This window comes from Gymnoscopelus microlampas, assembly GCF_963454915.1.
Source record: "Gymnoscopelus microlampas genome assembly, chromosome: 3".
Lineage (NCBI taxonomy): Eukaryota > Metazoa > Chordata > Actinopteri > Myctophiformes > Myctophidae > Gymnoscopelus > Gymnoscopelus microlampas.
In genome coordinates, this window is record NC_139940.1 from 54,455,041 (window position 1) to 54,527,129 (window position 72,089).

Below are 72,089 nucleotides of genomic sequence, written 5' to 3' on the forward strand. Positions count from 1 at the left end.
ATTTTTCTGCTATGCCATTCTTTGTGAGTTGATGTAATACTTTATGGCCAGATTTGATTGTGCACTTGCTGTGTAAGATTTAGAATCATAACATTTGCATCAACATGTGGTAGTTTACATTTTGTTCACTCAAGTTCATAATTGATTTCATTCATTGGTTGATTTCCTAGATTGTATTTGTTAGTTCTGCGGTGCCCAGGAAGTAGAGTGTCCGTCTGGTTCCCGGTGCGATCCCCTGCTCCTCCTGGCTTTGTGTAAAAGTGTCCTTGTGCAAGACACTGAACGCCTAACTGCTCTGAGCAGGTTGGTGCCTTGTTTCCTCTGCCGTTTGTGTGTGAATGCCGTCACCTTGCTTAAATAATGGCCTGTGTCATTGTTTTAAGTTATAAAGAAAACTGAAAAAATTGAACCAAAACAAACTATATGATATTTTGTAATCATTTCATCAAAAAGGTTTATAACAATATATGACTATTGACATATAATACAAATAACGCTGTTTAAAAAAAATTGACTGATTTAGGCAAAAATATATTTTTTCTCAAAAAATTACATTATTGCGACCGTAGGTCGCACTTACTACAGAAAGCTGCTCCAGGTGTCCGTCCGTCACTCCGTCACTCCGTCACACACGTCACACTTTTGCCCTGCTCACATCTCCGCACCCATTGCCCCGATCCATGCCACATTTTGCACACACACTCCTTACCTGCCAAACTACACCCTCCAAGGACCCCCGGAGCTCCAGGGACCCCCAGCTGCCTCGGGGACCCCCAAGTGTAAAAAATGAGCACATGTGGACAAATTACCAAATGACCACCGCAACGGGGCTGCTCACGGGGCATTCCCGGGGACCACCCACTCCTGGTGCTCCAGAACGGATGCAAAAGTGGTGGCGCCCCCAGTGGAGGACCCCCTGCCACTGCAGCTCACATAAAATGCCGTAACTCGGGGGCTTGCCCCCCACAAACAATCCCTCGATCTGTGCCAGTCGTATTTCTCAGCATTCACTCTGTTACCCATTTGCAACAACTACACATTACACGTTTTCTGCCCACATAAACGCCACCATGTCACAGCTAACCCCACATTTAGACCACCAAACAAAACTATCCATTGCCCACACAACTAGGAACCAATCGCCGTTACAGCCCTCTTCTGTATACATGTGACCTACGGTCGCTTATCTCCCGATTAGGGAGTCTTACTGGTTTTAGAAAGGTGACGGTGTGTGTGTGTATGTGTGTGTGTGTGTGTGTGTGTGTGTGTGTGTGTGTGTGTGTGTGTGTGTGTGTGTGTGTGTGTGTGTGCGCACATTGTAAAGCACTTTGGATGGAGGCGCTATATAAATAACCTACATCATTTACCATTGTCTGTTAAATTAGTAAAAGCTGACAGACGATTGATGAACAACATTCAATAGATTTGTTGTGAAAAAGAATGAACTTACTAGACTTTTAGGTAGACTATAATATGGAAGCCCATTTCTGACAATGTGGAGAAGAAATTAAAATAAACACTAATTCATTATGAGAAACCTTCTCAGAATAATGACTTAATATCCAAGTTAGTATACCTCAAAAAATGTGTTTGAGGTACTGATACATTATTTTTTAGAACATTTCTAATTGTTTTTGAGATACTGAGTCATTATTTTGAGAACGTTTTTCATAATTTCTAGTTAATAAGTCAATAGTTTTGGATAAAGTAATGGTACACTGCACCTCTCAGCTACTATAGGTAAGATTTGGTAAAATAGAATATTGTTGCTATTTTGCTGCTATGCCATTCTTTGTGAGTTGATGTACATACTGTATGGCCAGATTTGATTGTGCACTTGCTGTGTAAGATTTAGAATCATAACATTTGCATCAACATGTGGTAGTTTACATTTTGTACACTCAAGTTCATAATTGATTTAATTCATTGGTTGATTTCCTAAATTGTATTTGTTAGTGCTGCGGTGCCCAGGAAGCAGAGTGTCCGTCTGGTTCCCGGTGCGATCCCCTGCTCCTCCTGGCTTTGTGTCAAAGTGTCGTTGGGCAAGACACTGAACGCCTAACTGCTCTGAGCAGGTTGGTGCCTTGTTTCCTCTGCCGTTTGTGTGTGAATGCCGTCACCTTGCTTAAATAATGGCCTGTGTCATTTTTTTAAGTTTGAAAGAAAACAGAAAAAAACTGAACCATAACAAACTATATGATATCTCTTAGTTATTTCACCATTTTTTTTTTTTTAACAATATATGACTATTGACATACAATACAAATAACACTGTCTGTCAGTTATGTAACATAAGAGGATTAAATGACTTTTTGTTTTGACTTAGGACATTGTAAACCTGACTGAGTAAGTGACTTACACCAGACTTAGGCCTTTTTTTTTTGCCAGAGCTGGCCAGTGGCATAAAGAGATGATTTAGTCAACAAACAAAACAAAATCTCATAAAATGACATTATTTTAGGAAGGTGACAATGTGTGCGTGTGTGCGTGTGCGTGTGCGTGTGCGTGTGCGTGTGCGTGTGCGTGTGCCTGTGCCTGTGCCTGTGCCTGTGCCTGTGCCTGTGCCTGTGCCTGTGCCTGTGCCTGTGCCTGTGCATGTGCCTGTGCCTGTAAAGCACTTTGGATGAAGGCGCTATATAAATAACCTACTGTACATCATTTACCATTGTCTGTTAAATGAGTAAAAGCTGACAGATGATTGATGACCAACATTCAATAGATTTGTTGTGACAAAAAACAAACTTACTAGATTTTTTTTAGGTAGCCTATAATAGACCCCTTAACAGACGACGTCATACTGGCTGCGTGCAGCCAGTATGCGCGCAACGAAACCCATTATATCAGGTCTCGTTAGGACGCGTCTCACTAGCCAACACACACAAGAGGGGGTTGGGGTGTGCTGAAACCAGTGCACCCCGAAACAGGTTGGGAATTGATTGCGTGAAACAATCACCTGTGCGTCCAGGCTCAATGTTAGTAAACAAATAATTGGTCTATATGGAAGCCCATTTCTGACAATGTGGAGAAAGTAAAAGATAAAAAATAAAGATACTATAATTCATTATGAGAAACCTCAGAATAATGACGTAAGGGCTCCCACCGCACTTTTATTTTACCTCTGGGGTGGAATCTGCCAATGCTTTGTCAATGCAAATGCGTGGATTCATGGTCTTGAGGATTTTTTTCCAAGAATCCATGCATTTACATTGACAAAGCATTGGCAGATTCCGCCCCAGAGGTAAAATAAAAGTGCGGTAAGGGCACTCTCCCACCGCACTTTTATTTGTGTGTGTGTGTGTGTGTGTGTGTGTGTGTGTGTGTGTGTGTGTGTGTGTGTGTGTGTGTGTGTGTGTGTGTGTGTGTGTGTGTGTGTGTGTGTGTGTGTGTGTGTGTGTGTGTGTGAATGGATGCACATTGTAAAGCACTTTGGATGAAGGCACTATATAAATAACCTACATCATTTACCATTGTCTGTTAAATAAGTAAAAGCTGACAGACGATTGATGACCAACATTCAATAGATTTGTTGTGACAAAAAATATACTTATGTTTATAGTAAAAAATAAAGATACTGTAATTCATTATGAGAAACCTTCTCAGAATAATGACTTAATATCAGAGTTAGTATACCACAACATTTTATTTTGAGGTATTAACACATTATTTTGAGAATTGTTTTTGAGATACTGAGTCAGTATTTTGAGATAGAAATTATTTTTAGAAGGTTTCTCATTATTTCTAGTTTCTAAGTCAATAGTTTTGGATACAGAATTATTTTGAGAAGGCGTCTCATTAACTATTATCATTATTTTGAGATATGAAGTCATTAATGACTTACAGGATCTTTATCATATTGTTTGAAATGGGCCTCTCTTACTGAGCATTTTTATTACGGATAGACATATTTATTGTCAGCTCCATTTAAACATTCTTCCTACAATAATAATAGTAATACAGTAAATAATAATAATGTGTATGCTTCAGTCAATAATGGTAATAATAATTTGCATGCTACAGTCAATGTTTTAACAAAATACTTTATATTTTTCTTTCTTGGTAGTGAAGCATGGGGGAATGACAGACGTATTTAGAATGGACAAACCAACAGAAGACCATCAAGGTACAGCATACATTACTCTATAAAGATACATATACCAGTGAGTTTTGGATTGAATAGTTGTCATCACTAACATGTTATTATTATTAATGTCTTACCTTTTGTCATGAGGTAAGCATGGGAAAAGTTAAAGTAATTGACAATTAGGACAATTATTGGAGAAATTGCGAGCTATAATGAACAAATGCAACACAAATGTGTGTAGGCTATAATGATAAATATTATATTATAATGTTGGCATATTATGTAGTTTAACACTTTGGAACATAATGAGCAACAATGCCATGCATTTTTTTTAATCTTTGGATGATAATGTAATGCTGAGAAATATATTCATAAATATCCAGCCGTCAGAATAAAATGTTGCCATTGTATGTTGTATGTGGATAGGCTACATAGAATTGTTAAATTTCTGAACCAAATACAGAAATTTCATATACCATATACATACCTTTTCTAGATACTTAGGTATACAGTAAATGTTACATTATAGTTTTATAGTTTAAACATTCATGCATTTTCGGCGTTTTGAGGGAATCAAATGGGGGTAGGCTATTTGCAAATTGTGGAAATATTTTGACATTATTAGCAGTTACAGATTGACGATAACAATTTTTTTTTTTAGTTTAAGGATGAAAATCTCAGTTAATGGATTACAAATGGATAATAATAGTGACAGCTGTTGCTAAAGACTCATATACTGTAATATACGACCAGTGGCGTACTCAACCAGTGGTGTACTCAACCCCAGTACTTGAGTTAAAGTATAGATACTCCTGGTCAAATATTACTCAACTACAAGTAAACGTTGTTCAGTCAAACATTTTACTCAAGTTAAAGTACAAGAGAATTTGCTTTAAAAACATTTAAGTATTACAAAGTACAAGTACAATTAAATGTTATCGTATGCAACTTTGCCCTGTGTTTACAAAACAAAACAATCTTTTTTTTTGTTCACCAATCATTTTTTTCTATACCAGCAGCTATCAGCCACTGGAGTAGTGTGGTGGTGTTTACCTGCAGAGACACACTGCTTTCTCACTGTATTTTGGTAGCCTGGCATGGCCAGACTAATATCACTGTGTAGCAATTTCTTTTTTGCAATGGCAGATTTGTCTGGAACCAGGGTAGTATTTTGGTGTTTTCACTGTTTGTTTTGGTAGAGCCCAAAAATGTCCTACCAAAACAAACAGTGAAAACATCAAATTAGAGCCAGAAGTCAATGTGTTACTGCAGGTAAATACCACTACTCCAGTGTCTGATGACTGCTGGTATAGAGGGAAATGATCGGTACAAATTGTGTACATTGTTTTGTTATGCAAACACAAGGCAAAGTTACATACTATGCCTTTAATACGATTGCATTGCTGTATTGTTTCAATTCCAATTTATTTACAGATGCTTGTAACTCTAGGAAACCACATAATTAATACAAACTTGCTTGTTGAACTGCTAAGCCTTCAGAAACACATTAAAGCTTAATATATATTTTTTTCATTTAAACAGTAAGCTAATGCTCGGGCATTTGCCCGATTTATATTGATTTATTTTAAATAATACTTTAATTTGTGTTGTTATTTATTTATTTTTGGCAGCACCCCCTAGTGGTAAATGTTCAGAGTATATTTCAGGTACAGCATGCAGACTGACAATTGCGTTCCCATCAACGGTGACTGCTCATAAGTCCGACATCCCACTACTACGACTATGTGGCTTCCGCGTGCAGTTGGGGTTAGGGTTAGGGATAGGGTTAGTAATGTCGGAACAATGACATGTCGGAACAATGACATGTAACCATATAATCTACCTCAAAACCTATTTGACCAAACCACCCCCCATTTGCACATTACCTTTTTTCTCTAAATCCCCCAAATCCAACCCCCTCAAGCGCAAAACCTTTTTTGCGAAATACGATTTGCCTTTTTTAAATTTTTCACAGGTTGATGGGGTTTAAAAAAATAGACAAATCGTATTTCGCAAAAAAGGTTTTGGGCTTGAGGGGGTTGGATTTGGGGGATTTAGAGAAAAAATGTAATGTGCAAATGGGGGGTGGTTTGGTCAAATAGGTTTTGAGGTAGATTATATAGGTAGGCCTCAATAGTTATTGTTCATAAGTAGAAGCCACGTCTAATAACGCATTTTAGAACACATGTAGGCCTATATAAGCCCACATTTCAACTGTAGGCCTACCAAAGATCATGATAAAATTAGGCTAATGAATGCTATAATTTCGTGTCCATATTATCTCAAGTACACTATAATATAAGATCTTAATAATCATCTCTCATCATAATATTCACCTTCGTGAATATGTGCACTACTTGCGGCTCCATAATTAAAGTCTCTCACTTATTCTGTGATGCTTTTTGTCCTCATAATATGTAAGTAACTTGCCCAACAATGTTGAGCACACACCCAACACACACGTGTGTGTGTGTGTGTGTGTGTGTGTGTGTGTGTGTGTGTGTGTGTGTGTGTGTGTGTGTGTGTGTGTGTGTGTGTGTGTGTGTGTGTGTGTGTGTGTGTGTGTGTGTGTGTCAGGGAAGCTGTTATAAAGATGTCTTTTTCATTTTCTTCCTTTTCATAGGTCTTCTGAAATTTCTCTCTAAACTTGGATTGGAAAAATTCTTTCCCAACAAGCTTACTCTTCAATCTCTCTTGGAGATAAACCAAAAAAACATATCTGATGAAAAAGCTGTTTCACTTGAAGAAATACCATGGTGTTTTCTAAGAAAACTCTTGAAAATCAACGCAAAATGCAGGAGCTCTATATGGTTAGCAAATGTTGATGATGATCATGATGATGACGAAATTAACGAAGACAATGAAGTTAACCCTCTGGACCTTATAACAGCACTCTTCCTATGTGCAGACAGCTTCTTACAACAGGAACTGGCCCTCAAGATGTCCATGTGTCAGTTTTCTGTTCCACTCCTGCTACCATGTAGTGGTAGCAATCAGAGTACCCTAATGCTATGGGCTCTGAGGGACATTATCAAAGAGTGGCGTCCACTTGATCTGGCTGAGTCTAAAGGGTTTGTTGAGAACAACATTGTTTGTGAAAACCTACCACTCATTTCCTTTGTTAGGCTTAAGAACTGTAGCTTATCAAAGTCCCAACTTCTTAATCATGTTATCAGCTGTGGCCAGCAGACCCACAACACTTTTGTACACAGAGAAATGGAGGCAGGGAGTACTCCAAGAAGAATTGCCAATGGTTTGGTGGAGGTTAGCTGGTTCCTCCCCGGAGGTGAAGAAAATAAATTTGATTGGCCAGTCGCTTTTGCCAATTTGAGAGGAGATGTTTGTGAAGCATTGGACCAATTCAAATTTCTTTCTGATGTGTCAACAGCCACCTTTATTTTCCTGGACAAAGTTGAAGAAACTGAGCAAAAGGCATTGATGTCTCTTCCAAAAGATGTAATATCTAAACTCTACTTTGTCTGTAATCCCAATGATGCTAAAGTTGTCATGAAGACAATTGAAGATTTACAGCTGACAAAATGCAATATGAGAATCAAACGCCAGAACATAGCAGATTTTTCAAAGAAATTAGTTACATCCATCAAGGAATTGTTGAAATATGAACCAGCAAAGATGGCAATTGAAAACATGACTAAAAAAGCTGATGAAATTGGCATTTGCGTGGATGAAGGTAAATGTAACTTCAAAAAGACAGGAGCTTTTGAGATCATGCAAGGCATTGGTGATCGTAACATAGATTACAAGACATCTCAGCTTCCTTTGCAAGGAGAAGATTTGAAAAACTTAGCTAATCTAGAGAAAGAAGAATGCAGATTGCAAAACCCTGGCCATGAGACTGCATTAGAAGTGTACAAAACTCAGCTACAGAAGACAATACTAGCAATCCGTAATAATCAAAAACACACATCAACAGAAGCAATGAAGAAGTTTATTGCATCCTTATCCCCAACTAAAAACGAGGAAAGATATTATTTTCTCAAGTGGATGAAACTCAAACTAGATGCACAGTCACGGACAAAGTTGTCCAAACTGCGAATTGACTTCAAAGAGAACTGCCAGAAAAAAGACAAAACACAAATCTTAAAGATAGATCAGGAACTTGTGGCTTGCTCTTTGGGGTTAGAGCATTACATGAGAGAGCTAGGACAAATCTACGAGGTTTCCTGTCACGGCTCCATTAAAGCTCCAGATGAGATACGTCATCTCCCTCAACTAGCTGCAGAAATGCTCCTAGATGGATATCCTTTAGAGCTATTGGATGGTGATACCGCCAACATACCAGAGAGATGGGTGACAGATGTGCTAACAGAGCTCCACAGGAAAGTTGGAGGTAAGAGCAGACTCTTAGTGCTGACTGTGTTGGGTGTACAAAGTTCAGGAAAATCAACATTGCTCAACACCATGTTTGGTGTACAGTTTCCTGTCAGCAGTGGTAGATGCACCAGAGGAGCTCACATGCAGTTCCTCAGAATTGCAGAAGATATGAAGAGCAACTTGAATTGTGACTTTGTACTTATCATCGACACAGAGGGCTTGAAGTCTCCTGAGATGGCACAACTAGAAGACAGCTATGAGCATGACAACAAGCTTGCAACCCTGGTCATTGGTTTAAGTGATGTCACTATTCTTAACATTTCAATGGAGAATGCAACAGAAATGAAAGATATCCTGCAAATAGTAACTCATGCATTCTTGAGGATGAAGGAACTTGGCAAAAAGCCAATTTGTCATTTTGTACACCAAAATGTTGCTGGAGTGGCCGCCCAAAGCAAGAACGAGAAAGACAGAAAACTTCTCTTGGATCAGCTCAACGAAGCAACACTGATTGCAGCCGGAATGGAGAAACAGCCTTCTATTAAATCATTCACAGATGTGCTAGATTATGACAGCGAGAAAAACACATGGTACATTCCAGGATTATGGCATGGAACACCACCCATGGCAGCAGTGAACACAGGATACAGTGTAGCTGTATCAAATTTCAAGAATAACCTTCTGCAGACCCTGAAAAGTGGAGAAAACTTTGAGGCCTCAGAGATTCCTGACTTTCTGGAATGGATGCGCAGCCTCTGGGAAGCAGTGAAATATGAAAACTTTGTTTTTAGCTTCAGAAACACTCTTGTGGCTCATGCCTATGACAACCTTTGCAAAGAGTATAATCAGTGGGAATGGGCATTCAGAAAAGAGATCCTCTCTTGGCAAACAGAGGCAGAAGTGGAGATTTCCACTTCAGAAAATGAGAATGCGCTGGTTGAATCAAAAAAATATGAAGCATCAGAAAAGATAGGGATCGAAAAAGCTACAATGAGAGATAAACTTCAGATCTACTACAGCAAGAAGGACAACCATGTAAATCTTATAGAGAAATACAAAGCTGTCTTTTTTAATGACATCAATAGTCTTGAAAGAGAAATCACACAGTCAGTGGAAAATAAATTGGACTATGCACTTGAGCTCAAAATAAACAAAAAAAGGGCTGAAGACATTGTAAAGAAAGGAAGACATTTGATTGAAGACCAGGTGATGAAGTGCCTGAGTGATTTCAAAGATTTGAAACTGTCAGATGGACAATTGAGAGACGAGTTTGAAAAGATGTGGACGGCAGTAACTGCAAATATATCTGGTTTAAAAGAACGAGACATATATGCCAATATTCACGCGCAGCTGAGAAAACACTTTACAAATGTGAACGTCAATGAAGACCTGAAGAAAGACTTGCTAGAAATGGGAAAAGAACCATTTAAAGTGAGCAGTAAACACTTGGATATGAAATCTTGGATTAAGGATAAGTTCTTCGTAAAAGACCTGAGAAGTGAATTGCAGAACAGCGCCGACAGTGTAATTGTTAGTTGCACAAGGTTTGTGCATGAGACAGCAAAAACAAACAAAGACTACAATGACACTTTCACAAGAGAACTTCTGGAAAAAATACAGAGTTGCCTCATTGACAGATGCCAAAGCATCAAAGGCAATAAGTTTGATGTTGACCTGACATTTCACATATGCGGCATTGCTTCAAGGGAATTCCTTCAAATGCACAAAAGATTCCTGATGAAAAATAACCCTAAGGATCGCTTGGAGATGTTCAAAATTAAGTACTTGTCAGATTTTCTAGACTTGTACAAAGAGAAAGATGAAGATGCAAGATGCAAAAGTAAAGCAGCTGGTTTTATTGAGTCTTGTATCAGACCAGCCGTGGAAGTCTATATCAACAGCAAACTAGGAATGGACATTGTGGATACAGTTGAGTATTCAGCAGAATACAGTTCACGTCCAAACTTCCAGTATTCCCTTCAAAAAGAATTGCTGGAAAAAAACATCGGAAAAAACTTCAGCGGTTTTCTCAAGTACATGAAAAACTATGACATTTATATCAAGGATTGGATACTTGAAGACCTCCTGACAACGATGTCAGAGAAGAAATGTCTGTGCAAACTGAAGAACATTAATCTGACAATAATAGTTCAAAAGATAATAGAAGCAATTGACTCAGCATCAAGTGGAGAGGGTGGCTCTCCTTTGCCAGATAACCATGAAAGCATCCCAAAACTCATTGACAACATGCGAAAACACTTAGTGAAGGACATCTCAATTTCAGAGGAGGATGTAAAAGTAGCATTGTTTCAAATAAAAAGCAGATGGCAACCATTTACAGAAAGTCTCAAGACATCACTGCATGAATTAAAAGAACAACTCCAGAAGGAATTCTTAAAAACTGAAAACTCTCAAACACTCACTCAAACACTGAACAACCTTCCTATCAAACCACAGGATGAGCTCTTCAAGCGGATGGTTGGCTGTGGAAAACAATGTCCCTTCTGTAAAGTTCCATGTGAGGAAAAAGGTAATGAACATAAAACTCATTTTGCATCTGTGCATCGGCCACAAGGACTTGGTCATTTCAGATATCGGGAAAGTAAAAAGCTGGTTGAATCACTGTGTACCACAGATGTGCATGGTAATCGTAGATTCAGCAACTCAAAAACTAACGGGGAATACCATCCTTACAAAGAATACCGCGTTCACTATCCAGAATGGAACATTACACCAGACCCCTCCAAAGAGGCATCTGACTACTGGAAGTATGTACTGGCGACATACAATCAGCGATTTGCTGAAGAATTTAATGCCGAACCAGCTGATGTTCCAGAGGCCTGGAAGAGCATCAAAGTGGAACAAGCATTGAATGGTTTGAAAAAGACCTTCAATATGAAATGAAAAATGCATCTGAACCAACAGACATTTGGTTCCAGTTACATTTAACAGAATGTAACTGGAAAGGAAGGATAAAATCATCTGCTAAATGCCAAGAATATGAATTGTAAATGTAAAATTGTACTGGAACAAGCAGCTCTGAATTGACAAGGACATGGAATTCACAGATGAAATTGCCTTGTAAGCAGAATGCAAGCAAATGTTATTATAGTCTTCCTGACCATAACAAAGCTATGAACAGAATTTAGCCTACTACATCATCTGAAGTATCAGAAAAGAGAAGAGTAAAAAAAAAGAAGATGAAGAGAGAACATTCAGGAGACAGGGCAAACATTCACATTGTATAGAGAAATGCAAAGTGGACATTCTTAGTGACATTAATGGTTTTGAATGAGAAATCAAATCCCCAGTAAGTGAGCAATACACTAAACTGTCCATAAGCTAAGCAAATGAACACAAAAATGACCCGGGACACAGAAAAGAAAATACAGTGGCAAGAGGAAGTGCGAACGAGATGTTAAACAATCGGATGAACAATTGAGAGATGAATTTGGAAAGATGTGGACTGGGGTAACTGTAAATACTATTTAACTGGTCTGAAAGGAGGACACATACTGTACGCATCTGTTAAACAGCTGAGACACTTTACAAATAGTAAAGTCAATGAAGAATGGAGAAATCTAAAGACTTTTCTTTAAAGGTCCCGACTCCCATTTAAAGTGAAAACTCAACATTGCAGAACAAATCTACAGAATAAGCTCTTCAAAATAAGCATGAAAAGACATTTGCTGAATAATGTCAAGCCAGCTGATGTTCCAGAGGTCAGAAGGAGCATCATAACGGAACAAGGATTGAATGTTTTGAAAGAGTCCTTCAATATAAAATAAAAAAATGCATTTGAAACAATGTGCCCCTTCCAACTAAGGTTCATTGAAATGGAATCGGAATAAACAGATATCAGTAAACAGAAGAATAAACACTAAAACAGAAAGGTGAATTGTTCAGCAGAAATTAAGCCAACATGGTTATTATAGTCTTCTTGAACCTAAGATGTGAACAGCTTGATTTTTTCACACCTTCAATGTAAGATCATTGTAATCATTTTGCATTGAAAATGCATTTCGTGTATTTGGCGAAAATAATAAATACATATGAAAGGTTTTACAGTTTTTCCATTTTATTTCTTACCTCAAAATGCAAAATGTACTGTAAGTGTGAAAGTCAAGGTGTACATCATTTTTAGTTGTTCCCACAGTACCCATATTGACATTAGCTTGTAAAACGTGAGCAAAACACTATAGATCCAAACTAATGTTGACGTAATACCACACATAATTGTATAAATATCATTCATGCATGGATGTTAAAGAGAATGCTCCATTAAGAAAAGGGGGAAAAAATATTAACTTGCCCAAACTTTTCGTGCATGTTCTCTAAATGTGACAGAGATAGACTTTACATGATGGTATTTAAATGACAAACAGTGGTCAGAATGCTGAATGATTTTCAGCATTTCACTAGCTCACCCCTGGCTCACTGTCTCACCACTCAGTAATAGTTGCCAGAGCTATCAAGGTCACAAGATATTGTGGGCTAAATAAAGCGTACATGAAGATATACCATTTCAGGGTAAATGTATACGTGGGTTTAATCAGTGTTATGAGCAGGTTTGGAGGTTTTACTGTTGAGTCCTCTGGTTATGTTGTGAATCAAATTCACACCAAAAAAGCATCTGTGAGAAGAGGTGTTCACATGATAATCCTATAAGATCTACTATCACCAACTACGTATCATACAGTAGTTTAAACTATACTACTGTACATGTGTGTTCCTCTTTATAACAATGGTAAGTTACACAACAACCTGTGTTCTGTCAATAGCCTAAACCAAACTGGACCTAACTCAAGGTAGACATTATTCATACTGTACACTGCCACCACCTGGCCTTACAGTATTAGCATGGCTTGTCACCTTGCCAAGTGCTACGTATGTCTATTCAAAGAAGAGCAATCCTGGTCTCACTGTGTGACACCATAACCCCTACAGGAAATGTTTAGCCCATAGCAATGAGCATATATTTAACTCAGAACAGAGAGATGGCATCCACCATGAAGAAAACAGGATAACAGGCCCATTACTTCTCTACTGGGCCAGAGTAAAACATTGCTAAATTGGAAGTTCAAGGTTCAAGGTTACTTTATTATTACTTGTGTACTGTTAAGAATAATTAAAGTGGTGAAAGACATTAGTGCCATAAGGTGTTATGACCCGAAGTGTTTGTCCTCCTATTACTTGTGCACTTTGAGCACTTTAGCACGTGGTTGAGCATGTAATAAACAAAGAAACAAGAAATGACTAAAGTCATAATATAGCCGCTAGCGGCAGGCTTTTTTTGCCCCAATCTGCAGCACAAAATGTAAAAGTGGTCTTTAAAATGAAATCTCAGCCATTCCAATGCAACCAAAAATAACTCAACAGAGAGGTTCATCGGTTGGCTACCAATATAAAGGGTGTGTGTGTGTGTGTGTGTGTGTGTGTGTGTGTGTGTGTGTGTGTGTGTGTGTGTGTGTGTGTGTGTGTGTGTCGCAATGTACTTGTGTGAAAGTACAATAGTATTGGTATCAAAATGTACGTAAAGTTCCAAAAGTGAAAGTACTAAAATGTTTGAAAATAGCAGATCTACAAGTAGGTATTATACTTGTAGGTGTAAAATAGGGCTAAAGTGTTAAATGTATGTTTTATAATGTAATGCACAATATTTGCCTCTGAGATGTAGTTGAGTAGAAGTAAATTAAATTTGTATCAGCAACAAAAATAGTTAGCCTAGCCTACTTATGCTTAGGCTATGAAAGTTAAGTGCAACCCTAATCCTTAGTGAAACCATCTTTCAGGGTGAAAATGACGCAGCCTCGCTTCTCCATCTAAACGTGCAATACAGGGGAATCCGCAAAAATGTGATGTTATGTGTCACGTAGGCTGACTAGGCTCTCTTGCATGAGTGAAATAAGCAGTCAGTTCTATGAAAACAAAGCCAAAAGAAGCGACTAGGCTACATGAGCAGTAGCACAGACTAGTACATTGGCTATTTGAAAATAGCATATCTACATGCGCGCAAAGTGTTGCATTCACAACGCTTTTTGAGCTTGTAGATCGGCTATTTTCAAAAAGATCTTGAAAAGAAAAAGTTAAAGAATATTTGGAATATATATATATATACATATATATATGTGTATATATATATATATATATATATATATATATATATATATATATATATATATATATATATATATATATATATATACATATATATATATATATATATGTACACATATATATATATATATATATATATATATATATATATATATATATATATATATATATATATATATATATATATATATATATATATATATATATATATATATATATATATGCACATACGAGCAGTAGCACAGACTAGTACATTGGCTATTTGAAAATAGCAGATCTACATGCTCGCAAAGTGTTGCATGCACAACGCTTTTTGAGCTTGTAGATCGGCTATTTTCAAAAAGATCTTGAAAAGAAAAAGTTAAATAATATTTGGAATATGTATTTATATGTATATATATATATGTATTTATATGTATATATATATATATATATATATATATATATATATATATATATATATATATATATATATATATATATATATATATATTCTGTCAGTCATTGTACGTATATTGTAATGAATTGATTACTCCAACAAAGTAAGGATACAGCACTATTGTTACAACTTGTGCAACTTATTTCAACTTAACCACAACAACAATATCATTATGTGCATGCAAATATGCACTGAAGGGCAGAGCAGATCACTCACTCCAGACCGTTCTTTGCGATCCGGGGCGACCGTGTTTAGGGGCGAGGCAGAACGGCACTGGTCGCTCACCCCAGACCGTTGCGATCAGGGGCGACAGTGTTTAGGGGCGAGAGATAGTGAGCTGTGGCTCGTTGAGTTTTTCGGAGCCTCTACACGTATGTTCGTCTGTTAAGAGGTGTAAAGTAACTAAGTACATTTACTCCAGTAAAGTACAATGATTGTGAGCTTGTAGATCGGCTGTTTTCAGAGTATTTCAGACAGTATGCGCGTGTGTGAGTACTCTGTGTGACGGTGATTGAAACACACGTTTCTTTTGTGCTAATGCACGCAACTGTTGCGCCAGGTTGTTGTTTCGCATAAAAGCGTGCATCTGTTGCCAGTGGGGTGCTCCTTCCATTCCGACATCTCACCACTCCGACTAGTGGCTTCCGCGTGCGGTTAAGGTTAGGGTTAGGTATAGGGTTAGTCAACGTCCGAAAGGCGACATGTCGGAAAGGAGAAATGCACCCGTTGTCAGTCAACAACACAGCCAGGCTCTCCCCAACTCCTTTCGCGTCTCTACTGGTTTGGGTGCCTCGGAGGCGAAAGGAAAACTCGCGTGCTCAAACATGTTCATGGACCCCCAGATTAATATGTATTTGTCAACGTTTCTTTTGTGCTAATGCACGCAACTGTTGCGCCAGGTTGTTGTTTCGCATAAAAGCGTGCATCTGTTGCCAGTGGGGTGCTCCTTCCATTCCGACATCTCACCACTCCGACTAGTGGCTTCCGCGTGCGGTTAAGGTTAGGGTTAGGTATAGGGTTAGTCAACGTCCGAAAGGCGACATGTCGGAAAGGAGAAATGCACCCGTTGTCAGTCAACAACACAGCCAGGCTCTCCCCAACTCCTTTCGCGTCTCTACTGGTTTGGGTGCCTCGGAGGCGAAAGGAAAACTCGCGTGCTCAAACATGTTCATGGACCCCCAGATTAATATGTATTTGTCAACAGCCCCCCCCCCCCCCCCCCCCCATCTGTTTTGAGCCAGGGAACCCCCTTCCCTGCGGGGACGGGCGATGTGAAGTCGGCGAAAAATAAATGTTCTAAGTAACTAAGTACATTTACTCAAGTACTGTATAAGCGTGCATCCGTTGTTTGGCCGCTATTAGACCTTTGCAGTCAGAGGTAAGGGGGGGTGGGAGGACAACTGCCCGGCGTGCCTGCGCCGCGGTGCTGCGAGGGGAGGCGGGTGCTGCAAACGACGGCCGTCCATTGGCTAGGACGGCCGTCCATTGGCTTTAAAGTAGTGTCTCCCCATTGGCTGTGAAGTAGTGAAGGACAGCCAGGACAGCCAATAGCAAAAAAAGTGTCGAATACATGTCGGAAATCTGTCGGGTCAGAGTCAGAGTGAATACAGAGCCGCGCTTTCAGCTAGCGGCTAAAAAGTGAATTGTTCTAGTCTCTGTCTAAGGAGTCATCCTTAGGCTACATATTGCTGTGGTGTGCAAGTCTTTCAACATCTTATTCCTCTTAGTTTTTGAGACCACAACTGTAACCTTAAAATAAGGACAAAGTAATGTCTACTCTGTTGCTAAAGATGGAGTGCCATGATATTTTTCAACCCTAAAACCTGATCATAAGGTATTATTATTATGTAAGGATTTTTTTCAAAAAAAAAAAGTGTACAGAAATTGTTAAAAAAAAAAAGTTTTATGTGGACACGCCTCCAGTTCATTAAGTATGCCTGGTTCTCACCTTAGCACCTCCTCCACCACCTTAGCACCACCCACCTGTCCTAGTCCCTCCTCCTCCTCATGCCCACACCTGTTGTGTTATGATAATGAGGGGGAGGGTATGTTTTTTGGGGGCTCTGTGATATCACTAAAGGGCTGTTTCTCTATTGGCACATTTGACCCTCAAGATTTCAGCCTCCAGGAAGAAACTCCAAATAATCAGAGAAGACATAAAACACCCTAAAACCACCAGCGGGGGCCTTAATGAAGTTCTATCAACCTCATAGACACATGAAAAACAGAAAAAGTGCCAAAACATGGCACCACCTCTTTAAGAATAAAACATAATGTTTAATGGTTCCACAGGCATTAGCAGCAATAATAGTTATACTAAAATATATACATACAATTTAGTTGTTTTAATAATTGTTTTTGAAAAATAAATAAATATATATAATCAAATCAAATGAATAAAAAAGTAATTGAAAAGAACACGGCCCCTTCACTTATTGGAGGGACAATATCAGTCACCAGAACAAAGGACGTGTGTTTTCAATGAATCTAACACGGTTAAAATGTGGTTTGGAGTTACCAATGGGTTTACAGTATATAGGAGGAAGGCGTGTATGATAAAAAATGTATATAAAATGATTAAGAAATATTTAATCAAGCAACTTGAGAGCTGTCTGGGTGCACACAACAGCCAGAGTAGATGTTAAAATGACCCCAGAAGTGAAATGCCCCTTTAATTACTTATTACCGTTGTTAGTAAAGATGTGCAAATACAAAATAAAAAGGCACGTTGTGTTCTGCAGCAAGACATATAAGTAGAGTAAGTTCCAGCCAGGGTTGCCAACTACCTGAAATTCAAATATGGGACACCAGGCTGTGCGTCCCTTATTTCCTAGGAGAATAATGGATGCCCAGAAAAAGATAAAGGTACACTTTTGGTATATTAAATTTACAGCCTGTAGGCCTACTGTAGTATACATATTACATATGTATATGAGGTGTTTGAACTTGTAAGATGTGTGTCGTTGATTGATTCTTCACAAGTCGGCCTAAGTAACAAAGTGTGTCCCTTATCAGTTCAATAAGGTACACGTCTTTTAGTTTCCAAATAATATAAGGGACGATTCCTTATTTCAAGGGACATTTGGCAACCCTAGATATCAGCTCATGTGTGGAGGGCAACGTGGCTGTTGATGTGGCAGCCACAGTCTTGAGGAGAGAGGAGGTGGATGTGGGCATAGCAATAGCATAGGCCCCTTGGGCATCTCTGAGTACCACAGAATAATAGAGGAGATAGCTAGGAGGTGGCAGAATCAGTGGGAGAGGGAAAAGAAAGGATAGGTTCAAATTAAATAGTGTTAGTGGAGGATAACAGGTGGTCATGATGAGGTTGAGGTTTGGGCACTATGTGGAGTAGACTCACTGTCTCACATTGAGCAACATGAGGATGGATAGAAACATTACAACATTTCAGGCAGTGGTGGAAAAAGTATAGGCTACTCACATTTTTTTTACTTAAGTAAAAGTATCTATACTGTAACGAAGAAAAACTCTTATGTTACAAGTAAAAGTCCGGTAATCACTCATGACTTGAGTAGAAGTACAAAAGTATTGGCATCAAAATATGCTTAAAGTACCAAAAGTAAAAGTAGGGCTACTCATTATGCAGCATGTCCCATTTCACAACATCATGTGTAAAATTAAAAACATATATATTTTGAAAATAGCAGATGCAATGTGTTGTATGCTTGTATTAAATTGTTTAAAAGTCACGCACACTGTCATTGTCTGTCAAGGGCATTGGTTGTCAATTTTCTAATTTTAACCACTTTATCCATATTTTATATTTTGGCTATTCACAAATAGGGGGTCCTTGACTTGAAAATGTTTGAGAACCACGGGTCGAGGGTCTTCTGTGTGGTACTTATGTGACACCATGTGGTGACTGGTTGTCATAACTAACACATCACTAACAACATTGTGTGTGATGTCTGTTGTGTTGTCAATAAAGATCAGGCGTGGCGCTGGCCCTGAAACATGACTGTCATCATACCATGACAGTCATGGCGCTTTTTGTTCTTGTTTGCACATCTAAATAAATGTTCAGGTCTCAAATATTGATGCTGACTCCTTGGCCATGGATGTAACAAGTTAAAACGCACAGGTTTAAGTACCCGTATCTTCCGTATTATTAAAAAAAAATGCTTTTTAATCTGATCGCTGGCCATTTTCCCCGAATTTTCTCCATAAGCTTTCCTCTGCGTTCTTATCGGTTGCAAGGTGTATTGCACGCTGATACATTATATGCTTTAATAGAAAATGGCTGGCAATCGGATTAAAAACCTTTGTATTGAACAATACGGAAGATACGGGTACGTAGACTTGTGCGCTTTAACTTGTAACATCCGTGGCCGGTGGGGCCAGTACTTTATATTTGAAATTTGAACGTGTATAGTGACGTACTGGTTGTAAATGTAAAACTTTCAAAAACAGGAACAAGTCGCGCCATGACGCTTGTGACAGACGAACGTCCTGTGAACCATGCGATCCCTTTTTCTACCCCTTGTTTTTCAGTAGCGGGGGGCGGGGGGCGGGGAGCGGGGGGCGCCCTAGTCCCTACGTCACATCCTAGACGGATAGCTCCGCCCACACTGGGCGAGCGCTGTCAGTGCAGCGGAAGTCGATGCGCAGACGGCTTTGTCAAATAGCCTAGGTATACAATAGGGCTAAAGTGGTTAATTTATGTTTCATAATGTAATAACTGTAGTGGAGTAGAAGTAAAAATATAGACAATTGGAAATTGTCTTGTAGATCTGCTATTTTCAAATAGCCTAGGTATAAAATAGGGCTAAAGTGGTTAATTTATGTTTTATAATGTAATAACTGTAGTGGAGTAGTAAAAATATATTGTAGATCTGCTATTTTCAAATAGCCTAGGTATACAATAGGGCTAAAGTGGTTAATTTATGTTTTATAATGTAATAACTGTAGTGGAGTAGAAGTAAAAATATAGACAATTGTAAACTGTAATTGGAAAGTGAAAGTTCCTAAACATTGTACAGTACTTGAGTAAATGTAATTAGTTACTTTACACGTAGTATTAGTAATTATACTCTTATTCTACTCTACTTATTCTAAAGCACATAAAATGCTCATTTTTGCCACACAGAAAGGCCTCTAGAAACGGCGTGGCTTTTTGATCATATTATGATGATGGCCCACTTAATAGAACCGCATTCTTTGCATGGCTTTTTGATAATCTTGATGATGATGGCCCAATTCATAGAACCACATTCTTTGCGTGGCTTTTTGATCATCTTGATGATGATGGACCAATTCATAGAACCACATTCTTTGCATGGCTTTTTGATCATCGTGATGATATGGCCCACTTAATAGAACCACATTGTTTGCGTGGCTTTTTTGATCATCTTGATGATGATGGACCAATTCATAGAACCGCATTCTTTACAAAAAAGTGCAAACAAAGGTGTTGTGCACATTAACAAAATGTCCCAAAATCATGTCCCCTATCATCATATATAATGCTTTACTTATATTGACTGTATCGACAGCTGTTTCACTCATCTAATATAACAGTTTATACTTAGGCTGTCGTGAAAGTGTAATATTTAGAGAAATTCTAAGTTTCAAACGCAAATCTTATTTTTAATTTAACCAGTAAAACCACGTTGAGACACAGTCGCAAAAGTAGTGGTGAGACAGCTGTTTCACTCATCTAATATAACCAGTAAAACCACGTTGAGACACAGTCGCAAAAGTAGTGGTGAGACAGCTGTTTCACTCATCTAATATAACAGTTTATACTTAGGCTGTCGTGAAAGTGTAATATTTAGAGAAATACTAAGTTTCAAACGCAAATGTTATTTTTTACTTAACCTTTATTTAACCAGTAAAAACACGTTGAGACACAGTCGCAAAAGTAGTGGTGAATTAGGCAAATGGATATTTATTATATATTTAGACTGCATGTTTCCTTTAAAGTTTAATGCACGCAACTGTTTTCGCCAGATTTCATTTCTGCTGTTTCTCATGAGCGTGCGTCAGTCGGGCTTCAACAACAAAGCCGTCTGCGCATCGACTTCCGCTGCACTGACAGCGCTCGCCCAGTGTGGGCGGAGCTATCCGTCTAGGATGTGACGTAGGGACTAGGGCGCCCCCCGCTCCCCGCCCCCCGCCCCCCGCTACTGAAAAACAAGGGGTAGAAAAAGGGATCGCGTGAACCATGGCTTGCGTGGCGCGTAAATCTGACGTCATGAATTGGCGCGGAAGTTGCTGTGGTTCGCAGTGACAACAGAAGCCCCTGGATGCGTCTGGATCATATAGAACCCAAATATTCATACATCTGATCTATATACAGTATCATCTATGTAGTGAATGTTGTCCTTTCTGACAGAATGTGGATCTTGAAGCACCTGGAAGCTGGAGGTGAGTTCAGATCGTTGTATCAATAGTTCACCACCATCTTTGCTTTCAGATCTAGTCAAACAACACTTTAAGTGAAGTTAGGTCCAAATTAAAGGAACAGATCGGGTGTTTTTTATCAGAAAAGTGTTGACAGACTGTACAATTGGGCCACGATGTTACTGAAGTGTCACTATGTTGTTTATGAACCAGACAGACTCGATATAGTTCTTCCCATTTGCAGTCAGGTGGAAGAAGTACTCAGTATTATTATTATTATTATTATTATTATTATTACATTTAGTATATATTATTATTATATTTAGTAATATTATTATTATAATTGTATTTAGTAATATTATTATTATTATTATTATTAAGTATGATAAGTAAAATAACCACAATGCAGAAATGCTCTGTTACAAGTTAAAGTCCTGTTTTCAAATTGTTACATTTTACTTGACTATACAGTACATGTATAGAAGTACTCATTATGCAGAATGGTTCATTTCATATTATTGGTTTAGCCTTGGATCAAGACTATCATAGATGTATTTTATCAATTTTGGTATTTGCACATCTACAAAAGTAAAAATCAGACTATTAAATACATCTATGATAGTCTAGATCCAAGGCTATTGGATTATAATAAATGCATTCATGTGTTCATCATCACTTTTAATATTGCAGCTGGTGAATATAGGGCTGATTTTAATTACTCATGTGCTGCAGAGTAGCTTAACCTATAATAATGCATCATCATTTATAGCTAATGTATGTTTTGTCATAATAATCTCAATCTGCAAAAGTGACTAGTAAACAAAGCTGTCAAATAATTGTTGGGGGGAACTATATTTGTCTTTGAGGTGTAGTGGAGTAGAAGTATAAAGTATCCACACATGCTCAAGTAAGGTAAAAGTATCTAAACATTGTTCTGTTGTCTGCTTTTACTGTCTACAGTAAAGTGATGGGATTTTCTGGACTTTCCTGGCTGTTCTTCTAGCTGTTATATTATTTGCTTTTACCAACTTAGTTATTATATAGCAGCCTTACTGGTGATCAAAAACCTCATTGTGTAAATATTTTATGAAAGCCCCAATAATCATCCTCACAACATCGATAGAGGTATTTCTGGTTAAAGACTGTCATTATATTTGATGTAAATGCTTGCCAAGCCCTAAATCTATAATCTTTGAATATATATTTTTTTAAAGCATACATTTGTAACTCAAATGCACAGCAGCCATATTGTGAAGACATTCACAGGTGTTACCAATGATACTAATGAAGGTTCTGTTCCATTCTGGTCAAACAGAGTCAGGGTGCTGATATTGTGCATGTTGGCTCACTGGAAACATTCTGCTACATCAGTGGGTCTCAAATTTGGGTCCAGGGATCATGGTTCCTTAAGAGGTTTCCAAATGGCCCCTTACGGGTGTGTAACTAAATGGACCCGTAACTCTCAGAGTTATGTGGGTCGTGGAAATTGAAAAATCTGAGAACCACTGTGCTACACTAAATGGAACAGAGCCTTCATTAGTATCATTGGTAACCCCTGTGAATGAAGTGATAATATGGCTGCTGTGCATATAGCCTATTTTACAAATGTCTTCTAAATAAAACGTTTTTTTGGAAAAAAAACAAAAAACCTATAATCAGTTCTCAAACATTTTCATGGCAAGGACCTCCCAAAATGATATGTTTTTGGGTGCGGATCCCCATCTCAAAATGTGTTGTTCCAGGGACCCTCAGCAGAAGCAAATATTGTACTTTTACTCCACAACAATTATTTGAAAACTTTAGTTACTAGTTACTTTGCAGATTTTGGATTATTATTACAAAACATACATTAACCACTTCAGCCATACATCCATTTCGGCCATTTGAAAATAGCCGATCTACAAGCTCACAATGCGTCGCGATGCGACGCGTTGTGACCTTGTAGATAGTCTATTTTGAAAAAATGTTTATACATTTGAAAACTTGAAATGGGACATTCTGCATAATGACTACTTTTACTCTTGGTACTTTAAGTACATTTTGATGCCAATACTTTTATACTTTTACCCAAGTCCATTTTGAATTCCGGACTTTTACTTGTGACAGAGTATTTCCACCATGCAGTATAATTGATACTTTTACTTAAGTAAGACATTTTGAGTACTTTTTTCCCACCACTGAATAGTACTGTAAAAGGTCCACTGACCGGCAGCTTGTCCCCTGGCAGGTGAGAGCCACTACCTGCTCCGTGGTAAAGAGTATGTCGTGGGACGCAAGAACTGTGACATCCTGCTGTCTAGTGACCAGTCCATCAGCAGAGCTCACGCCACCCTCACTGCCACTGACGAGGTGAGACACACCTCACACACCTCAGTCCACTTTATTTGATATCAAATCCTGCGTTATCTCAATTCACTTTACGTCAGGGGTGATGCAACTTTGATGGTGGAGAGGGCCACTATATTTCCACACTCACTCCAGAGGGCCACATTGTATATCTCTGCTCTCCGGCAGCAACCAGCTAACTCCAAAATGTTCATTTTCCAGGAAATGACAAAAACAAAACAAAAAGTGGAGTTAGGAGGTTTTGTTCATCATTGATTAGAACAGCTGAATGGACCTCCAAGCTCATTATGAGGTTGGAGTTCAAAAGAGGGTGGAGCCTGGAGTCAGCAAAACCAGCTAACTCCACCCCCCTTTGGTGGACTTAGCTGGTTTAGAAGAAAGTTTGAATGGAGTTAGCTGGTTTTGTCAGAAGCACTTTTTAATACTTTTCATTGGTTCAATATTTAGCTGGTTTCTGCCGGACAGCAACGATATACTGTCGGGCCCTTTCTATGTCAGACAAAAGTAGCAAAAATAGCAGATCTACAAGCTCAAAACGCGTCGCAGCGCGACGTGTTTTCAGCTTGTATATCTGCTATTTTTGCCATTTTTGAATTGGAATTTAGATTTATTTTTTGCTAAGTAAAATTTCAAATGCATTTATTTATACTTAAGTTAACTTTATGAACTTAAATACAAATACATTGGACATAAAAAAGACGATAGAATTGTAATACTAGTCATTAAGCTACTACTAATGTAGTAGTAGTAATTACTTGTAGATCTGCTATTTTTGCTATATTTTAATGTGACAGACACTTTTGTGTGACATAGAATGTGCAATGTGGCCCTCTGGAGTGAGTGTGGAAATATAGTGGCCCTCTCCATCATCAAAGTTGCATCACCCCTGCTTTAGAGGTAAACTATGCAGCAGCACAGCTGGAGGTCAGACCAGCTGCTGTGCCGTGCACTATGGTTGGAGGGCGGAAAAGCCAACTACGAATCCCAGCTCTCCAAAACGAAATTAGACCTAAAACATCGGGTGAATGTAATTAATTACCTGGTAGGATTTCACAGCCTTGTTTTGGATACCAACCCCACAGGTTGAGAAGCGCTATATTATTCTCTGTGTTCATCATTATTGTGTGTATGTTATTGACCTGGAAAAATAAGTGTATTTCATCCTCTGTGATGGTGGTCTTGCGCAGTAGATGGCGTCATTGCACTGTTGCATTGGTCAGCCTACACTGACTGGACTGTACCACTTTCTGCTCAGTGGTACATGCTCAAATTCAACAGTTGTTTCCATAATTTACTAATTAAAGGTAGGGTAAGTGATTTTCTTTGGTTAAAATAAGTGTTAAATAGCTCTATATTTTGATAGTACTCATTGCTATAGAGTGTTTGTTCAGTATTAGGAGTCTCCTTGTCTCTCCAGCTCTTTATTAAATAGAAAATGCATTTTCGTTTCAGTTTCAGTTTCATTTCCAATTTTATCCAATCAGGATATAGATTAAACAAGTGAAATTGGAAGTGATGACACTAAGAAATGAGCAGGCAAAATTGGAACTGGAACACTATAAAAATGATTGGCTGAGATTTTGACACCTACCGGAAAATGTGTTTTCTGTTTATTAAAGAGCTGGAGAGACGGGGAGACTCCTGTTACTGAACAAACACTCTATAGCAATGATTACTATCAGAATATAGTGCTTTAACCTTTTAACAAAATACTTTTTGTTTTAACCCAAAAATATCACTTACCCTACCTTTAATTGATTTTGGAAACGGAAAGTAATACCCCACCGACACATGATATGTGTTTATCTACCTACGTGGCTATATGAGTAGACTAACTTATCAAAGCGAATATTGTGTAATGTAAGTGTAATGATATTATATCAAGTTTATTATGTAAAGGAAAATAATGTGTTTTAACTTCTGAGCTCTTGTCCCTATATCCCACTTGCGTGAACTTTTTTGGGATCATAATAATATTATGATCCCAAAAAAACAATATTATTGTTTCCACTATGTCTGATCTAGGCAGTAGGCACTGAATGATCTCTCCATGAGAGCATTTATTGAAATGCCTGACATGTATAATGTAGACTAGTGGTTCCCAAACTTTTTAGCCCGAGACCCAAAAGAGAAATTTGATATCTCTCGGGACCCAAACTAGTGAAAATAGCAGATCTACAAGCTCACAACGTGTGATGTGACACGTTCTGAGCTTGTAGATCTGCTATTTTCACTTCTTACGTTTTTTTTTTCTCCAATTTTTTTATTTTTATTTGTTTGTAATTCATGAAATTCTCTTGCGAAAGGTTTGGCATTTTAATTTAAGAAAACTTTTAAGATTTTTTTCAAACATTTGAAATGGTAAAAAAAGGGATATTTACTTGTGACCCATATAAATGGGCTGACTGTTTGGTGTTTGGGGAAACAGTGACGTAAATGATTGTCCTTCGATCCCCACAGACCCTAACAGTGAGGGACAGCTCGAAGTATGGGACATTTGTCAATGGCGGGCGTCTGTCAGAGAACACGTCGCTGAGCCTGAAGACAGGGGACCAAGTCACTTTTGGAGTGTTCGAAAGCAAGTTCAGGTAATGACGCTAAAATGCCAACGTACAGATGATCTGGTGAAAGCCTCACTATGCCAATTGTATTTTAACCCATTAACACATTGGGTGCAAAAACCGTATATATACGGTTTTGAAAAAAAACATTTTTTGAAAAAAAAAAGTAAAAAAAAATTAAAACAAGTTTTTCACAGCACCAGGAGATATCATTTTCCGAAGATTTAGACTCCAATCCACTTCCTGGTTAACTTATGACTTCAAAAGCCTGTATCTCGGCTCCTAAAAATGGTTAAAAATCCTGGCACTCAACGTACATTTTTTTAATAAACCTGTGGCACCCCAAGTGTTAAGACCGGGAACGCATCTGTGTCATTTTTAGATTGCTTTGGCTATTCAAGAACATAGCAGACATACAAGCTAATAACGCGGCACTCTGTCCTTATGCACAGCTGATCGGCTCAGAGACTGATTTTTGACTTACTGACAATTTAGAGTACCGTATATTCAAAATGACGATGTACGGTATCGTATAAGAGTTAACAAAATGGTCTGTGGTTGACTGTCGTTGTACTGGTCAGCTCCCAGTGGTCAAAAGTACAATAGGCTCTATGCACAGCAGCCAGCATTGGGAATGAATTGGGCCCCTTCCTTACTTCCTTCACAGGTGTTACCAATGATACTAATTAAGGCTCTGTTCCATTTAGTGTGGCATAGTGGTTGTCTTATTTTCAAGAACCCGCATAACTCTGAGAGTGTACAAATGGAACCAAATGGACCCGTAAAGAGTTACACACCCACCATAAGGGGCCATTTGGGAACCAAATTGGAGTGTTTCTAGTGAGCCAACATGCACGATATCAGCACCCTGACCAGAATGGAACAGAGCCCTTCATTAGTATAATTGGTAACACCTGTGAAGGAAGTAAGGAAGAGGCCCAATTTCTTTCCAATATGGCTGCTGTGCATAGAGCCTATACTGTCGTCGTATGGGTAGCGCCCAGTCACCAACTGTGTGTGTGTGTGTGGGGGTGTGTGTGTGTGTGTGTGTGTCAGTGTGGACAGGGTACGGTTGGTGGTGTGTTCATCATGTGTGGATACTGAGGGCAAGGCGAGGCTCTCTCAGGCCCTGCTCCCTCTCGGAGGTAAACTGGTCAACAGCTGGACACAGGACTGTACTCACCTGGTCATGCCCACTGTCAAGGTCACCATCAAGGTCAGTTCAAGGTCTGTTCTAGGGACCCCCCCCCCCACCTCTGTATATAAAATATATACATTCAAAGATTTGCACGCATTGCATTTACGATTTACATTCATTTTAATTCATTTTTGAATAGCCAGAAGAAATCTATAAATGGCACGTTCCCGGTCTTAAAGAGTTAATCTCCCTTCATTGCAGACTATAAGTGCTCTCCTGTGCTGTCGACCAATCGTCAAGCTGGAGTTCATCAGTGAGCTGAGCGGAGCAATGCAGCAGAGGCGTGCCGTCCCTGAAGCTGACAGGTTGAACACCTTAAAATAATAGGCTCTATGCACAGCAGCCATATTATCGCTTCCTTCACAGGTGTTACCAGTGATACTAATGAAGGCTCTGTTCCATTTAGTGTAGCACAGTAGTTCTCAGATTTTTTTATTTCAGATTTCCACGACCCCCATAACTCTGAGAGTGTACAAATGGAACCAAATGGACCCGTAAGGGTCCATTTGGTTCCATTTCTACACTCTCAGAGTTACACACCCGTAAAGGGCCATTTGGGAGTGTTTCCAGTCAGCCAACATGCACAATATCAGCACCCTGACTCCGTCTGACCAGAATGGAACAGAGCCTTCATTAGTATCATTGGTAACACCTGTGAATGTCTTACAATACGGCTGCTGTGCATAGAGCCTATAATGATAATACATTCTATAATGCACTTTACATTTTTGCAAACCTAAAAGTGCTAATTCGCACCGACGTTTCGATAATACTACATCTTCCTCAGAGTATTGAAATGTCAGTCATATTTTTGTTGTACTCGGCACCTTAATAAAAAAAGGCTGTCATTGTCCGAGCTGTTCCGGAGTGTTCTCTACATGTACGCTGAGTTGTCCTGGTCCTGTGACGCACCGGGCCTGCCTTCGTTTGGCTGAGGCGCTGCAGGAGACTCCCTTTCTTCTTAAAGGGCAACACCACTTGGTAGAGGTTTGTTTGGTGTAGCAGTGTTGATTTCGTCGACTAAAACTATGACGAAAAATGTTCGTCGACTACCTTTTTTCACTGACGAAAACTAAATAAAAACGAAATAAATCTAGACTAAATATACTGACAATTTTGTCAACAAATAAAAACTAGGCAAAAATGTTGAGGGACTCAGTCGAGAAGAGATCCAGTAGAACTAAAAGACAATACATTTTATCTTTGGTTGCGCTCGGGTGTTGCGCTCTGAAAATAGCCGATCTACAAGCTCACAACGCGTCGCGCTGCGACGCGTTGTGAGCTTGTAGATCGGCTATTTTCAGCATGCAACCAAGTGTAAAATCAGCCATTACGACGCCATCAAGGCACCGCCAACATACATTTTATTCGACTAAATCAACTGTAGATTTAGTCGACTTTAATCTTATGATATTTATTCGACTAAAACTAGACAAAAACTAAACCATTTCAGATTACTAAAATATGACTAAAAATAATTTGTTTTTTTTCTTCCAAAAGACTATGACTAAAACTAAATCAAAATTCGCTGTCAAAATCAACACTGTTGTACCTTGCCATGATGTAACTCCAAAGGTGGACAAGAAATAGACAAAAGACAAAATAACTGCTCCATTGATTAGAAATGGATAATTCAAAATATGCTCCGCATTGAATTACGCTGTACGCTGAAACAGCTCTCAAAGTCACTCTTTTAGCACATAAACGAATTATAACAAAGCTAAATAAAATGTTTAACTTCCTGTTGATTTTCCTATTATTATTAGCAAAATCCCGGACTGGATCCGCGGATCCTAATCTTCAAATGGTAAAATCAACAGGAAGTTAACATTTTTATTTGAAAAATAAACAGTACTGGGTTTGGTGATGTTCTATATTGTCTGAATCAACTTTGTTTGTATTTGTTTACATGCTAAAAGAGTGACTTTGAGAGCTGTTTCACCGTACAATGTAAGTCAATGAGGAGCATACTTTGAATTATCAATTTCTAATCAATGGAGCAATTTTTGATTTCTTGTCCACCTTTTGGAGTTACATCATGGCAATGTACTGTAACTACACAACCCAAACTTCTACCAAAGTGGTCTTGCCATTTAAGTACAGTACTTAAAGTAAATGTACTTAGTTACTTTACACCACTGGTCTGTATACATGTAGAAAGTCTGGGGCTTTTTCCTGATCGTAGCCACTCAAGTAATTGCAACCAATTGATGACCTGGACAATGGAAGCATTAATGCTGTTCTGCTGTCCTCAGTTTCATCCCAGAGTTGGATGAGCCCAGTCTGAATAGAGAGGAGGTGGATCTCACGGCCAGACCAGAACGCAAGCGGCTCTTTGATGGGAAAACCTTCGTCTTCCTCAGCAACAAACAGGTCTGTTCCTCCTATGGCAGGGGTGATGCAACTTTGATGATGGAGAGGGCCACTATATTTCCACACTCACTCCAGAGGGCCACATTGCATATGCTGTTGGGCAGACACCTCTTATCTCTGTATTTTAATAATAACTAGAAAATGTGCTCCTCGGAGCACAGGTCTCCGCCAGTACTGTTCCTGATTAATCCTGTCTTAAGTGTTACTTGATTAATCCTGTCTTAAGTGTTAAGGTTGTTACACACCGGGGCGACACGGCGAATATAGCGAATATACGCAAAATTCGGACTCGTTCCGAATAATTAAAAGACGCTTCGCTTCGCTTTTACGCTTTTTCGCTCCATGTACGGAGCCATTGACTTTATAAGGTTTTTAAAAAAAAACGCATTATTCGCACGAAAAAATCGCCCCGGTGTGTAACTACCTTTACTCCGCCATTTCTCAGCCATTTCGTGATTACTCCTGTCTTACCTCACTTTGAAAGAGGCCAAGACTCTTTCAAAGTGACACATGTATTTATAGGCCGCTATACGTCATGTGTCTCACTAGCCAATCAGAGCACACTCTTTCAATGTATTGTCACGTGTCACGTGAGGCTTGACCAATGTTAGCTTGGCCCGAGGGGGGGGGACGGAAAGTGAAAACATAGTCTCCTGGCGGAGACAATAATACTTTTTATTTATAACGCACTTTACATTCTCACGAATCTCAGAGTGCTACAGATTAAAAGCAGAGCATAAAAGCAGCATAGGCAACAAAACAATTACAATAGACCCAACCAGGCTAAACTAAAAGGGCCAACATTTAGAATTTCAAACTCATACGAAAAACAATCAAAGTCCATGAAAAATTAGAAAAATGCTTTTTTTAAAAGGTAGGTTTTCAGTCCATTTTTAAAAGCATCAGTGGACTGTGGCGCTCTCAGGTGGTCTGGGAGGGCATTCCACAGACATGGGGCTGTGTGGCAGAAGGCCCGGTCGCCCATGGTGCGGAGGTTGGTGTCAGGCACAACAAGAAGGTTGGTGTTGTTGGAGCGGAGGCTTCGGGTGGCAGGTTTTGGGGTGAGGAGTTCTTTGAGGTAGGGGGGGGCGTTGCCGTAAATGCACTGATGGGTGAGAAGGGAAATCTTGTATTCGGTCCTGAAGGAGATGGGGAGCCAGTGAAGTGAGCGGAGGGTGGGTGTGATATGGTCATATTTTCGCACTCTCATCAGGACCCTAGCAGCGCTGTTTTGGATGTATTGGAGCCTTTGGAGGCTCTTGCTAGGGATCCCGATGAGTAGTGCATTGCAGTAATCCAGCCTGGAGGAGATAAAGGCGTGGACGAGTTTCTCAGCATCTGGCAGGGTGAGTGTGGAGCGGAGTGTGGAGATGTTCCTGAGGTGAAAAAAGGACGTTTTACAGAGGTGTTTAATGTGTGCGTCGAAGTTGAGGTGCGGGTCCATTTCGTCCTAGGCAATCAATGTGTTAACTCTTTCACTGCCAGACTTATTTCTGGCTGCGTTTGCCCACTGAAAAAAAAAAATCTTTTTTTTTAATCCTTTCAACTGGTCACAGAAAATGTATATTCATTATGATCGCTTCGCCGATCGTTTGTAAGCACACGCAAAAAAAAATAAAAAATATCACACCCTGTGTGAAGGAAGTGGTGCCTTTGGGGTGGGGCTTAACTCATTTCAGTTCGTCCCTATTGGTGGTCTGAGTCCACTTACCAAATTTGTACTTGGTAGCATGCTGCAAACTGGAATGATGGCTGTTTAAAGCCCAGCCAATGGGCAGACAGAGGGGGCGGGGCTTAAGTAATTACAGTTCGTCCCTATTGCTGGTTTTAGTGCATGTACAAAATTTGTACTCCGTAGCATGCTGCGAACTTGAGTTATGGCTGTTTGAAGGCCAGCCCATGGGAAGACAGAGGGGGCGGGGCTTCAGCAATTCATGCTGGTCCCTATTGGTGGTCTAAGTCCACATACCAAATGTGGACTTGGTGGCATGCTGCAAACTGGAGTTATAGCTGTTTAAAATCCCGTGCTCATTCATCCCAGGCTCAAACAAACGGACACACAGACAGAGTCAAACGTAGAGCGGTTGGCACCGCTAAAAATATTACAACTGCGATGGCCCCTTGCCTTCTAACAGCATGTGAATAGACCATTTCTCGCCAAAAATCCACGCTTTTCTAACCTTTTCAACTGGCCACAGAAAATTTAGATCTTTAGATCTGTTATAAAACCACAAAATGAATAAAATAACGTTTTTTACGTCATTGGCATTTGGAAAAAAAAACACGTCAATTACGTCCTTGGCTGTGAATGAGTTAAGGTAAGGGGATATGATTATTTTGGGGGTCCCCAGTTCAAATATGATATATATGTGATGATGATATATATATATATATATATATATATATATATATATATATATATATATATATATATATATATATATATATGATAATAATTTGGGGGCTGACCACTGCATTAACCTATATTCATGTATTTAGCCGATGTGAACGGTCCTACCCATGCACAGCGGCCGGCCGTGCAGCTCTTCAGTTGTCTAGCTTCACCACCGCGTCCTTGTGTGTCGTCCGCAGCTCAAACGCCTGAGCGCGGCGGTGGGCTTTGGAGGTGGGCGGAGCCAGCTGTTGGAAGAGGGCAGTCTTCCCCGCCCGCTGCTGCAGTCGCCGCAGAGCTGCGTGGTCGACGCGGTCGCCGGGAACTCCCAGGCCTCCGTGCTGCCTTCCTCCACCATCGACTGGGCCAGCTCCGTGAGGAGGATTCTACATGAGTGCGTATAACCGCTGGACTGTGCGTCTTTATAGTTAAAGGCAGTGGTGGAAAAAAAAGTACTTGAATAGGCTCTATGCGCAGCAGCCATATTATCACTTCCTGCACAGGTGTTACCAATGATACTAATGAAGGCTCTGTTCCATTTAGTGTCGCACAGTGGTTTCCACGACCCCCATAACTCTGAGAGTTACGGGTTACGGGTCCATTTGGTTCCATTTGTACACTCTCAGAGTTACACACCTGTAAGGGGCCATTTGGAAGCCCATGAGGGTCCCTGGACCCCAACTTTAGACCCACTGGTGTAACAGAGTGTTTCCAGTGAGCCAACATGCACAATAACAGCACCCTGACTCTGTTTGACCAGAATGGAACAGAGCCTTCATTAGTATAATTGGCAACACCTGTGAATGTCTTCATAATATGGCTGCTGTGAATAGAGCCTATTATGTTTTACTTAAAGTAAAAGTATCAATGCTGCAATGTAGAAATACTCTGTTACGAGTAAAAGTCCGGAATTCAAAATGTACTTGAGTGAAGGTGCAAAAGTATTGGCATCAAAATGTACCAAAAGTAGAAAGTACTCATTATGCATTATGTCTCATTTCATAAGTTTTCAAATGTATAAACATGCTTTGAACATAGCAGATCTACAAGCTCACAATGCATCGCATTGTGAGCTTCCAGATCTGCTATTTTGCAGTTAAAAATAGCATCTAAAAAGCCCTTAACTCTTTAACTGCCAGAGTTTTTCGGAAAAATGTCCGTCCTCAAGGCGATCGCCTCATTACACGCACGGGGGTCTCGTATAATTGGGGGGGGGGGGGGATTGTCCGGTCGTGGTAATCCGTTGCATAGTTGTGGCCAGTAAAATGTGTCTTGTTTTTGCCCTAAAGCAACAAACGGAGAAAAGGCCATTTTTCCACAAATAAACGGGAAGTAAAGAAACCGTCCGGGTCTATCCTTTTTTCTGACTGGCAAGGCATCATTCATAGGTTAGCGAACAACACTTCATGGAAGTGTTAATGGCAATCTATAACTAGCAGTATTGGTGTTGGCTGATTGGCTGATTGTTTTCTACGCTATCATACTTGCGTCTACTTACGCTCTTTCTTGCTGCTCTCTCTGCCTCGACAAAGGAAAGGCCTGCGGTTGATCCCAGAGTCGGAGATTGGCCTGGCTGCCATCTACATCTCTTGTGACAAATACTGCAATCCAACAACCGGTGCCATGACGGACACAGGTATTCCTTGTCTAATGAAGTTAACCCTTTAACTCATTGAGTGCCAGAATTGCCTGGCACAAATGAGTTTTTTTTCAAAGTAAAAAAAAAGTGCTTGGGAAGCGAGATACAGCCTTTTTCAGTTATACGTTAAACAAGGAGTGGATGGAGCTGCAAATCTTCAGATAATGATATCTTGGGTTCTGAACATGTTTTAAAAAAAAAAAATCAAAAACACGTCATTGGCACGTTGCGCCATAGCGGTAAAAACACGTGAAACACGTTAATGGCACTCAATGAGTTAAGACCGGGAACGCATCTGTGTCATTTTTCTTATTTCTTTGGGCTATTCAAAAATAGCAGATCTACCATATCTTGTAGATCTGCTATTTTTGAAAAATCGTGATGTCCTTGACATGAAATGTTTGAGAACCACTGATATTATAGCAACATCATTTTAAAAAATAAATGTTTTTTCTTAACACATGGGGTGCCAGCATTTTTTCATAACAACTTACGTTGGGTGCCAGCATTCTCCCCATTGACTGCGCTTTACTGTTTAAAGCTCTAGAATCCACGCCGAGCAAATCCATGTAAAAAAAAGCGTCCATTCATTATATAGAGGTCTCGTACAATCGGGGGGAAAAAATAAAAACATTCGGAAATCCGTTCCATAGTTGCAGCCAGTTGAAAATAGTCAAAAATACATTGTAAAAAAAAAGTACACAGGAGCCGAGATACAGGCTTTTGAAGTCATAAGTTAACCAGGAAGTGGATGGGAGTCTAAATCTTCGAAAAATGATATCTCCTGTTGCTATGGAGGAAAAAAGAAAAAAAACTCCACGGTTGTAATTGAAAAGAAGTATATATACGGTTTTGGCACCCAATGTGTTAATTAGAAGGCATTTTGCACAATCCCCAGAAGCAAAGATTTGAGTTACGAATGTTTGCTTTAAAAAAAATATTTATTCAAATATTTACACACATTTTCACGATTTAAAAAAAGATAGCAGATCTACAAGCGGCACTCGGTTGCGGCACTCGGTTGCCAAAGAAATCTAAAAATGACAGAGTATTCGTTCCTGGTCTTAATGGGTTAAGTGTGCAACGCAGTACATGCGGTTGTAGTTTGTAAATACATATTCCTTTGTTGATTTCATTGCTTTAACATTTTCTTTCTTTTTGGGGGGTTTTCAGCGGGGGACACCGGGCAAAGTGCAAAGTCCAGAATTCCAAGCGCCACGCTGTCCCAGAATGCAGTGGAGGAGACGGTGTTGCCAGGAGAATCTGTGGACATCACAGCATACGCTGTCAACACGGAGCCCTCGCAAGGGTACACACGCACGCACAGACATTTTTGCAAAGTTTAAAAAATATCAAAAATGTCCAATATACAACATTGAGTTAGAGCCTGAGTTAGATAGAACAGGCTGCAGGCACCATATCCGGCAAGAATGCACGTTTTTTTTAAATTCTTCCTTTTCTCGTTAATTCGTTCCATTTAAGAGGCATCGTGGGTGATTCCAAAGTTGTGCTAGCCTGCCCCTTGTGGGAAGAAAATAGCTTCACGGAGATCTCCGGTTATGGCACTCAACGTGCATCTTTGCAAAATCGGGAATTCACGGTTTCGGCACTCAATGTGTTAACAAGTCCAGAAATACCATTTAGGGTGTTTTTATTTTTTACCCAAAAACCTCTGGAAGCCAGTCCGGTGCAGCAATATTTACAGTGGAAGGCAAATAAGTCAACCCTTACAGCCAGACCAAGTATAATTTGTGCACTATGCAAGCTTGCTCTGCCACTAAATTCTGTCTACAGTTCACGCAATGCTTTGAAACGGAGAATTGACTCGATACATTAAATAACAATGTCATCGACTTTTGAATCAAACTTGTTCGCCATGAGGTGATGGTGTTGAAAAAACCACTGGAGCTCACCAATCCCATACACACATACGTCTCTTCTAACCGTTGAAGTGCACGGTGGGTATGCCGCACCTTCTCTTACATCACCGACAGTCCCGGGGTGCTCCCAGCGCACCAGGCGAGCAATGGCATTCATGTCAGACCGGTGGTACTTACTGTGAGCAGGCACTGACCCAGGTACAGAGCTCATCCTGTTCAGACTGGCCCACACATGTTCGTCGGGGCAGTCCGTATCCCGGGACCACTCCATAAAGTTCTGAATCTCTTTGTTCTCCAGCACGTGGTTGACAAAGTCTCTAGTGACCACAAAGTAAGCGCTGCCTGAGAACATGGGTATTGGTGGGGGGGTCTTCCTTATTCCTGTTCTGGTGATAGTACCGATATAATTATTCCTAGTATCTGTGACTTTGTGATGGTACTGCCAGCGGACCTTAAAGTACTCTTCTGGCATGTCATGAGACTGCAAATTGTTCTTTCCATTGAGCAGCTTCAGAGCCTGAACCATTTCTGCATTGGTCTTGATGGGGAGATCTGCGCCGCAAGTGTTGAGCAGGTACCTCCACTGGACGGGGGACTGGACGAGATCTTTCATGCAGTTCAAATGGGCTTGCACCTGAGACCAGGTTCTGTAAAACACTGTTTCTTGTTTGCTGGCTATGAACACGTTAGGGAGACAGGAAACGATTGCCCTCACAGCTTTCTGGAATCCCTCTGTCGACTTCTCGTCCACGTGCACGCAGTAGACGTTCTGAGGATTGTAAACGGCGCGCAGGAGTCGCTCAAACATCTCGACATCTGCATGAATCGCCATGGAGTAGGCAATGGGAAAGTCTCCCTCCTTTGCACTGAGTGGCTCTGTAAGGAACCCTCTGTTGTCCATGTAAGCTTTACAGTCCTTTGTCGTGCTAAGGTAGAACTCCTCTGATAGTCTCTTCTTATTACCCAAAAGCTGAGCAACCTCATCTTTCTGGCCCACAATGCCTCCCTGGGCGATGGCCATGCAGACCGGCAGGTCATCAACGTATTCCTGTGGTACTCTGTGGCCAGTCACTGAGCGCCACACAGAGGCATTCATCTCAGGCAACGGTGGGTTCCATATTGGACCCACCATTGGAGGTATTACAGGTATGTTGGTACTGGTAAGAGAAGACCCATCTTGCACACGCAGGCTCAGCAACAAACCCAGCAACAAGCCCAGCCCCAGTACAGCACACAGTAGGAATGACCAGCGTTTGTTTAAGAACCGTCCTGGAAAGAATGCTCTTGGGCGCATCTTGGGTCTTTGAGGACCTTGGCCACTATGTCAAGGATCTGATGTTTTGCTGTGCTTGTTCTAATAATCTTTAATCTATAATCTTACACTCCCACAGTCTCCTCCTCACACAGATATAGATTACCGGTAGTTTCCTTAAGTGTTTTTAGGCCAATGATGAATGTGAACAAGACATATGAGCCTACTACTTTACCTGTTATATAGTATATTGTGATGTCATCTATGATGTCAGTACTGTGTCATCAGGCATGTCCTAACCCGGTCCAACCAGGATCGGGATAATCCAGTGTGAACCAATTGCCAAAGAGTACCCCTTTGGCCACGCCCCCATCTCAGAAAACGCCTGCACTGAGAGGGCTTCGGACTGAATGATGGAGTGAATTAAATCAAAATTCAGGCTGAGTGTCAGGCTACCTTCAGGGTCCATTTGGTTACATTTGTCACGCCGGAGGGCGAAGATAACGTGTTTTCAGCTGCTTGATTACAAACGGGCTCATTTGAATACAGTTGTGTGTTAAATGTGTTGTTTACGTATAGCTGTACTCTCACACTGATATTGAACAAAAGGAATGCCCACACCGATGTTTAAGGATGTTTGTCAAGTAGGCTTCTTAAGCCAACTTTAATATAGGATATGTCATATAGACCAGTGGTTCTCAAACTTTTTCATGTCAAGGACCCCCAAATTGGCACATATTAGCCCGCAGACCCCCATTTGAAAAGATATATCAGCCAGGGACCCCAATAAGATGAGATGTTTACGGCTATGGCAGTGATTCTCAACCATTTTAATTTCAAGGACCCCCATTGGTATGCATTAGACCACAGACCCCCCATTTCATACCATTTTGATCTCTGGTAGAGCCATATGAAATCCGTGTTAACGGAATCGCGGACGGAATCGCGGAAATGACCAATAAAAATGGAATTGGAATAAAACACGGAATATTGCAGAATTTGGAAAATAAAAAAAAATCGCGGTAAAATAATTTTTTTTATCGCAAATTTTTACAAATCCACGGGACACCACCATTTTGCATGGCCACATCCTACTTTATAAACAGTTAATCCACGTAGAAATAGTCTTAGAAAGACGATAGAAACAATAACACATGGGCGACGCCATTTTGCGCATGCTCAGACTGAATTAGACCGAATTATTTTGGGAACATTTTTGCGTATAACACAACAAGGGCCATGTATGGACTGTTATATCTTGAACATTTATTCATTTCCACTTACCAGACACTTTTTTTATGGTAAAAATGAGCATAAAAAGCAAAATACAGAATTCAGAAATATTAAAATGGAAAAAACAGAATTTGGGAAAAAATAAAACGGAATTGGGAAAAAAATAAAACGGATTTCATATGGCTCTAATCTCTGGGACCCCCAATCTGCACTCTCTAGTATCATCAGTGTTAATTTAACTCTGAGAGGGTCTCAAGAGTTACAGACACATAAGGGTCAATTTGGTTCCTAACAATCAATTTGGCTGGGGACCCCCTGGAACCCCCTCAAGGACCCCTGGGGGTCCCCGGAGCCCACTTTGAGAACCACTGATATAGATACATGATTCATTCAGTTTTCTGTTTACTATCGCAATTCCATTGCACACTTAATTAATCACTAAAGGGAAGCTGTTTAAGACTTGGGAACTCCTTATATGGTTATGGCTGTGTCATGCTGACATGAGTGTGATGACGTGGTGTTCCACCCACCGCCCAGCCCTCCCTTAAGCTTGCACAAATGTATTTATTGTGTGTACAAAGCACTTTGTAATTGTTTTTTAAAGTGCTTTATAAAGTTCCAAGGCCAATGTTGATGATACATGAGAGAAGAACATTAATAATGTATCATATCGATATCATATGCCCAACATCATGTATCGTATCGTGAAATGAGTGTATTATCTAACTCTCCCCATCAAATACAACATGACATTTAAAACTGATAATATGTCTGATGTGTTGCTTTCCACATTGATTAGAGCATTACTGTAGTCAGTCTTGCTAAATGCACAGTGTAGTGTCTGTAGTAGTGGTAGCAGAATGGACAGTGTTCTCAACTTAAATGTGGGAAACCCATTGAATCCTGGTCAGATTGAAGAAAGTTGAGTATTTGGTAACCAGTAGTTTACAACTTTTGTCACCCTGCCCTTTTAATTATTAACTACAGTGACTACACTGTTGCCTACACAAAACAAATTAGGCTATCAATTATGGCCTGATGATTCTGGTTTTACTTGTGGAGCTAGGCATCTATACACAACTGTCCACATAGATCCAAATGAATCACATGCACAGAATTACTTCAAATGATTCTGAACATCCAGTTATAAATTGGTCATTGTAACTTACCTATTGTATGTAATTCTATGAGCAACAAAAACACACTTAAAAGAGGATACCTCTGTGTTGGAAATTGGGATAATGCATCTCTCCAATATGCCTAACGCCTGTTGACGTTTTGCTTAATTGTTCAACCACCATCGTTAACACATTCCCTGCCAGAGTTTATTCATAAGGTACTCACCCACTGCCAGCGTTTTTGAGTTTTATAGCCTTTTGAACCGTTCACCAAAAAATGATATCCATTAAAATCCGCGATCGGATGGTGTTTATAAACAGCAACGACGGACGTGCAAGCCCTCATAATGTTTACACTTTTTTTTTTTTTCTTCTTCTTCTGTGTTATCAGCGGCGAAAAGAGGCTGCAAACGTCATATCCGTTTGGCTGTGACGTTTCCCCACCGGCCATCTTAGATTAGCTTAGCCTCCGATCGGCTATCAGATCGTTTTTAAACACAAAGAGGATAACCGTTCGTCGATCAAAGAAAAGAAAATACAACCGGAGCTTACCATTCGTTTTTTAAACCGTGTGAAAACCATGATCTTTAGCCAAAACCAGGGAAAAACTGTTTTTTCAAGATAAAAAACGAACCGGAAACGGTTGTCGGAAATGTTCTCATAGGATGGGTCGGAAGCGTCATGAGAAAAAAAAAAAAAGACGATCCCGAGATATCTCGGGATACGCAGGCAACGGGTGGATTCAATGTCCCGAGATATCTCGTGATTGGCAGTATATGTGTTAAGAAGCTGAATAGATTTGACTGGGTCGTTCACACTCGCTGTGCGTTGATGGCTTGTTAACGACCGTCATTGATTCTAAATAGACCCCGGTGTTACTTGATTTGAGGGTCCCTGGACCACACTTTGAGACCAGAATGGAACAGAGCCTTAATTAGCATCATTGGTAACACCTGTTAAGGAAGTAAGAAGAGGCCCAATTTCTTTCCAATACGGCTGCTGTGCATAGAGCCTATTGTTAAAATTGTGTGTGTGTGTGTGTGTGTGTGTGTGTGTGTGTGTGATGGTCTGGTCGCATCAGTGTGGATCAACATGAGATAACGGGGGTGACGGCAGTAGGAGAGACCCCAGAGAAGAAGCAGGGCGACAGGGGCAGCTCAGTGACCACGGTGGCCGAGAGCATCAGCTCGTCCCTCAGCTCCACACAGAACACAGCCTCCCACAGGAAGCAGAGTGACACCCGCCCACCACACCAAGGTATAACACGCACACGCACACACCAGGGATTCCGTTAGCCGGTATTTACCGGCCATTGCCCGGTAAAATGTTAAATTGGCCGGTAATTATAAACACCACCGGCCACCGTGGCCGGTTGGGGAAATGCTGTTATTAGGCTATTTTATCATTTAAGCCTATTATTAATATTATTATTTGGATAAAGTAGTTGGCTACAACCATTCAAATCATAATCATTTAAAGTTTTTATCATGATCTGACTGTGGTTTAATTCCTGACAGCCTGCTCTGCTGCTGCTGCTGCTGTGCGCCGCAGTTGTAGATTAGCCTATGCGTTGTACGATGGTGTCGCGTGTTGAAAATATCAGAGCTACAAGGCCAGCTCACAGCACGCTGCAACGCGCAGCGTTGTGAGCTTGCATGTCTGCTATTTTTGATACGCCACAACAGAGCTGAGAGACACAGCTGTGCCTCCTCCTAATCAGCGCTGAGTAGGGTGGTTCGCTCGCAGATGAGTGAGGCTGGGACCGAGGCTAGTTCGCTCGGGTGTTGATAAACAGAACCGGGATTTTCCGAGGTGATAGAATCTGAACCAAGCCGGACCCAATTGTCGATAAAGGGACCCGAACACGTGTGGGTCACATATATTAATTTGTTTATACTGTGCGACGGTGTCGCGCAGGGAAAGGCTCTCGCCGTAACCGTGATGATACTAATGAATGCTCTGTTCCATTCTGGTCAGACGGAGTCAGGGTGCTGATATTGTGCATGTTGGCTCACTGGAAACACTCCCAAATGGCCCTTTACGGGTGTGTAACTCTGAGAGTGTATGTGGAAATCTGAAATTCAAAAATCTGAGAACCACTGCGCTACACTAAATGGAACAGAGCCTTCATTAGTATCACTGGTAACACCTGTGAAGGAAGCGATAATATGGCTGCTGTGCATAGAGCCTATTGCTTCTGCAACCAGCAGCGGTGAAACAGCGAGACTAAAGGCCATTCATTTGAACTGTCACACCTCCTACATTATATATAGCCTCAATTCACAAGCCGTATGCTAGCCCCTTGTATATAACACCCCGGTGTTGTGACAGCAGGTGCGGCTGACCGCACCGCACGTCCGGTCCCGTCCAAGGCCGCCAGCGGTGGGACCACGTTCTCCCAGAAGCAGTCCCCTCGCAAACAGAGGCCCTCTGCAGACACGTCTCCTCAGAAGCAGTCCGCTCTCACCAGCTTCTTTCAGCCACTCAGTAAGAAAAGGTAAACAGCCGCCCTCCAGTGTGTGTGTGTGTGTGTGTGTGTGTGTGTGTGTGTGTGTGTGTGTGTGTGTGTGTGTGTGCAGCAGTGGTTCTCAAACTTCTCCGTGTGAAGGACCCCCGAAATGCCATGTATTTGGCCACGGACCCCCATCTCAATTTCCCAACCTGTTGTTTTGGGGTGCGCTGGTTTCAGCACACCCCAACCCCCTCTTGTGTGTTGGCTGGTGAGGCGCGTCCTAGCGAGACCTGACAGAATGGGTTTCATTGCGCGCATACTGGTTGCACGCATACTGGTTCTTATCAGTGTGATGTCGTCTGTTAAGGGGTCTATACGCGTCACGATAAGCGTGTAGACGCGTTTCAATTCGCCAACCGAATATTTCGCATTTTCGGATCATTTATTCGCACTTTTTTCCCCCCCTAATAAAGTTGTTTTTCTTTGTTGTTTTCAAATTTTCTCAGCTTTTAGATCGGCTATTTTCAAATAGCCTAGGTATAAAATAGGGCTAAAGTGGTTAATGTATGTTTTGTAATAATAATCAAAATCTACAAAGTAACAAGTAACTAAAGTTTTCAAATAATTGTAGTGGAGTAAAAGTACAACATTTGCCTCTGAGATGTAGTGGAGTAGAAGTGAAAGTATAGACAATTTGGAAACACTCCGGTAAAGTAAAAGTACCTCCAGATTGTACTTTAAGCACAGTACTTGAGGAAATGCACTCAGTTGCTTTTACGCCACTGTGTTCGCAGGCCTCGGGAATTCGACGACTCCTCTCCCGTGGAGTTGGAGTCAAAGCGGGCCATGCCTCCGCCCTCCTCCTCCCCCTCCGGCTCGAGACCTCCGCCCTCTGCCAACACCCAGCCACTAGACCACAGCTCCGGTGGCCCTGCCGGCACCCAGCCTCAGGTCTCGGGGACGGCGCTGCTGTTCCCAGATCAGTCTCTCTCCACCGTCTTCTCCCACCCCGACCAGGGCAGGAAGAGGAAAGAGATGGACGCAGGACTGGAGCTAGAGGAGCTGGAGTCCATCATGTCCGAGGGCATGGACGACTTCGATGACCAGCTGGTAAGGCCTGTCACAATGTTATTACTAGACCATACATGGGCAACTGGGCGGCCCGGGGGCCACATGCGGCACCCCCACCTTCACTTAATGCGGCCCGCAGGTTAATATGGGAATACTGATATATTATTGATTTCAGCTGTTACAATTCCAAACATGCAAACATGACCCGCTTTAATTACTTCAGTCTATATTAGTAGCTTAACGACTAGTATTAAAATTCTATTGTCTTTTTTATGTGGCTCTACGTCCTCCTGGTGGGGGCTCCTCACTGGCAGATGAGTCGGTAGGATACGACCAGTGTTGTGCAAGTTACTTTAAAAAAGTAATTAGTTATAGTTACTAGTTACTTCTCCAAAAAAGTAACTGAGTTAGTTAGTAACTGAATTACTCTATTGTAAAAGTAACTAGTTACTAGGAAAAGTAACTATTTGCATGAAAAAGTTGTAATATGTCAAAGAATTTGGATTGTTTTTTGGGAGCAGGTTTCACAAGCCAGGTGCATAGACAGTGTTGGGAAAGTTCACTTAAAATATGAACTAGTTCAAAGTTCAGTTCACAAATTTTAAAATGAACTAGTTCAGTTCATAGTTCATAGAAGTTCATGGTTCAAAAAATGAACTAGTTCAGTTCATAGTTCATAGAAGTTCATGGTTCAAAAAATGAACTAGTTCAGTTCTTTTCCGCTATTGTTTTTCTATATATATATATATATATATATATATATATATATATATATATATATATATATATATATATATATATATATATAAAAAAAAATAATAAGAAAAGTTGTGAAAAATACTTTGTTTTAAACACAAGCAGTACAGTCCCAGCAACGTTGTTGTTGTTGTTCATGCGTGTGTGTAGCTAATACAGCGCAGAAGCTTTCTTTAATTACAAAATGATCTTGCGTCGGAGAGACTCTGCGTGAAGAACAAACAGCTGTGGGTCATTATCACTCAGCATGCTGCTAGCTACAGTGACACAACAACTTATAAACAGACATTTATTTTATAAACCTAAGTGTTGCTTCTCTTGCTTTTTTAACCCGACGGAGCTGCATATTGCTCGTGACTCGCCATCTCTTTACTGGCGAGAGATGGTTTGTTTGTGTGTATGCGCCGCGCTGGGTTTGTGTGTAAAAAATCACAAAGATATAAATACCAAGGATTCGTCAGTGATGTCATGTCACATGCCACTTCTTAAACAGCGTCGAGTCCGTGTTACTTCCTGGTTGTGTAACAGCAAAAAGTAGAAGACATCACTGTCGTATCCTTGGTATTTTTTCTAACCGTGTCATCTTTGCAGCAGCGGCCCCAGCCTGTAGCGCTGCGTGCACACACACACACACACACACACAAACACAGACACACACACTGTCAGCCGGCCCATGGTAACAGAAAGCTTGGGGACGCTTGACATAGTAACGGAGCACATTTCATGTCAGTAACGGTAACGGCGTTGCCAAAATTGAAATTGTAATTAATTAGATTACTCGTTACTGGAAAAAATAACGGCGTTAGGTAACGCCTTTTATTTAAACGCCGTTATGCCCAACACTGGATACGACAGCAGTGACGACACAGAAATGTGTGTGGGGACGAATCAATTGGCATAACGACAAAATTGGGGAGAAAAAGGGGTTAAAAATAATTGTCTACTCTAAAATATACTACATATTAACTACTTATACTACTACTCATTCAGTGCCGTTGACGTGTTTTTCCGCAATGGCGCAGCGTGCAAATGACGCGTTTGACCTGCTTTTGAAAAACTTTCAGAACCCAAGATATCGTGATACGAAGATTTGCTGCTCCATTCACTTCTTGGTTAACTTATTACTTTAAAAAACATTTGTAAAGTACCATAATATGGCCTGTTTTGACCATAGTACATTATTTATTTTGATTATTCTTACCGATCATTGTCAGTCATTTCTTTGTAAATGTAACTTTTCTGTCCTGTTCAAAGCCTAAACAGCAAACAGAAATGTATTTTTTTTTATTCATTTATATACATATGTTCCAATGTTCTATGCCAAAAACTATTAACCCATTAAAACCGGGAAAGCATCTGTGTCATTTTAGATGTTTGCGTTGGCTATTCAAAAATAGCAGATATATATACACATGCTCGAGCTTGTACATCTTGCTATTTTTTAACATTTTTTTAAAAAATCGTGAATGTGTGAGAGCTACTGATTTAGAGGGCATTTGTAGAATCGGCCTCAGGTCCTAATGGGTTAAATCATTCCTCACAATTATTTGTATGACAATTAATTGTTACCTAAAATGTCCTTATCTTGACAGCCCGACCAGCAGGTCCAACCAGCGGAACTCAACGGAACTCGACCTGATCCCCCTGCAAGCGCCAAGCAGCACGAACGCCTCTCCACCAATCAGAAAGAGGCCTTAAGTGGCGGGAAACTGTCCAGCAAGAGACTGCGGCGCGACCCGGAAGTGAGCGGTGTAGCCAGTCGGCTGCCAAGCATGGACGTCGAGGAGTTCTCAACGTCCAATAGAAAGCAGAGCCTCGAAACAGAGGAGCGGGCTTCGTCCAATAGGAGCCAGCAGCCACAGCTTGCGGATGACGCGGCATCCGATCAGAAGTCCGAACGACACGAGCGCTGGCAGGTGGCCAAAGAGGAGGAGGTGTCTTTTGTTGTGGTGAGGACTGTGTGTGTGTGTGTGTGTGTGTGTGAGTGAGTGAATATTTTATTTCCGTGCCCGGACAATTTATTGACCCATCCCACATGGGATTATCAGACACATGAATAAAAACAAAAAAAAACATAATTATTCCAGTGTATACCCAGCCAGCAACTCATAATACAGCCTGATTTGAAGTACCTTGGTAATACAGTACATACATTCATATCGACCTGCACATAGAATATATAAAGTAAAAAAAAAAAAAAGTTCATCTATAGTCACCATTCTCCTCCTATCCCACGCAATATATTCTGAAAATGCAAAAATATGACTAAAAATAAATTCAATTAAAGCACCATTCTCATATTATCAGATTTAGATCATGGATGTGGATTTTTTTCTCAGATCATGATACAAAGGACAAAATAAAATCAATTAAAATGGATTTCATTTTCCACCTCATTCAGATCACAGTATTCACATATTCTATCCTCCCCAGCTACGCCCCTATATCGTCCTGTTTTGATGTGTAATCTTAACTGCACACAAAGTTTTTGCCAAATTATACCAAATATATTTTTCACGTTTTTTAAAATAAACAATATGTTCTTAATTTTGGCTTTTGCCAAATTTCTTCTGCCTAGGCTTGTATGCATTTTTCACGGATTATGTTTCTAAACTCCTCCACAAACAAATTTACAGTTGTTCTTTTTCAGAGACCCATTCCCCTTCCACAGACAGATCCCCCCATAAATTGGCTAGTTGGGTGACAAACCCAGCAACCTATTCCAGAGACTCACCATGCTGGCCTTCCATCTAATTTCACTGGACCCCTACCCCATATTTCCATTAAAAGCTGGAATTGGTGCATATTTATGTAGGCCCAAGAAGAATCCAATAGGCTCTATGCACAGCAGCCATATTGTAAGACATTCACAGATGTTACCAATGACACTAATGAAGGCTCTGTTCCATTCTGGTCAGACGAAGTCAGGGTGCTGATATTGTGCATGTTGGCTCACTGGAAACACTTCCAAATGGCCCTTTACGGGTGTGTAACTCTGAGAGTGTACAAATGGGTCCATTTGGTTCCATTTGTACACTCTCAGAGTTATGGCGGTCGTGGAAATTGAAAAATCTGAGAACCACTGTGCTAAATGGAACAGAGCCTTCATTAGTATCATTGGTAACACCTGTGAAGGAAGTGATAATATGGCTGCTGTGCATAGAGCCTATTGCCAGATTCTGGACACGTTCATTTAACTGAAACCTTTTGTACCCCCGAAATGTAATCTAAAACAGGACATACACATGTTTGATACAATTTAGAGTACGTAAAATAGCCCATGTGCCTCAATGTTTTTGGTTTTTACCTATAAGGCCTCCCAATGCCCTGCCGGCAGAATCTGCTAGGGCAGATACAATTTATAAAGACGGCAAATAAAGTTGGTGACAAAACATCCCTTGTTTAACACCAGAGGGCGTAGGAAACCATTCTGTAAAATAATCATTCACTTTTACACAGGCCACAGGTTGCATGTATGCATAGAGAGGAGATAGCTTGATAGAACGTTCCATTTACCCCAATAGGCTCTATTCACAGCAGCCATATTATGAAGACATTCAAAGGTGTTACCAATGATACTAATGAAGGCTCTGTTCCATTCTGATCAAACAGATATTGTTGCATGTTGGCTTACTGGAAACACTCTGCTACACCAGTGGGTCTACTCTAAAGTTGGGGTCCAGGGACCCTCATGGGCTTCCAAATGGCCCCTTACTTACGGGTCCATTTGGTTCCATTTGTACACTCTCAGAGTTATGGGGGTCGTGGAAACCACTGTGCTACACTAAATGGAACCGAGCCTTCATTAGTATCATTGGTAACACCTGTGAAGGAAGTGATAATATGGCTGCTGTGCATAGAGCCTAATTTGATGAAGCTTATACTGAAGGAGATTGTGATCAACATGATCAAATGCTTTCTGAAAATCAATAAAGCAACCAAAGGTGTGTTTTCTTGACTTCAGTCTATTTCTAACCACTGTATAAATAGGATCCAAACAAGCTATTCCCTTCCTGAAACCATTTATTTCTTCCAATTTTGTTCTAAGAAAATCAACTAATCTAGTATTTAGAACAGAAGAATACAGTTTATTGATTTTGGAATTGGGGTTATGATTGATTTAAACCAAGTAGATGGTACAATACCCTGATCAAAACACACGTTCAACAAATACAATAATAAATGAAATGAATTGGAAGCTTTCAACACTTCGTTTGGTAATTCATCTACACCAAAAGCCTTTTTAACCTCAGCAGACGTTAAACCTTAGCCTTTTGCACTTCTTCTCTACTCAATCTTCTATTTAAAGGATCATCACTTTTGGAATGTAAGCATTTCTCTGTCAAACAAGATATGTGGTCAAAAGAAACATTATCCGTACTTTCTTCTTGTCTTGAAAATAAACCAGAAAAGGCTCCCTCCCATTCCCTTAATACTTTAGGTGCGTGACATTGGCGCATGCTTATTTGTAGTCATAATTTGATGACCGGCAGCGGTTCCGGTAGGAGACACAAATGAGTCTCCTTTGTGTCTCCTACCGGAACCACTGCCTACCGTTCCGCTGGTCATCAAATTATTGGCTAAAAAGAAATATCCATGAATTCAAGTCCGAGTTATGCCCCGGACAGAGACTTGTTGTCTTATAGCAGTGGTTCTCAACCTTTTCAGGCTGCGACCCCCCCCCCCAAAAAAATAATCTGAACTGGGGACCCCCTCCAAAATAATCACATTTAACTCGGTTCCACAGATAAATATTGTGAAAATAGCCGATCTACAAGTGTTGGCGAGCTTGTAGATCAGCTATTTTCACAATATTTGCCTCTTTCTTATTTATTATTTGATAATTTGGCCAGTGTTTGACCAGCTTTTTTATAGTATAGTTTGTTGATTACTTTTGATGCTGTAATGGTTGTTTTTAATTTCTATTACACCTACATTTTTTTGGTATTAAAAAGGTCTTAAAAGTCCTTACATTTTCGCTTTACTGTCATCTGGGGACCCCCACCCCCCAGAATACCCCTGGGGGTCCCGACCCACAGGTTGAGAATCACTGGTTTATGATGATAATCCTATGCGTGTCCATCTCTCCTGTCCTTTTGTGTTGCTCTAGCATTCAGAAGAAGGCGATGGTGTTGCTGGCCAACCGAAGACTTCTGAGACCCCACTGAAGCCCACCACAGTCAAACTGGAGACCCCTGTAAGACTGGTGAAACCGCTGTCTTCTCCGTCTGTCCCTTGGCTGAAAAATCTGCCGTTTTACTTTAACCCATTGAGACCTGAAGCCGATTCTACATGTCTCCTAAATCCCAACAGTTTTCTGAAAAACGTATGTTTCTATATCAGTGGTGCTCAATCTTTTTCATGCCAAGAACCCCCAAAATTATATGTATTTGGCCGCGGACCCCCATCTAAAAATATGTTGTTCCAGGGACCCCCCAGAAGCAACGATTTGAGTTACAAATGTTCGCTTTAAAAAATATATATATTCAACGATTTGCACACATTTTCGCGATTTTTCAAAAATAGCAGATCTACAAGCTCACTCGGTGCCACGCTATGAGCTTGTATATCTGCTATTTTTGAATAGCTCAAAGTGTAAAATAATGCTTTTTTAGCTCAATCTAAAAATGACACAGTTCCAGGTCTCAATGGGTCAACTCAGAGAGTGTACAAATGGATAAATGAACACTGAGGATTTTACTGTGTTGGGAATTAGAAGACATTTGTAGAATCCCCCAGAAGCAAAGTTTTGAGTTACAAATGTTCGCTTTAAGAAATATATATTCAAAGATTTTCACACATTTTTACGATTTCTCAAAAATAGATCTGCTATTTTTGAATAGCCAAGGACGTCTAAAATGACAGAGATGCGTTCCCGGTCTAAATTGGGTTATAATAGATAATGGCAGCTTTCTCCTTGTGGTGTGGGTGTTGACGCAGGTGTCGGCGACAGACGAGAATCTTCCCCAAGCTGCGGTGTTGATCGAGTTTAAATCTCTGACGGTGACGGCGCCCTCCAGAGCCAAACCACGGCACTTCCAGGGCAACGGTTCCACCGCCAATTTCAAACGCTTCCGCAAGGTCAGTCTGCGTTTTGTCTCCCTCGAGTCGCACTAAGGCGATGGCATGTCACTCTAGTGAGAGGGGGCGGGATTAAGGGACTAAGGGGCCAATACCAGCACTTTGTTTTTGCCCAATTATTCAGAAAACCCCAGACCACAAAAAAGAGAAAAAAAAGAAAATGAATGTCATAACACCTCGTTGAGTGCCAGAATTGCCAGAATTATTTCTATATTATGTTGTCCCAGTGCCAGAGTACAAAAAAGAAGTGCTTAGGAAGCGCGAGATACAGCCTTTTTCAGTTATACGTTAAACAAGGAGTGGATGGAGCTGCAAATCTTCAGATAATGATATCTTGGGTTCAGAACATGTTTTTCAACATTTCACTATTTTTTCAAAAACACGTCAAACACGTCATTGGCACCCAGCGCCATAGCGGTAAAAACACGTGAAACACGTTAATGGCACTCAATGAGTTAACATTGTGGTCCAAAAAACGACCTAAGTAACAAACACATGAGAACAACACCAAGACATGTCTGCATGGTAGTCATATCTTGGTCAATCGCTAGCATCAAGTGTGTGTGTGTGTGTGTGTGTGTGTGTGTGTGTGTGTGTGTGTGTGTGTGTGTCAGGTTCAAGTTCCTGGAGCTGAAGGCAGACCGAGCATCATTGGAGCATCAGACTTGTTGGTTTACAACAGGAGCACCAATGCAGAGCTGGACGAATGGATGCGAGATGTTGCTGAGGTACATGATGTGACACATTTGAACTCGCTTTAAACCTCACGTCCACCTATTTTGGCCGTGTCATTATCGGCGTGCAGTTTCAAAAACCAGTGAAAATAGCCGATCTACAAGCTCCCAATGTGACACATACTGTAGGTAGCTTGTGAACGGCGTTGCGTGAACCACCTTTTAAGTGGTTAAAGAACAGTGTACGTTTCACTCGGTGCCACAGATAGAAATTGTGAAACTAGCAGATCACGAGGCGTTGTGACTTTGTAGATCGGCTATTTTCAAAATGTTTGCCTCTTTCTTATATTATGTGACAATAGGCTCTATGCACAGCAGCCACATTGGAAAGAAATTGAGCCTCTTCTTACTTCCTTCACAGGTGTTACCAATGATACTAATGAAGGCTCTGTTCCATTCTGGTCAGGGTGCTGATATCGTGCATGTTGGCTCACTAGAAACACTCCATTTTGGTTCCCAAATGGCCCTTTATGGTGGGTGTGTAACTCTGAGAGTGTAGGTTCCATTTGTACACTTTTTGAGTTATGGGGGTCCTTGAAAATAAGACAACCACTATGCCACACTAAATGGAACAGAGCCTTAATTAGTATTATTGGTAACACCTGTAAAGGAAGTAAGGAAGGGGCCCTATTCATTCCCAATATGGCTGCTGTGCATAGAGCCTATTTGGCCAATGTTTGACCAGTATTAACACATTGAGTGCCAAAAACGGTCCAGACCGTTTTTTTAAAAGCCATACGTGGAGTGCCATAAACTGTCCGGACCGTTTTAGCCAATTTTTGTTTTTTTATATAGTTTTTCCACACGGGGCGCACTAACAAAACTTTGGGATCATCCACGGAGTCTCTAAGAAGGAGAGGACGGATGTGGATCCATGCCAAAAAAAAAAACGACCTCTCGTCCGCTGCCATTATAACTCCTTGAGAAAAAGCTTCATATCTCCATTTCTTTTTAACATGGTGGAAACAAGCCGTTTTCGATGGGCGATCGCTTGGATGCAACGCGTTAGAAATATTATCGTTCCAGGCGTTAGTCAGGACCCTCCACCGTCGTGGCACGCGCCCTTCGTTTACATCCGCGCCCTCGTCGTGGCTTCTACAGCACGCAACATATCAGCGTGAATGGTAAGAAATGCCAGCACTAGATGTACCCTGTTTTAATACAACTCTGGCACCCAATTTGTTAATAGCATAGTTTGTCGATTACTTTTGATGCATTAATGGTCTTTTTCTTTTCTTTTTTTTTAGTTTTTTTTAGGTATTAAATTGTCACTTCACTGTCATCACGGGACCCCCCCCCCCAAAAAAAAGAAAATCTTGTGGGGACCCCCCTGGAGGGCCTGGGGACCACCAGGGGCCCAAATTACGGGTCCATAACTCTTGAGAGTGTACAAATGGAACCAAATGGACCGATAAGCTAGGCACATAATGGATTTGGTTCCATTTGTACACTCTCAGAGTTACATTTATACTGAGGATTTTACAGTGTAGACTGGGGTAAACAATATCTAATGGGGGTCTGGGAAGTAATGCATATCAAACTGGGGGTCCTTGAAATTGAAAAGGTTTAGAAACATTGATCTAGACACCCAGTGTAGCCAGCACATAGAGTTAAAGATAATGGAGAGGGCACCCGATATCCCCTCCCATCTACTTGTATTGAGTTGCTCACCCAGCGCATGAAGCGAATTCACCCCTTCTTCCGGGTTGTAAAGTGTGATGGGCGTAGCCTATTTGGGGCCACTGTGACACGTTCTGCGTCACAGAAGTGACGCGTTTTACGTCACAGAGGTGCGCGGCCCCGTGCGCAAGCTTGTGCGCAAGCTCGTGAGTCGAGCCCATTGGTCGAAACCCGTTTTCGCTCGTACATTGTGCGGTGGCCCCGTCCGTTTAAGCTGCAGTACCTAGGAATGGCCATTTCGCTTCAATGCGAACGCGCCGCGATGCGACGCGTTGTGAGTTTGTAGATCTGCTATTTTCAAATAGCCTATGTATAAAATAGGGCTAAAGTGGTTAATGTATGTTTCATTATATCATAGTTTATATCTGAAAAGTAACTACAACAATATTTGCCTCCGAGATGTAGTGGAGTAGAAGTGTTGGGAATTGGAAATACTCAAGTAAAGTACAAATACCTAAGAATTGTACTTAAGTACAGTACTTAAGTAAATGTACTTAGTTACTTTCCACCACTGCTAGACACCCAGTGTAGCCAGCAGCATTCTGCCCAGTTAGACAGGACAGACCTCCAGGCGCTGCTCTCACATCCTTCTTACCTGTCTTAACCCCTAACCGTAAAGGGATAGTTCACCCCCAAAAGTACTTTTTTTCCCCTATCGAGAGTTAAGGGTAACCCTATCTATGGAGATGACAGGCCAAGTAACACAAACCTCTGTGTGTGTGTGTGTGTGTGTGTGTGTGTGTGTGTGTGTGTGTGTGTGTGTGTGTGTGTGTGTGTGTGTGTGTGTGTGTGTGTGTGTGTGTGTGTGTGTGTGTGTGTGTGTGTGTGTGTGTGTGTCAGGAGGACCGGCGGAACAAGAATGACGAGAACCTAGGAGACGATCTGTTCACGTGAGTAAAACATGGTTTTGGCTTTCACCTCGACTCGCCGCTTCATTTAAGGCCTTTGCAGACAGGGTGCGATTTTTCGAACGGAAAAAACGGACAATATGATTTTTTTTAATGAACACATGGTTCTCAATGACCTCATGCACACCGGCTCCAAATTTACCGTGCGCCGATGCGATGCGGCGATGCGATGCGGCGATGCGTTTTTTTTCCAATCGAACCCAGTTCGATTCGTGCGTCTTTTAGCATGCGGTAAAAACTGATTGACTAATCGCACCCTGTCTCCGTCATGACGTTGTACTTGAAGATTAATTGTCACACACATACTTTTTAAAAATAGTGGAAACAGACGATCTACAAGCACACAAAGCGTCACATCGCGCGTGACAGGCCTACGTTGCATTGTGCCCAAAGTCCTCCTCGGCACATACAGGGCCCTATTTTGCGCGTCTAAACTCATTGAGTGCCATTGGCGTGTTTTACCGCTATGGCGCAACGTGCCAATGACGTGTTTGACGTGTTTGTTTTGTTTTTTTGGGTGTAACCTCAGTAAAACTATGCCTAAACCTGAATTTATTCCTAAACGTAACCTCAGTAAAACTATGCCTAACCCTAAACTTATTCCTAAACGTAACCCCAGTAAAACTATGCCTAACCCTAAACTTATTCCTAAACGTAACCCCATTAAAACTATGCCTAAACCTAAACCTATTCCTAAACGTAACCCCAGTAAAACTATGCCTAACCCTCAACTTATTCCTAAACGTAACCCCAGTAAAACTATGCCTAAACCTAAACTTATTCCTAAACGTAACCCCAATAAAACTATGCCTATCCCTCAACTTATTCCTAAACGTAACCCCAGTAAAACTATGCCTAACCCTCAACTTATTCCTAAACGTAACCCCAGTAAAACTATGCCTAACCCTCAACTTATTCCTAAACGTAACCCCAGTAAAACTATGCCAAACCCTAAACTTATTCCTAAACGTAACCCCAGTAAAACTATGCCTAAACCTAAACCTATTCCTAAAGGTAACCCCAGTAAACAAACGAGCGGCCTGTGGAAAAAATGGGGGCGAATGTGTTTTGGGGCGAGCGTTCCCGGCTACCGTTGTTTCTACAGATGCACTGGGCACTCAGCCACCGGTCGGAACCGGGTGGCTTCAGCTGGTCGGCTGCGATCGGTGGTCGGCCGGTCATATTTGCATGTGCACACACGCAGGACGGTTTGAGGTTTTAATCAACTTTTGACCCTGCACTTCTTACTGTCGAGCGTTCCGACGCTGTGGAAAAGCATTGAGACGATTATGAGATTTTACCTGACGATTAATTGTCACTCAAATCATTTGCGATTAACGATTGAATAGGCTCTATTCACAGCAGCCATATTGTGAAGACATTCACAGGTGTTACCAATGATACTAATGAAGGCTCTGTTCCATTCTGGTCAAACAGAGTCAGGGTGCTGATATTGTGCATGTTGGCTCACTGGAAACACCAGTGGGTCTACACTACAGTTGGGGTCCAGGGACCGTTATGGGCTTCCAAATGGCCCCTTACAGGTGTGTAACTCTGAGAGTGTACAAATGGAACACTCTCAGTTATTAATTTGTACACTCTCTCGGTACGTTTTAACAGCGGGCAACTCTGGGCGACGTCGCCCAAAAATATAATGAAAGTCTATGAGAGCTGGCGATCGGGCGAAGTGGGCGGGGGGGCGATGAAAGATGGATTTTCTTTATCTTTTTGGGCGATATCGCCCGGCATCGCCCGGTGTTGCCCGCTGTTAAAACGCAGGGTCAGAGTTATGGGGGTCGTACACTCTCAGAGTTATGGGGGTCGTGGAAACCACTGTGCTACACTAGATGGAACAGCGCCTTCATTAGTATCATTGGTAACACCTGTGAATGTCTTCATAATATGGCTGCTGTGAGTAGAGCCTATTGTGTTTCTGTTGTTGAACACTGGAATGTATGGTAGGATTTGAAGTTGCAGATATGACGAATAACCTAAATAAACAAAGAAATGACCGTTATATTTAATAACTTTATACTTAAAAAATTTTATTGATAGTGGAAATTGCTGATCTACAAGCGCACAACGCAGCGCGACGCTTTGTGAGCTTGTGCATCTGCTATTTTCACCGTTTACATTTTTTTTGTGAAAATATATTAACATTCTTCAACATGGAAACGATTATGACGATTATGCGAAATAATTAGCTATACATAACTTTGATAGTAACTCCATTTATTTTTACACTCTTAACCAGAAATCATTTTAGAAATGTTTTTTTTCAGCCTTGTTTTCACACACTATTCATCCAATCCGAATTCAGCTGTACCTGCGTCACCGCTGTTGCCGGGGTAACGGAGGTGATGTAAGCTGGCCCTAAGGCTGTCTTGTTTTCTCTGGCTAAGCAGAAACGAGGGTGTGTGTGTGTGTGTGTGTGTGTGTGTGTGTGTGTGTGTGTGTGTGTGTGTGTGTGTGTGTGTGTGTGTGTGTGTGTGTGTGTGTGTGTGTGTGTGTGTGTGTGTCTGAGAGGGAGAAAGAGACAGATAATGTGCGTAGGAGAGAGAGATAGGGAGAGAGAGCAAGAGACAGTTGGAGAGAGAATGTGTATGTGAGAGAGAGAGAGATGATGTCTGTTTAGGTGTTATGAGAGTGTGTGTTTGTGTGTGTGTGTGTGTGTGTGTGTGTGTGTGTGCGCGTGCGTGCGTGCCAAGCTGTGTGATCACTGTGCACCCAGTGTTTCAGCCAGTCATGCGTGTTCAGGGAACGGTCTCTGCCGCTAAAGAAAACAAGCGCTTTTATTTTTCGGTGTTGGGCTGAAAGCAGGCGTCCAGACGCTGGCTCGCTGGAAGGATGTTTGGTTTAAGAGCTGTTCAAACACTGTCCCGTGTTTTACAGCACTTAATTTGCCCCCCCCTTTTTTTTTTTTTTACTGTTTGTTCCAAATGCCACCAAGAACACTGAGGAATGACTCGGCAGGAATGTTAAAAGCCCCAATCCAGGCCCAGGTATCACCAACATGGATTGAAACCGTGTGTGTGAGACTTTATTTGGGAGGGCCAGATGTCCCCACAATTATAGTAGAATTTGAGAATTAGACGTGAGGACCATTTTGTTTTATGGTTAAAAAAGTTAGGCAATTAACTCATTCAGTGCCAATGAAATAAAAATAATATGTGCATACTGACCCAGCAATTTTTACATTTTCTTACCTTTTTCAAGTAGTCACAGAATATTTATCTCCAGTGTAATCGATCCCCTGATGGGTGCTAATCATTGAGGGTTGCACTGTGTGGTTTCAAAAATGTCAACGAGGTCATCGCGACCTTGCTGACATCAATTGTCTGCCTTTGAAAATAGCATGCCTGGGGCCAAAAATACATAGTAAAACAGAAGTGCTCAGGAGCCGATATTCTCACAAGTATAGTAATACAAGTGTGTGTGTGTGTGTGTGTGTGTGTGTGTGTGTGTGTGTGTGTGTGTGTGTGTGTGTGTGTGTGTGTGTGTGTGTCTTTGTGCGTGCACAGGTACAACCCCGGCAAAGTCATCACAAGGAAGAGATGAAACGCATCCAGGAGCCCGTTCTACCGGCAGAGAATGTACGTCGCTCTACACCAGACAACCAGTGGGTTGGAGTCCACTATCGACAATGTTTGGAGATGTTTCTAGATTGGCCTTTCTGAACCATTGATTCACAGACTAAAACGACAACAACACGCACGCGCGCGCACACACACACACACACACACACACACACACACACACACACACACACACACACACACACACATGAATAGTTTGATATTTACTGCACACAGTTCTGTTCCCATTATCAATTGGGAAACTCTACTCTTCAAGCAATAGCAAGGAGTCTATAGCAGTTAAAATAATGTCCAACAGTTCAGACTGTGGGTTATGTCACAGTGTTAAAAAATCACCTGAAGGAATGTTTACCAGTGGCAGATTTTTTTTTATTTTAATGTTTTTGTTTTTATTTCTAGTTCTTGTTCATAACATACTGCCAGAAATAATGTTTGTGCCGCACACTACTAATTGCATAGCAGGTTGGTTAAGACATTAAAATGTCAATAACATGAATAAATGTTAGTACAAAACCGTTTCTCACATTCAAAGTTGTGTCTTTTGAAAAGATGTTTTATTAGTTGATGATAAAAAAATACAGTGTACAAAACGGTAAAAACCCATTTCAGTTGTGCAATAGATAACGCTAGCACATGCACAAAGCATGAACAGAAGACCATTTTACAGTATGCACGAGGAAACCTGGGAAGAGAGAGGGAGAACGTTAACCGACCTTCAGCCTTTTCTAAACTGGCCAGAATAGCCGATCTACAAGCTCACAGCTGTGAGCTTGTAGATCGGCTATTTTCGCTGCCCGACACCCATCGTACGACAAAGCATGAAATAGGGCTTAAGCAGGTTAACATTATGTTGTTGTCGGGCAGAAACCTTGCATCTCCATAGTTCGACGTTTTGATGTTTTTCTCAAACGAATGCCCTTCGTCACACTACAGTAGCAAACATGGCAGATCTACAAGCTCACAATGCATTGTGAGCTTGTAGATCTGCTATTTTAGCTATTTTTGACAAAAGGTTAAATTAAATTAAATAAAGCTTGATTTTTTTTAACCCATTAAGACCTGCAATGCATCTGTGTCACTTAAGATTTCTTTGGCTTTTCAAAAATAGCAGATCTACAAGCTCAGCTATGAGCTTGTAGATCTGCTATTTTTGAAAAATCTTGGGGGAAAAAATGTTAGATTTTTTAGAATTTTAGATTTTTTTTTAAGAATCTTCTTAAAAATGTAACCCATAAGGTCTTAATGGGTTAAATATTGAACCAATGAAACGCATTAACAAGACATGCAAGGTTTCCGCAAACGATTTCCAGTCATCCCGTCATGCATATCAAGAAGCCACCTGTAAGGCACTTGCATACAGATGTCAAAGGGTCGCCGCCCAGCTCATTTCTCAGAGTAGAGAAGCCCCGCAAAAGCCACGGAACAGTCGCACTCAAATTATTATTATGATTATATAAGGACCGTCCACACACTGATATTTGCAAGTGATCACATCAGATTTGTGTATTCAGACATCGCCGAAAATAGCCAATCTACACACTCATAAACACGCCGTGAGCTTTTAGGACACTGCACTGTACTGAGTTGGTAGAACAGCGTAAGTATAAGTCAGGCTTCAGTGTCCGAGAGTCTCGACTGAGACACATCTTTCAAACCAAGGAATGTGGGTCATATCTGATTAGCAAAAAAAAAACAGTATTCATGTTGCTTTCTGATGTTCGGAACTTGATCAAAATCAATCTGATAACAAACTGGATAGGTTCAGAAATCGGATGTGGGCTGTCAGTCTGAACATAGACTTTAAGAGCGTATGTGCTCCAAAATAGTGTTAATCACACACACACACACACCCTTTTCTTCTTAGTATGTTCTAGGGCTGGTAAATTAATATTCGGGGATATTCTAATATTCCTCGAATATGGGGGAAATATGAATATTCGAATATGAAAATGAATATATATATATTTAACTCATTCACTGCCTCTGACGTAATTGAAGTAATTTACCAATGCTGCCACTGACGTGAAAAACGCCATTTTTAATTATTTTTCTTTTTAAATTTGACCCAAAGACCAAGGAGATATGCTTTTTCGAAGATCTAGACTCCCCTCCACTTCCTTGTTAACTTAAAACTTAAACATTCTGTATCTCGGCTCCTGAGTACATTTTTTTTTTCAATGTAAAATCTCTGGCAGTGGGCAAACGCGGCCAGCAATAATTGTGGCAGTGAATGAGTTAATATATATGTTTATTTGACAGGCACTTGTTACATTGTTTTTGTATTGTCCCGGTCAAATAAACATTTTTTTTTTTTAAATGTATTTTTTATAATATTCAAATATATTCGAATATCTGCCAATTTTTAAGACCAATATAATCGAATGTCATTTCTGAGGAATGTTACCAGCCCTAGCATGTTCATTGTACAAGTTTGTCAGGGCAGCAGAAGTTGATTTCCAGGGGTGAATGTTGGTGTAGTGGTACCTAAATGCATTGTGGTGACGTTGGACATCATCGCGAAAACATCTGATGTGTCTGTGCATCCCAACCAGAACAAATCCATGTCTGCAAAGTTGGTGGTGGCCAGTGGTGTAAAGTAACTAAGTACATTTACTTAAGTACAATTTTGAGGTACTTTTACATCTACTCCGGTACATCTCAGAGGCAAATATTGTACTTTTACTCCACTGAAATTATTTGAAAACTTTAGTTACTTTGCAGATATGATTTATTACATTATAAAACATACATTAACCACTTTAGCCCGATTTCATACATGGGCTGTTTGAAAATAGCCGATCTACAAGCTTGTGAGCTTGTAGATCTGCTATTTTCAAACATTTTAGTACTTTTAGTTTTGGTACTTTAAGTACATTTTGATACCAATACCTTTGTACTTTTAAGTAAATTAATACGTCTGGAATTAATTCCAGACTTTTACTTCTAACAGAGTACTTCTACATTGCAGTACTGATACTTTTACTTAAGTAAAACACTTTAGTACGCCGGCAGCCCACTGGGTTTAGACCCAGTGGGCTGTTTTTTGACCTGTTTTTTTTTTTTTTAAAAAAGGTCCTTTCAATTCATACGATTATTATGCCAGTTTAACTACGTCCAACCGGCCGTCCCCATTTTTGAGCATTGTCAAGTGTCAAACATTTTCTCTACAGTCTACAAGCTCACAACGCATTGCATTGTGTAGCCATATGGCCACTAGGGCTGGTAAGTGACCGGAATCTTAATCTTGTGTTGTATTTAATTTTTGTAAAATGTAATGCAATGTAATTATGTATTTTCTATGTTTTATTTTTGCATGCATCTTATATGGACCCCAGGAAGACTAGCTGTCGCTTTGGCGTCATCTAATGGGGATCCATTCAATAAACAATAAACAATAAGTTAATATTCGATACTCGAATATTCCTCGAATATGGGGGAAAAATTTGTATTCAAATATAAAAATAATAAAATTGTTATGTTATTTTGTTAGGACAATACAAAAAAAACAACGTATGAAGTTATAAAAACTTTTCTTTCTTTTTTTTGATCCATCATCCGAGCACTTGTTTTTTGGTATTGTCCCTGTCAAATAAATATAAAAAAAAACTTTTACAAAATAAAATATATGTATTATTATTATTATTATACTTAAAGTATAATAATATTAATAATAATAATCGAATATATTTGAATATTAATACTTAATAAGACCAATACTTAAATTTCATTTCTTGGGGTTCTTTTTGAATGGAAAGGTTATGGGGACTCCCTGGGTTAAGACTGGGGTTCCATGACTAAAATGTGACGGGTCGATCCCCGAAACAGTCTTACGCGTGTCTGTCAACAGGCTGTGTGTGCCGACAAGGTGTCCTTGAGCAAAGACGATAAACCTCTACTGTAGCTGCTGACTTATTACTGTTAAGTGCTTCTGGATGCGAGCATCAACATGAAAATATGTAAAAACCCTGGAAAATATGACCAGATCTGTACACTTAATTCAACCTTTACAACAGTTGTTTGGCACCTGGTCGCAACGTACTGTACAGTGAGTCCACACGCGGCGTACAGTGGTGATTTGTGTGAAATGTCATCAGTTTCATTATCCAGGTATAGGATTAATCAGACCGAAGATTTCTTTGGCTATTCGTAAAAATAGCAGATCTACAAGCTCATAGCACGGCACTCGGTGCCGCGCTATGAGCTTGCAGATCTGCTATTTTTGAAAAATCGCGAAGATGTGCATTGCAAATCTTTGAATATATATCTATTTTTTCTTTTAAAGTGATTTCTTTTTTTACTCAAATCTTTGCTTCTGGGGGGGGGGGGGTCCCTGGAACAACATATTTTGAGATGCGGGTCCGTGGCCAAATACATATAATTTTGGGGAGTCCTTGACATGAAAAAAAGTTATATTGAAATATAAGATTTTTTTTTCAAAAAACTGAGGATTTAGAAGACATTTTGTAGAATCCCCAGAAGTAAAGATTTGTGTTACAAATGTTCGCTTAAAATATATATATATGTGTTAAGATTTGCTTTAAAAAAAACGATTTTTCAATAGCCAAAGAAATCTAAAAATGACACACAGACGCATTCCCGGTCTTAAGGGGTTAATAGCTTCTGTCAATTATAATGGTCACTGTTCCTGCTGGTCTACCGACGGTTACGTAAGCTCCGATGGGTGACTACAAAGACAACTAACGGAAACATACAAACTGATATGCTCCGTTCAATTCACTGTTCCAACATGAACAACACATGGCTTGGATGGGAATCTACTTCATTAGCTGCTACTCTGTGTGTCTATAAGAGGGAAAGAAATTGTGCTTCTTACTTCCTTCACAGGTGTTACCAATGATACTAATGAAGGCTCTGTTCCATTCTGGTCAGGGTGCTGATATTGCGCATGTTGGCTCACTAGAAACACTCCATTTTGGTTTCCAAAGGGCCCCTTATGGTGGGTGTGTCACTCTGAGAGTGTACAAATGGAACCAAATGGACCCGTAAGGGTCCATTTGGTTCCATTTGTACACTCTCAGAGTTGTGGGCGTCCTTGAAAATAAGACAACCACTATACCACACTAAATGGAACAGAACCTTAATTAGTATTATTGGTGCCACCTGTGAAGGAAGTAAGGAAAAGGGGCCCAATTCATTCCCAATATGGCTGCTGTGCATAGAGCCTATTGTAGGAGTCGAGGCGTTACATTTAGTTTGACTCGGTTGCGCAGATCAATTGTTGTGAAAATAGCCGATCGGGTATTTTCAAATTCTTTCCCTCTTTCTTATTTTATGTGACAATTTGGCCAGTGTTTGACCAGTTTTTATAGTATAGTTTGTTGATGACTTTTGATGCAGTAATGATCTTTTTTTTTCATGTCACCTGGGGACGGGGACTGGGACTCCCCCCCCAAACTCATTATTTTAATGAATACAATTAATTATTGTTTTATTTATCTGTATGCTAGGCTTAATACAATAACTTGTCCACAGAGAGATGTAAGACCCCGGTGTTGACAAATAGTGCTGCATGAAGTTCATAAGTGCAATATCTCCCAAGACAAGCTGGGATTCCCTCTCGACAGAGTGGTAGTGGTTTGGCCTCCCATGAGGCAGACCAGGGTTCACATCCTGGGCGGGACGTGGCACTTATCCGTTGCATCTTTAAGCCATCAAGACCTGGAACGCATCGGTGTCATTTTTAGATTTCAGATTTTAGATTTTCATTTTTAGATTTCTTAAATAGCAGATCTACAAGCTCATAGCGCGGTACAGAGTGCCGCGCTATGAGCTTGTAGATCTGCTATTTTACAAAAATCGTGAAAATGTTTGCCAATCTTTGAATACATATACATATATATACACATATACATATACATGATTTTTCAAAAAATTGCAGATCTACAAGCTCGGTGCCGCGCTATGAGCTTGTATATCTGCTATTTTTGAATAGCCAAAGAAATCTTAAAATTACACAGATGCGTTCCCGGGTTAATGACAATGTTTTGCCAGTTGAAGATCAACATGGCGTCACCTTGCTAAACGTCAGCTTTTGAGGAAAATGTTTTGCCTAAATCAGCTCCTGGCCACCTCTGGTAAAATCGCCTATATCCGTATTGAAAAGGATCCTACTGTTCCCACCCCAGTAGTATAATGGCCTGTCTCAAGAGCGTGACCTAGGCCACAACGACAATGTTATTAAGGCAAAAAAAAAAATTGGCCTAAGTCTGGACTAAGTCACTTACTCCAGAAATAATTTGGCCTATGTCAGGTTCAACTCAAATTGTATTTAAAAGTCATTTAATCCTCTTATATTACATAACTGACAGACAGCGTTATTTGTATGTCAAATTGTCAATAGTCATATATTGCTATAAACTTTTTGGGGTTAAATGATTTAAGAAATAGGTTTGTTTTGGTTCCGTTTTTTCTGTTTTCTGAAAAACTTAAAAAACGACAGGCCATTATTTTAGCAAGGTGACGATAGTTAACCACTTAAACCCTATACTTGGATGACTGGAGTCCCCCAGGGATCTACACTAGCCCCCCCCCCCCCTCTGTTTTTCCTATAGCTGATCGGCTATTTACACCGAATGTTCCCCTCAAAACAGGGATGATGGGGTTCAAGTGGTCAATTAACAGTGAAAATGTACAACCCAGAATACATTCAGGTTTACAGGTGGAAGTATACTGTATACTTGTTTTGCATAGAAAGTCTCTTAAATTACACTTCTGTCTGGCTATACGGCTACATCTACCTATTGTACAACATAGCAGCTATAGGAAGGTTCCTCTGAGAAAAGGGACAACATGCTGTGGCTTTAGGCTCAGAATCATCAGGAACATTACCCATGAACCATCTGAAGTGTGTTTTGTTCCAGCATTTGTGTGGAACGCATTCCCCAAGAGATGTTTTATTACAATCAGTAGGTCATTAGATATTGTGTCTCCATGCCTTGGTTTGCATCAGTATGCCTAATTTACCAATGTCTTAAGTTTTTGTAAGAGTTGGGTCCATGCTTTGTTTGGGGTTTAGATGTCTTTTTCGTCTCAATAGGCTCTATGCACAGCAGCCATATTGGACAGAAATTGGGCCTTGCTTCCTTCACAGGTGTTACCAATGACACTAATGAAGGCTCTGTTCCATTTAGTGTAGCACAGTGGTTCTCAAACTTTTTTAATTTCAAGGACCCCCATAACTCTGATAGTGTACAAATGGAACTGGGAGGGTCCATTTGGTTCCATTTGTACACTCTCAGAGTTACACCCTCTCAAGGAACCATGAGGGTCCCTGGACCACACTTTGAGACCCACTAGTGTTTCCAGTGAGCCAACATGCACAATAGACTGGGCAAAACCTATAACAATTCGATAAAAGGGGGTACCAAACTTTTCTTAGTTGATTCTTATGTGTTTTTTTTCAGTAGAATCCATTTCTGCCGAGTACATTTTTGTATTGTGCATAATTAATTAGATAATTAGCATAATTGCGGCAAATATACTATTATCTCACTAATTATGCACAATACAAAAATGTACACGGCAGAAATGGATTCTACAGGAAAAAACAGATAAGAATCAACTGAGAAAAGTTTGATAAACCCTTTTATCAAATTGTTATAGGGTTTTCCCTGTTATTTCCACCCATGTGTCAAATATGCTAATTAACTAATGAATTATGCACAATACAAATTGTACATGGCAGAAATGGATTCTACGGGAAAAAACACAGAAGAATCAACTAAGAAAAGTTTGGTACCCCCTTTTATCGAATTGTTATAGGTTTTGCCCAGTCTACAATATCAGCACCCTGACTCTGTTTGACCAGAATGGAACAGAGCCTTCATTAGTATCATTGGTAACACCTGTGAAGGAAGTCAGAAGAGACCCAATTTTTCTCCAAAGTGGCTGCTGTGCATAGAGCCTATTGGCATACTGATGGCAACTTGAGTTGAAGGGTTACTGTGTGTACTATAGCATGCCATTAGCATGGGCTGGTGGGCCCAGTTCTCATCCCTTTTATGCAAGGTTGCAAGTTCAATAGCAGTAGCAGCAGCCACGACACAAACCCAGCTCATTCTACGAGTTAAACATCTAAGAATGAAATTGATGCTTGTGGAATTCAAGTGTTCACATTATTACAGGCTGAGGCTTTAGACCGGTATCGTTGATGTCCTTCGTTTCAAGAATCTAGAGAAAACTTTAGATGAGCGCTGAAGAAAATCATACAAAGAATTCATTCAAAATTGTTAAGCTAAACGCTGTTTTGTAGAGAAGATTCCAGAATGTATTTAGCGTGACTAATGAAAAGATGACAGTGAGTGAACTATCGGGGGTCCTAGATTGAATGAGCCTGTATGGCGGATGTTAAGACAACAAGACAGGGTGGTTGCTGGTTTGATTCCCTGAAGTAGATGAAGAGGTGGGTGAATGAGAACTACTCTCCTACCCCGGCAAACGGCTCCAGTTTAGCTGCTCAGCAGCCACCAGTAGAACACTGACATAGGGCATTAAAAGCCATGTTAACCCAGGCATCCCAATTATGGGCTTGTCATAGGCAAACATTTTTCAAAAGTAGCAGAAATAGCTGATCTACAACCTCACAATGCATTGCGTTGCAACGCATTGTGAGCTTGTAGACTGGCTATTTTCACCGCGTGACACCGCCGTATTACGAAGTATAAAAATATCATCAGAGAACGGGGGTTACAAAAGTAACCTTAGGGCTTAAGTGGTTAAAGAGCATCCCTGCTCAGTTTGACCTTCCCTTGATGAGGGGGGTAGGGCTTTACTACACAGCTGCATGTGACAGCCCTAATGCAGTGTAATGAATTGCGAGTGTAGGGAGTAGGGCTTGAGGTGAATTGTGGAGTAGGGTTTTTATAAATCGTGGATTAGGGTGTTAATGTAGCATAATGAATTGTGGTGTAGGGTTTTAATGTAGCATAATGAATTGGGGAGTAGGGTTTTAATGTAGCATAATGAATTGTGGTGTAGGGCTTTAATGTAGCATAATGACTTGTGGAGAAGGGTTTTAATGTAGCGTAATGAATTGTGGAGTAGGGTTTTAATGAATTGTGGAGAAGGGTTTTAATGTAGCGTAATGTATTGTGGAGTAGGGTTTTAATGAATTGCGGAGAAGGGTTTTAACGTAGCGTAATGAACTGTGGAGTAGGGCTTCACTACATGTTGAACGATAAAAAGAGACCCTGAATAAAATAAGATATGTCACACAGATGTGATGAGCAAACACTGAGCAAACACTGGGCAAACGCTGCTGCTTGGACTTCTGGGCACTTAAAAAAAAGGAGTCACGCAAGACTCAGGTGAAAACTAGTTAGTTAGCTTGAAACCAATGTGCTCACATCCATTCACATTATCTGCTCAGTAGGTCTCAGGAAAATGGTAAGAAAGCCTCTGTTTAGATTAGAAAACACCACATCTAAACGCTGAAAAGAAAGCTTTAAAAGAGAAAAAGAAAACGGTTCCCCCTTTGGTAACCACTCTTGAGATAGCAGGTGCAGCCAGCATGATACTGGAGTTGACTTGTTGCCTTCCTCTTGTCATTAAATAAATTCATTGCCTCCATTGGTGATGACCTTTCCCTTCTTCTTGACCCTCTTGAGCAGACAAGAAGCAATGCCCAGCGCTCCACCCTTCAGAAAACGGACAAAGTTGTCACCAACCAGGGGGCCCATTGCAAACAGACCGGGCTCCTTGGTGCACTCGTAGGTGTACGGGTGGATGTCAATAGGGTTCTGCTTGCAGGAGATGGGCTTGGTGGGATCCAGGCCCAGGTATTGACCCTGTCCCTTCAGGAAGAACAGGTTGGGATAGGTCCCGATGAGAACCAGGGCCATGGAGATCTTGAAGGCCTTGAGGGAGTTGTTCCCCTGCAGGACGCACCTCCTGTCCGGCTGGAAGGACAGCACACAGTGCTCGGGGAAGCTAGTGTACTCGGGGAACGGGCCGGTACCAGCGCCACCACTGGTGGACATGTTAGTCGTGGCGTTCGGCGGCTTGGAGCACATCTTGGCACAGACCGAGGAGGCGATGCCGAGCGCCTGTGGTCCGCTATTGGCGACGGAGGAGGCACTCGTCGCGGCGTCGGTCTGCGAGCGCATCATGTGGTAGACCTTGTGGTACTCGGGGTAGAGGGTCTTGGGCAGCTGTTTGAAGATGAGGTCGGGGTCGTCGACGCTCTTGCGAAAGGCGTGCAGCACGGGCACGCGGGCGCCGCAGGCGCACAGGACAGCGTCCGCGGCGCTCAGCCCGGCGCCCACGATCAGAACCGGGTCAGAGTTCGCATCCAGTTTCTTCTGGCTCACGGCCAATCCCAGGTCGGAGATGCTGTGGAACACGAACGGCAGGTCCTCCCCCTCCAGGCCGAGCCGGGCGGGAACGTCGGACGCCCCCGTGGCCAGGACCACGTTCTCGGAGAACAGGCAGAAGGGCACGTGGGTGTCATTCTGCACCCGCTGGTACCCTCGCACCTCCCACAGAGTACCTCCCCCTCCCCCTCCTCCGTCTACACGCTCGACTCCCTCGAACATGACGCCTTCCCCGGCCACCTCTCCCACGTCGCCCCCGCCCTCGCCGCCGTGACCGTTCTCCAGCCGCCGCTGCTGCTCTTCCTCCTCGCCCTCGCCCCTCCCCCGGTGGAGTTTCTGGACAGAGGTGACGTAGGCGTCGTCCACAAAGTTCTTCTTCAGGCCCATCAGCTTGACGTAGTTCTGGTAGTAGGACGAGATCTCCTCAGGTGTGGCTCTGTCGTTGGTCACACCCCTAGAGAGACCAGCCAGAGAGGTAAGAAGATACTGTAAAGCATACATGGGTAACTGGCGGCCCGGGGGCCACATGCGGCCCCCACCTTCACTGCGACACATTTTGAGCTTGTAGATCTGCTATTCTTGCTACTTTTGTTTGACATAGAATGGCCTGCCCAGTATGTCAATGTCAGTATATCGATGTGGCCCTCTGAAGTGAGTGTGGAAATATAGTGGCCCTCTCCATCATCAAAGTTGCCCACCCCTGCTGTAAAGTGTTGCTGCTAGGCAGAGACCACTTATCTCCATATAACTTTTTATGTAGTTTTATAGTTTTTTTAAATTTGTATTTCCTACTTTGTCATACTACAGTGTCACACACAAGTAGCAAACATAGCAGATCTGCAAGCTCAAACCATACACCATACTCTGGCGTGATCCTTCTAAGTTCAAAGGAATATTGTGTGGCCATTATGACTCTGACCCTTGCACTCCGTCCTTACTATTGGTTCCACGTAATATTGGTGAGAAACTGAAGCTTAGTCAGTGATTCAACTTGTCTATAGTCGCTTTGGGAACGTCAGAGAAAAGCCTCAAATGTACAGTACCTGCGCTTTCCGTTGGTTAGGTCTCGGTAGTTAACGCCAGGAAGTTCCATCCAGATACCAAGGCTAATAGTCAACATGGAACCCTCCATCGCCTAAGGACAAGACAGGATGAGATAAGACCACGTTTCCTTCATCCTTGGGGTGAAAAATGTGGTAATTTCAAGTAGCCAATAGGCTCTATGCACAGCAGCCATATTGGGAATGAATTGGGCCCCTTCCTTACTTCCTTCACAGGTGTTACCAATGATACTAATGAAGGCTCTGTTCCATTCTGGTCAGGGTGCTGATATCATGCATGTTGGCTCACTAGAAACGCTCCATTTTGGTTCCCAAATGGCCCCTTATGTAACTCTGAGAGTGTACAAATGGAACCAAATGGACCCGTAAGGGTCCATTTGGTTCCATTTGTACACTCTCAGAGTTATGGGGGTCCTTGAAAATAAGACAACCACTGTGCTACACTAAATGGAACGGAGCCTTAATTAGTATTATTGGTAACACCTGTGAAGGAAGTAAGGAAGGGGCCCAATTCATTCCCAATATGGCTGCTGTGCATGGAGCCTATTACATGTCTTGTCAATGTCGGTCCAGGATTGAGAATCGCCGAATATGGCGGTGCTTTTTGAATGTCTGTCACAGCATGTGGGGGTTAAGCCCGATTTATACTCTGTTGCACGTCGAAAATAGCTCACAATGCGTCGCAGCGTGACACGTTGTGATTTACCAGCGGGGTGGTAAATCAGACTTCACCCACAGCTGTCCGTTGCCAATATGTTTATTATCAGTGGATGAAAGTAACTAAGTACATTTACTTAATTGCTGTACAATATTGAGGTATTTGTACTTTACTTGAGCTTTTCCAATACTTTAACTTCTACTCCACTACATCTCAGAGGCAAATATTGTACTTTTACTCCACTACAATGATTTGAAAACTTTAGTTACTAGGTACTTTTCAGATAAATGATGATATTGTGAAACATACATTAAACACTTCAGCCGTATTTTATACCTTGGCTATTTGAAAATAGCCGATCTACAAGCTCACAACGCGTCGTATCGCAATGCGTTGTGAGCTTGTAGATCTGCTATTATCAAACATTTTAATACTTTAATTAGGGGTGTGCCGATATATCGTCCCGCGATATATCGCGATACGTTTTCGCGACGATATGTATCGTTTTGGAAAAAAAAATATTGTTTTTGAAAAAAAAAAAAAAAAAAAAAAATGTTTTTTTTTTTTTTTTACAATCATAATAATCAGGCATGCAAACGGCCCCGAAGTGAAAAGAGTGACAACATGTTTTTTTTTTCGGGTCAGGTGTCATACTATTTGGATTCAAAACGGCTATTGTAGCTGAAAAGCTACAAGTTTGCATGTCTGAATAATGCAAAAACAGAATTATTTGTTTGCATTTTCTTTTTTTCTCCTCCATATATTTTCATAATAAAAAAAGTGCGTATCGTATCGTATCGAAATCGTATCGAAGTTGTGAGCCAAATATCGTATCGTATCGTTTCGTGAAATTAGTGTATCGGCACACCCCTAACTTTAATCTTTATGCCAATACTGTTGTACTTTTACTCAAGTACATTTTTAACTCTGAACTTTTACTTGTAACAGAGTATTTCTATATTGCAGTATTGATACTTTTACTTAAAGGTAGGGTAAGTGATTTACTTTGGTTAGAATAAGTGTTAAATAGCTCAATATTCTGATTGTACTCACTATACAGTGTTTGTTCAGTAAAAGGAGTCTCCCATGTCTCTCCAGCTCTTTATTAAACAGAAAATGCATTTTCAGTGCTCTCTCCTGATTGGCTTAAATGTTGTCACCTACCTGAAAATGTATTTATATCCTGTTTACTAAAGAGCTGGAGAGACCCCTGTGACTGAATATACGCTCTGTAGCAATGATTACTAGCAGAATATAGTACTTTAACCTTTTTAACTCTCTCAGTGCCAAAAAAATGTGTTCTCTAAACTGCCAGCAATATTTATTTATTTTTAAGTAAAAAAAAAAAAGTGCTTAGGAAGCGAGATACAGCCTTTTTCAGTTATAAGTTAAACAAAGAGTGGATGGAGCTGCAAATCTTCAGATAATGATATCTTGGGTTCTGAACATTTTTTCCAAAAAAAATAAAAAAAAATAATAATATATATATATATTTATTTTTTAAACCCGGGATTTTTCGTTCTGGCACTGAGGGCATTCAGAAAAAACTCGGGATAACTCGGGGCTTGGCACTGAGAGAGTTAACAAAACAAAATAAATTACCAAAAAATATCACTTACCCTATTTTAAGTTTTTTTTTCCACCATTGTTTATCCTACTATAATTCTACAAAGCTCTGTAGTGGTGAGGTGGTGAGGCCAAAATGTATTCTACCCGGTTCTCCTCAGTGGCTTGAGCAATTGATCTGCATTTGCACACAGCCACTGACCATTAGCATGTGCACGGAACAGCGAAGCCCGTTTTATAGTTATCATATATTTCTAAGAATGAGTTCACTTACATGCCAGGCCCCTCCAGGTGTAGCCCTACCCAGCACCAGATGAGGCATGTGCTGCTGCTTGTCCCGCCGCCACTGTAGCACCGGGGGAAACTCGTAGCCAAAGTCGGCGTTGGGATGCAGCAGGGTGTCAAACAGCACCGCCACAGGGTTCCCCGACCGCCCCTCCAACCCCTCGCTCAGGTACTCCAGGTCCTGCACAGAGAACCGTACCGTCATGGCCGAGTCGTGGCCGAGGCCCGTCACTATAGGCTCCATGGACAGCAGTCATATCGGAAAGAAATTGGGCCTCTTCCTCCCTCCTTCACAGGTGTTATCAATGATTCTAATGAAGGCTCTGTTCCGTTTAGTGTAGCACAGTGGTTCTCAAACCTTTTAATTTCAAGGACTCCTATAATGGAACCAAATGGACCCTTTTCCATTTGTACACTCTCAGAGTTACACACCCGCAAGAGTCCATTTGGAACTCCCTCAAGGAACCATGAAGGTCCATGGACCACACTTTGAGACCCACTGGTGTAGCAGAGTGTTTCCAGTGAGACAAAATGCACACTATCAGCACCCTGACTCTGTCTGACCAGAATGGAACAGAGCCTTCATTAGTATCATGGGTAACACTTGAGGGAAGTAAGAAGTGGCCCAATTTCTTTCCAATATGGCTGCTGTGCATAGAGCCTATTATGTTAGATTAATCGTCATAATCGTTTCCATGTTGAAAAATGTTCACCAATTTTCAATTATAAAAAAGCATAAATAGCAAATCTACAAGCTTACAATGCGTCGCAAAGCTAAAATTGTTAATCGCAATTATTTGAGTGACAATTAATCGTCGACTTAAACTTGTAATCGTGCCCTATGAGTCATTTGCACATACCTGGGATTTGTCTGGGATTTTTGTTGTTCTAGTTACCCCTCCTAACTATTAGGAGCTGTGATTTAAGCCGTCACACGTGACAGTGTAAATCAGTGGTTTTCAATATCTTTTTTTTTTTTTCATATCAAGGTCCATCATTTATTCGGGCATTTGAGCCACGGACCACCGTTTGATGAGATTTAGCCTCTCAGACCCAAAACATAGAATATTTTGTTGTCGTTGGATACGATTTTGTCCACAATTCCATGCTGTATTGATGTTGGTACCATTAGGAGAGATAACAGCCAAACGTTGATAAAAATAACAATTATTCTACATTCTGTAATTGTGTAGACTTCTTGTAAATTAAGTGATGTTTAACAATAATTTAACTCTTGAGAGCGTAAAATGAAACCGTACGGACCCTTAAAGGAGAATTTTGGACTAAAGTTTTATTACCTTTTCTATGATGTTATGATATCTTAGGATGAATGGTACAGTAGAAAAATGACATAACTCCACCCCTGGTCCGCTACAGCTTAAAAGGTGCGCGGATAGGCCTTAGGTTAGATCACATAATTTAATAGCTTTTTTTTTTTTTTGTGAGATCTGATGTTCATAGTGACAGAACACTATGCAACCAAAAAAAAAAAAAAAAACCTAAGTCTCGCTAGATGAGACTGAAATCTCGAGATTTCAGTCTGTTTTTTTTTATTTTGGGACAGTGTTCTGTCACTATGAACG

At 40.9% G+C, this 72,089-nt stretch overlaps 4 protein-coding genes across 5 annotated transcripts in view; 2 read left to right on the forward strand and 2 right to left on the reverse strand.

Moving 5' to 3' along the window:
• Positions 1-4,066: 4,066 nt before the first annotated feature.
• Positions 4,067-11,573, forward strand: LOC311042436 (up-regulator of cell proliferation-like). Its single transcript, XM_084053169.1, has 2 exons — positions 4,067-4,120; positions 6,705-11,573. Exons 1-2 carry the CDS (start codon positions 4,075-4,077, stop codon positions 11,318-11,320), a joined length of 4,662 nt encoding a protein of 1,553 aa, XP_083909295.1. The 5' UTR covers positions 4,067-4,074; the 3' UTR covers positions 11,321-11,573.
• A 9,592-nt stretch (positions 11,574-21,165) lies between these two features.
• nbn (nibrin) lies at positions 21,166-57,467 on the forward strand. 2 transcript variants are annotated; one of them, XM_084053173.1, is made up of 18 exons: positions 21,166-21,359; positions 23,563-23,684; positions 26,142-26,269; positions 27,299-27,458; positions 27,642-27,745; positions 29,696-29,813; positions 32,406-32,599; positions 33,738-33,841; positions 35,018-35,153; positions 40,409-40,584; positions 41,659-41,824; positions 42,574-42,889; positions 45,199-45,555; positions 48,717-48,803; positions 49,547-49,687; positions 50,302-50,415; positions 52,942-52,991; positions 56,531-57,467. In XM_084053173.1, the coding sequence occupies exons 1-18, from the start codon at positions 21,329-21,331 to the stop codon at positions 56,565-56,567; spliced, it is 2,541 nt and encodes an 846-aa protein (XP_083909299.1). In that variant the 5' UTR covers positions 21,166-21,328; the 3' UTR covers positions 56,568-57,467. The 2 variants fall into 2 exon arrangements, with proteins under 2 accessions (XP_083909299.1, XP_083909300.1); XM_084053174.1 differs by having other exon boundaries at positions 41,662-41,824; positions 56,531-57,130.
• LOC311042446 (beta-1,3-galactosyl-O-glycosyl-glycoprotein beta-1,6-N-acetylglucosaminyltransferase 3-like) lies at positions 35,197-38,149 on the reverse strand. The gene has a single exon (XM_084053184.1). The coding sequence runs from the start codon at positions 37,016-37,018 to the stop codon at positions 35,678-35,680; it is 1,341 nt and encodes a 446-aa protein (XP_083909310.1). The 5' UTR covers positions 37,019-38,149; the 3' UTR covers positions 35,197-35,677.
• Positions 57,468-66,171: 8,704 nt separating the features above from the next.
• osgin2 (oxidative stress induced growth inhibitor family member 2) overlaps positions 66,172-72,089 on the reverse strand; it is a gene marked incomplete at its 3' end in the record, with an annotated part of 8,290 nt that continues 2,372 nt past the window's right edge. Inside the window, exons 3-5 of the mRNA XM_084053191.1 lie at positions 70,496-70,687; positions 67,980-68,071; positions 66,172-67,390 (exon numbers count right to left, since the gene is read on the reverse strand). Coding sequence (XP_083909317.1) covers positions 66,172-67,390; positions 67,980-68,071; positions 70,496-70,687 — 1,503 coding nt within the window. The remainder of the gene's footprint in view (positions 67,391-67,979; positions 68,072-70,495; positions 70,688-72,089) is intronic.

Coding starts and splice junctions, on each gene's coding strand:
- nbn (XM_084053173.1), top strand. CDS start 21,329: ATGTGGATCTTGAAGCACCTGGAAGCTGGAG. Junction 23,685..26,141: donor CCCTCACTGCCACTGACGAG/GTGAGACACACC, acceptor CGATCCCCACAG/ACCCTAACAGTGAGGGACAG. Junction 42,890..45,198: donor ACGACTTCGATGACCAGCTG/GTAAGGCCTGTC, acceptor TTATCTTGACAG/CCCGACCAGCAGGTCCAACC.
- LOC311042436 (XM_084053169.1), top strand. CDS start 4,075: ATGACAGACGTATTTAGAATGGACAAACCAACAGAAGACCATCAAG. Junction 4,121..6,704: donor ACCAACAGAAGACCATCAAG/GTACAGCATACA, acceptor TCCTTTTCATAG/GTCTTCTGAAATTTCTCTCT.
- LOC311042446 (XM_084053184.1), bottom strand. CDS start 37,018: ATGCGCCCAAGAGCATTCTTTCCAGGACGGTTCTTAAACAAACGCTGG.